The sequence below is a fragment of the Lithobates pipiens genome, unplaced genomic scaffold (genome assembly GCF_037356315.1).
Source record: "Lithobates pipiens isolate NorthernLeopardFrog02 unplaced genomic scaffold, aLitPip1_a1.2 Scaffold_8, whole genome shotgun sequence".
In the NCBI taxonomy this organism is placed as follows: Eukaryota; Metazoa; Chordata; class Amphibia; order Anura; family Ranidae; genus Lithobates; species Lithobates pipiens.
The window spans coordinates 654,419,371-654,491,459 of record NW_027507903.1 but is presented as its reverse complement, the minus strand read 5'-3'; the positions used below and the strand labels follow the sequence as shown (position 1 = coordinate 654,491,459).

The 72,089-nt window shown below is 46.9% G+C and overlaps 1 protein-coding gene across 1 annotated transcript; it reads left to right on the top strand.

Moving 5' to 3' along the window:
* The first annotated feature begins 12,544 nt into the window (after positions 1 to 12,544).
* Positions 12,545 to 69,499, top strand: LOC143961730 (C-type lectin domain family 4 member K-like). The gene is made up of 10 exons (XM_077471068.1): positions 12,545 to 12,702; positions 44,276 to 44,356; positions 50,877 to 50,987; positions 59,086 to 59,127; positions 61,545 to 61,586; positions 61,818 to 61,868; positions 62,110 to 62,160; positions 64,687 to 64,847; positions 67,282 to 67,391; positions 69,298 to 69,499. The coding sequence occupies exons 1-10, from the start codon at positions 12,669 to 12,671 to the stop codon at positions 69,434 to 69,436; spliced, it is 822 nt and encodes a 273-aa protein (XP_077327194.1). The 5' UTR covers positions 12,545 to 12,668; the 3' UTR covers positions 69,437 to 69,499.
* The last annotated feature ends 2,590 nt before the right edge of the window (positions 69,500 to 72,089 follow it).

The window sequence follows — 72,089 nt, the reverse complement described above, 5'->3', positions numbered from 1 at the left end:
TTGGTGCCTGGTACCACACCATCACCACATGAACTATGGAATAGTCAACAGGTATTTGGTTGGGGTTTTTTTTATCCCATCCTTATATATATATATATATATATATGTGCCTATATCATATTATTTAAGCTTAACTTTTTTTTACCAACAGATACACCTTGTGCTTGCTCCTGATGAGTGGCCTCCCAGCCACGAAACGCGTAGAGCTGCCGTATATTATACTTTCAATCCATATTAATTGAATACCAAGCTCACCTTCAATATTTTATCACCATGGGACCAAGCAGCTCATAGTTCTTGCAAGTATTACTAGATACTACTGCTCAAACCCAATATACGTTTTGGTGAACTTTGGAAGGTTTCTTGCTTGCCGTAGCATGTGCTACTACTTATTTATGACCTGATGTACTTTATTACTGTATTTCTATGATATTATTGTTATATGTATCCATCTGTTATGCTCAGTTATATTTTTGGGCAATCAATAAAAATTCCAATATGTTCACCTTATTATTTTTGCAACCACATGCTTCATATAAAGTCCCACCTCCTTCCTCCCCCCCCCCTCTTTTTATATGACAAGGGATGGAAATGGGTGACCTTACCAGGCCACAGTTTCATTTAAAGTCCCAGGGATGGAACGATTGGCCTTATTGAGCCATACGTTCATATAAAGTCCCTAGAATGATTGGAGGTCATTCCAAATTTGTTTCCTTTATACCAGTCCTTAAAAGGACCTTTGTGGACCTAGTAGCTAGTGATTTGCAGACTGTCCCTGCTCCAAACACCAAACTGTCCCTCAGTCCCTACACTGATAAAAGACAGCTGCAGAATCGGGCAGCAATCAGCTCAGCAGCACAGCAGTCAGCAGTGCACCATAATATCCTTTGTATATTTGAAAGAAAGTATATTATAGGTGTATTACAACCCTATATACTGTACACCAGTATACCAGTCCTTAAAAGTACCTTTGTGGACGTAATAGTAATAGCTAGTGATTAAACTGACTGTCCCTGCTCCACACAGCATCCTCTCCCTACACTGACAAAAGACAGAATGTAAAATGGCCGCCAGATCAGGTCTATTTATAAAGGTAGGGGGAATGTCCAATTGTCCATGTGCTGAAATGTCTCAATTGGCTGTCCTGTACCCCATGATAGATGTGTCATCATGGGTCAAAGTTCTTTACAGTGTAAACGCATATATCCGTCGCGCGAACAGCGCCAGAAGTGCGCCGGTTTGGCGAATCGTGCACGAGCAAAATTTGCCGCAAACCGACCGCTGGGCGAACCGCAAGGCCATCCCTATTAACAATACAATGATTCAGACACACCATGACAGCCTATGGAAAGATTACCTGTTCTGTGCAACACCCTTCCCTGACTGGCTCTAAGGCGGGGATAGGAGAGGCTCCATACCTGACAGGTGGACACCAATCCATTCCCATTCCTGTAGCTCCCAGCCACTTCTACAGTGGGCCAGAAGTTACACCAATATCATCTCTCTGCTCCCTGCCGACTGAAAGCCGCATCTGTTACCGGCCTCAAATTGTGAATTAAGAGATTGTAGACACGATGAGATAAGGTGATCAGCTTGGCGTGGACTGCAAAGAATCACACAAACAGCATGAGATATGACCAATGACTTTATGGCTGGAAGTAGTTTCAATTTTACATAACAATACATCTTTTATATTTTTTATAGTCACACGTGTATAACCATTAACAATATATAATACAGATTTTAACTAAAGTATTTTAAAACGTAGTTGCAACAACGAACATTACCATATTTCAATAACATATATATTCCTGTTATTCAGTGTTATAGATAATTATCTTTATTTTACATTGCTTTAATACAGACATTATTTCGGTAGTACTCTTTTTTAACCACCAGATGGTGCACATTGCCTGTCTGTTTGAAGCAATGCATAAGCTTTACATACAATAGTTTTTTTTTTTTTACCCATTTTAATGTCAGTTTTCAACATGTGCTTTCTAAATCTATGCAATTTTCCATAAATCAGGTTTAAATATACCTATTTAGAACGGTTTAGTGCTTATAATAGACATTTGTTCGTATGCCCTTTTCACTTGTTTCTCAGACATGCTGTTCTAAACTTCTAATTACAGCAAAACTATAGCATAAAATCTGCTGAGACAAGTGCGCATGCGTGCGGCGCCGCGATCGGACATGCTCTGATCGGGCTCCGCTTACCTCCAGCCACTATAAGCTAAAACCAGCGACGGGGAACGTCCGGGACACCACCGGACCTGCAGTCAGAGGCCCGCGAGCGGAGGATGCAGCGGAGAGCGGCGGGGAGTGGTTCGCACAAACGGAAGCATCCCCAGCAGCCTCGTAAGTCCCGCTCCTCACAGGCCTCACAGCAGGCCAAGATGGCACCCGGGAGGAGAGACACGCAGAGCGGCAGCTCACAGTCCCCTCAACAGCGTCTGACTCAGACTGAGCAGCAGCGGGGAGAGGAGACCACAGACTGCAGCAGACTTAACATCCAGCGGCCCCAGGTAACACTGGACCCTATAGAGGCAGACAGCGATCCGACCTATGTCTATTCCCCACAAGCCATGCAGGGGATGGAGAGGGGCGGCACAGCACAAGGAGGGGGACAAGTCCTGCAGACAACACTACCCCGCTCTAGCCTCATCACCCAGGCTGAAATCCACAGGGATCCCTTCTCTTCCCAGTCCCAGGAAGAGCTCTTTTCTTCAGAGGAGATACCCACAATTGTCTCCCTTGTCTGACTCCCCTGACCAAGCTATACTGTTTACAGACTCCCCAGCCTCCTCCACGGACAGACAGATGGCTGAAATGGCTGAAGCTGTGTTGAGCCAAAACGGTAACGGGCCTGCCCAGCACCCCGTCCCTGTAGTCGCATTCTCAGAGGACACAGTCCTCTTGGCCAGATTCTCTGCCCTGTTGCAACAAGAACTGTCCAAAGCATGCAATATAATTACTACAGGCATGAAGAACGACTTTCAAAACATTGGAGAGAGGCTAGACACCATTGAGTCAAAAATGCATGGCACAGTGAAGCGTGTGAACCAGAACTCTAGAATGATTACATCTCTCCAGGACCAACTTGACCAAGCGAACGCAAAGATTGAAGACCTAGAGAACAGGTCTCGAAGATACAACTTTCGGGTACAAGGCCTCCCAGAGACAGAGGTGAACTTAGAGGAATCGATACACGCTCTGATGACTCAATTGATACCAGATATCTCCCCCCATCAGCTGGAGCTGGGCAGGGTTCACAGGGCCCTGACAGCTCCAAGATCGGATGGACTGCCACGAGATGTGATAGTCAAACCCCACTTTTACCGGATCAAAGAAAGGCTAATGCTGGAAGCAAGACAGAGGGGAGACATTTCTATGGCAGGACACCCGATCCAGATTTTCGCAGACCTAGCCCTGATGACGATCCAAGAGGAGAGCACTGAAACTGCTTCTGAATCAACTAATTGATCACCGCATCAAGTATCGATGGTCATTTCCTTTCAGATTGAAATTCGTCCACAAGGGTAAAACCCACTAATTCACCAATTTCCAGTCTGGCGAGATGTTGCTCCAGAATCTGGTTCTGCTTCCCATGGAGCCTCGTGCTCCCAACACCCTTATGGACGAGGGTCGACTGGTGTCCCCCTTGTGGTCACGACGGGGCAGGTCCAGGGCCAGGAAATCTCCATCGGTCACCTAACTGGACATGGTACCCCCATACCACAAATTGGCCCTGATGGGCCCCTTCCAAGATTGGATTTGATCTGCTTCAGGGACTCGGACGCTGTCCTGTGACTTTTCAGGTTATATTTTTCCCTTTTTTTTTTTCCCCTCTGGACTGTGCGAAGTTACTGTTCCATTATACAGTGATGATGGCTTTTGGGGGGGGAGTGGGTGGCCCGGTCCTAGAATCCGGATGATCCGGCCGTGCTTGGCTGCTGCTTCCCCCCCCCTTTTCCCCTTTTTTTTGTTTTTGTTTTGCTCCTTTTGTTTTACTGTTTTCCGTGGGGCTGCTTTGCCCGAGTTTACTCGTTTCCTCTTCCAAATAGTTCAATGGTAACGAAATCTTACTTTATACTCCCTACTTTTTTAATTGTGCCTTAAATCTGGGGATGTCCTGGCCCGACCCCTTCAATGGACGTGTATCCAGGGCCGGAGGAGGGTGCACGCCACTTGTGGTGAACTTGTTGCTACACTGTTAGTGGGGACAACTTCACGACAAACAAGGGGGACTTGGTGCCCCAGTAGGTGCACTGCCAGGCAGTGTACAAGTTACTTTTAGCTGCAACTTTAGTTAGCTTTGTCACCCTCGAGGTGGTAATGAATACACAGTTCTACTTTTGTAATTACATTTCTAACCTAACATGTCTTCTCTTTCCTTTACTTTCTCAAACCTCTTTTTCTTTGAATGCACTCCGGTTCTGGGACTGAGTCCGAATGGGAATCCCTGACAGCCTTTGTGAGGACCTCTTCCAGCAGCAACACAGTGAGTACAACCTGCCGAACCATCATGACCAATAATCCACAACCGATCTACTCCATAGTAACACACAATGTACAGGGCCTGAATTATCCGACCAAGAGAGCAAAGGCTTTTCATCACTACTATAAAATGGGGGTGGACGTTTTACTATTGCAAGAGACACACTTTTCATGGACCTAAATATTTGAATGCCATATACCCTACAGTTTACTTGTCTGGTGGACCCGATAAGAGAAGAGGAGTGGCTATGTGTATCGCAAAACGCGTCCCTTTTACTCCAACTAATGTTATAAAGGACAGGGAAGGTCGATATATTCTGGTGGTCGGGAAGATAGATGACAGTGTTGTCACCTTTCTCTCCTACTATGCCCCTAATGCGGGTCAATTATCTTTCTTCTGGGAAATGTTAAAGGTGGTAATGCCCCATATAGCTGGTCACGTGGTGTTCGGAGGCGATAGCAACACTTCCCTGGATCAGACCTTGGATAGATCTAACCTAGGGAAGCCTATTCTGAAACATGCCCCAAAGCAAAGCTGCGAAATAGCACGCTTACTACATAGTTATGACCTCATCGACATTTGGCGCAATGCACACCCCTCTGTTAGAGATTATATGTTTTACTCTCCGGTGCACAAAACTTACTCCCGTATAGATCATTTGGTTACTCTGTCCCCTTTGTTTCCACATGTCTCGGAGTCTAAAATTATCCCTGTAGCATGGTCCGACCACTCTCTGGTCCAGGTAATCCTAACAGGCTTATGGGCCAAACCGCCTTCGACTGCGTGGAGATTAAACGAGTCCTTACTGAATGACCCATTTTTTGCTGATGAAATAGAAAAAAACTTTACGTCAATATTTCCAGGACAACCCCTCTGCAGATACCTCTCCTTCCATAGTGTGGGCGGCCCATAAGGCCACTGTTCAGGGCAAACGAATACAACTATCTGCTAGAATCAAACGGGAACGGGACCAGGTGATCCAACAGCAAGAGAAGGAGCTATTAGACATAACCCAGGCACAAAAAAACAACCCACAAATAGACCTTAGGAGCCAGATTGACTCAGCGCAATTGGCTCTGAATCTGAGCCTCACGACAAAAGAGACAAATACGTTAGATGGAATAGACACCGGTACTATTCTCTCGGTGACAAGCCTAATACCCTACTGGCTAGGAAACTTAACTCTAGACCTTTTAATCCAGCACCCCCAAACTGAGACTACAGAATGGCCACGCCTCCCAAAACCTTCAGCTTATCACGAAAGAATTCCACGCATTCTATTCTAAGCTGTATGATTCTCCCAATGATTTTAATGTGCAGGAGGCAGGAGCATTCTTACGGGATCTACCGCTTCCCACATTGTCTAAAGATCATACAGAGATGATGGAGTCAGAGTTTTCAGAGAGTGAAATAGCGGTGGCCATCAAATCCTTGAACCCGTCAAAATCTCCAGGCCCTGATGGTCTCTCGGGACACTATTACCGCAAATTTAGCGAGATTCTGACTCCTCATCTCTGCTCTTTTTACAATGAACTGCGCAGGGGTTCCCCCTTACCTCCACACGAGAATAGGGCTTACATACATGTGATACCTAAGCCGAACAAGGACCATGGTGACTGCACGAATTACCGACCCATTTCTCTAATCAATGTGGACCTCAAATTAATGACTAAGATAATGGCTACACGATTGAATGGGTTCTTAGCACATTATATTCATCCAGACCAGTCGGGGTTTGTCCCTACTAGACAAGCCCCAGACCAGACCAGACGCATCATTGATCTTATCTCTGCATTGAATTCAGGTTGGGATGGAGGGGGACAGAGGGGAGCACTACTGGTCTCCCTTGACCTACATAAAGCGTTTGATTCTCTGTCCTGGGATTACTTATTCTTTATTTTAGGAAAATATGGATTCGGACCAAGTTTCTTGACCACGCTTAAATTGATCTATGACACCCCCACGGCGAATCTAGTGATCAAAGGTTGCCAGTCACCAAACATTCACATACGCAGGGGGACCTGTTTATATTAGCTTTGGAGCCACTGGCCATTAAGATCCATGAACACCCAGACATACTAGGTATTAAAAGCGGCGGATGCGAACATAAATGTGCATTGTTCGCAGACGATATCTTACTGCTTCTCTCCTCCCCAGTCACCTCTTTCCCTAATTTGCATGGGGTACTGCAACATTTCACGACATTTACAGGATTAAAGGTAAACCACTCCAAATCTCAGGCACTTAATGTGTCCCTACAACCACATATAGTCCAAGCATTACGGAGCTCCTTTCCCTTTCAATGGCAGGACAAGACCTTACCATACTTGGGTATTACACTGACCCCTACTCGTACCTCATTGTATAAACACAATTTTCCTCCACTATTTAAAAAAATATCTGTAGACCTTAAACGATGGTCGAATAGCCCCCCGTCATGGTTTGGCAGGTTGTGTTCAATTAAGATGACAGTTTTACCAAAAGTGCTTTACCTATTCAGGACCCTACCGATCTCTATTGATAGGCAAGAGCTCCAGAGGTTCCAGACAAAACTGTTGGATTATATATGGGAGCACGGAAGACCCAGGGTGAACAGACAGACGATGTATACACCTAAGGCAAGGGGTGGCCTGGGCATGCCGCATTTGTTCAAATACCACCAGGCGGCACAAATTTCACAATTAATTCGGTTCCACACACGTCAAGCCAGACCGCTCTGGATGCTGTTGGAATCTTCTCAATTTCCAGGAAAGGAGATTAGCCACTTAATGTGGATGAAAGCAAAATACAGACCTAAAGCGATGTGCCCGACTTTGTCCTTCTCTCTAAATTTGTGGGATAGGCTAGCTACTACCCACACCTTCAGATCTGGGCATGTTCCACTAGCCCCTTTGCTTAATAATCCCATGTTCGCCCTGGAAGACTTATCATGGTGGACCAACAAAGGTTTGCTACGTATAGCTGACCTCTGTGACCATAGAGGGGCTCTGTCGTGAATGTCCCTACAAGAAAGGTACCAGCTCCCGAGGTCAGAACTCTACCGCTACACTCAAATAGCTCACTTTTTGGCGTCATTGAGTCGCGCATCTGAACTCACCACATGCACCCCAATGGAAACTGCCTGTAGGACAACCTCACGGGTCATATATATAGGGTATACGGCATCTTATTCTCAACCTCTCAGAAGTTGCCTTATATGGAGAAATGGGAAGGGAATATGCACACTACCTTGAAAATGGAAGAGTGGAACAAAATAATACAAGGTGCATCTAAATCTTTTATTAACACTTTTTTGATTGAAGCAAACTATAAGGTGCTGATGAGGTGGTATATGGTTCCAGCTCGACTGGCCACCTTCGCCCCCGAGGCGTCCCCGCGGTGCTTTAGGGGCTGTAATGCGGACGGCACCATGTATCACACATGGTGGTCTTGCCCGAAGGTGCGACGGTTTTGGATACGCACGTATAATTTTATATATTCTCTGACCCGAGTGAACCTCCGCAAATCGCCTCTGCATGCGCTGCTGGGACGCCCCGTAGAGGGGGCATCAAAGCCAATGAGAAAACTTATAGCTTTTATATTTGTGGCAGCGAGGATCTCCATAGCCAAATCGTGGAGGTCACCAATAATACCATTTTACTTAATTAAAACAAAATTGTCCTGGATAATGGTGAATGAACGCTTATCGGCAATACTTACCGATAGAATGGCTTGGTTCAACAGAGTGTGGGAACCTTGGATTTAGAGACCTCGTAACTGGGTAACGGGCTTATTTGGTGCGAGGCTGGAGAGTGTTCCCCCGGAGCTGGAGTGCATCCTCTTTTTCTCTTCCCTTGCCTTCTATTCCTTTACCTCATTCTATTATAGTTACTTTACTTCTTTCCCTTCTTTATTTGAGTGCTCTTGAAAATGTGCCAGCATCTCTTCCATTATCATTACTTTAGTGCTTATTATAGCACTGAAGCCAAAATGGAGGGTTGGATATCAGGGGCCCAGTTGTTTGCCTCTCTGACTAGGGATGAGCTTCGTGTTCGAGTCGAACATACGTTCGACTCGAACATCGGCTGTTCGCCCGTTCGACGAATTCCGAACGTTATGGGCCGTTCGCACCAAATTCGTGTGGCGCTCACTGCCCACAATGCACTGCGATGGTGCAGTGCATTGCTGGCTCATGATTGGCCAAGCATGCACTGTGACCCCGCATGCTTGGCCAATCACAGCGCCGGCAGCGAGGAGAGCCATGATTGGCCACAGGCAGGATGCCTGTGGCCAATCATAGCTCAGGCTGTGTAGTACAAGCCCCACACTATATAAGGCCGCCAGAGTGGCGGCCTTGTGTAGTGTGTTGGCATCTGTAGCAGTTAATGGGTGTTCTGTGTACCTTTAACACAGTATACACCGACCGTTATCGGACGATTTTTCGTTCTTGCTCTTCTGTAGTGGTTGTTGTCTGCGTGCCCTGACCGCAGTATACACCGCTATATTCACCTATATATCTAGCGATATATCTATCTTTTATAATAGAGCTCTCAGTCAGTGTTAGGAGCTTGTGCGTGCTGTCTGCGTGCTCTGAAAAAGACTGACGGCAAAACAAATTATACAGGGGTGATAACCCTTCCCTATGTTTTCCAAAAAGTTTAAAAATAGTTTTTTTGACTGGAGCTACACTTTAAAAATGTACCAGTTGAAAATTACAAACAGATTCAACTTAACACAACAAACCTACGCAGTCCCTGTCTTGTTTGCACCGCCTGTATACTGCTGTTCTGAGTATATAGGGCCTGGGGGCCACACGTATTTCCTTTTTTTAATATGGGTACGGGGTTCCCCTTAATATGCGTACAAGACCCAAATAGGCTGGTAATGGGCAGGGAGGGCTACCCATGCCATTTTTCTCAATGATTTTCAACCATATTGCAGGAACCAGATATAACATTAAAACCGCAAGCAGTTTTAAATGGTGTTATTTCCGTTTAATGTCATTTTGTGCAGGGACTGTTCTAAACACGGGAAACACGTGGCACTTCACAGGCATACTACAGACACCCCCCAGGCACCATATTTAATAGAATATTTCACTTCATTTTTTTTTTTTTCATTTTAATCGTCATTAAAATCAGTGCTCCCGCCAAAACGGACGTTTTTAAAACTTTTTTTTGCATTGACCCATGTCCCCTGGGGCAGGAGCCAGGTCCCCAAACCCTTTTTAGGACAGTATCTTGCATATTAGCCGTTAAAATTAACACTTTTAATTTTGAATGTTCGAGTCCCATAGACTTCAATGGGGTTCTAACGTTCGTACGAATTTGGGGTCCGTTCGAAAGTTCTGGTGCGAACCGAACCGGGGGGGTGTTCGCCTCATCCCTATCTCTGACCCCTATATGGAGCGACACACAGGATAACTGTCTGGATGGGGCGATCCAATAACTCTTTAAAGTACCCTCACAGCAACACACATGTACTGCCAGTTTTTTTCTATCTTCTTCTCTTTATTTGAATTGTTCTTTATTGTTTTCTTGTTCTTCTATGTATCTATGATGTCAGATACTGAAATTTTAATTTCTCTTGTGGAAAATTTGAATAAAAATATTGAAAACAAAATCTGCTGAGACTTTTACTGCATCTGCTCAAGATGTTTAGGAATCTTTCTATCACCGGTCAATACAGATTAGGAACAATTTAGAGTACATACCCGCAAAGAATCACACAAACAGCATGAGATATGACCACTGACTTTATGGCTGGAAGTAGTTTCACTTCTGGTCACATGGTGTGTGGCCTTATATAGACTCTGTTTGTGTACCTTCTCTGCCATCTACTGGTTATTGATAGAATAGCAGGACGGTATTTCTCTAAAATAAAATAAATGAATGAATATGTACTTTGCTTTGGGGGTGTCTGTTTTGTGACCATATAAACCCCAGTCCGTCACACATCCAGCCACAGGAAACAGACAAGGAGCCATCTTGGAATGGGGCAGCCCTGACAACATTCACCTATCAGACAATAATCCCCAGACGACAGCTGAATGAACCAGACGGGGAGGAGCCACTGGTTGCTAGGAACGTCGGCAGCTGCTGGCTTCCTATCAACCATCCTAGGTGGGAAGTTGTCACATTTAGTGGTAGTAATTATTATCATTGCCAAATGTATTACTTTACGCCGCGGACAGAGATTCAGCTCGGCTGAACACCCATTTAGTTTGTCCAAAGAACCACCAACCAGCCTTAACCACTTCAATACCAGTGTCATGTCAAACACCGTCCACCCGTCGGATAGTGTCCGTTGTGTACTGCGCGTGCGCACTACACATGACAAGCAGATTTCTGAAAAACATCCAAAGATGAACGGCGCCTGCGCCGTCAGTCCAGGTTCAAGCCCCACCATCCAAGTGGACACAGAGTTAGAATAATAAAAAAAAGGCCGTGCCCCAAGCGCGACGAGCCAGCGAGGGGCCCTCAAACTGTGTGTAGCCCTATGTGGGGCTTGCACCTGGACTCACGGCACAGGCGCCGTTCATCTTTTCGGAGATTTTCCGAATCTCCTCGTGCTCCGTACTGCGCAAGCGCTGCGCCAGCGCAGTACTCAGCGGACACTATTCGATAGGTGGACTTTTTTTTTTGGACAGAACACGGGCACTTTCACCCACTTCCTGCCCAGTCCAATTTTCAGCGCCGTTGCATTTTGAATGACAACCATGCAACGTTGTACCCAAACTACATTTTTGTCTTTTTTATTTTCCCGCAGATATTATTACTATTATTATTGTTATTATTATACAGGATTTATATAGCTCCAACAGTATGCACGGCGCTTTACAACATGGGGGCAAATAGAACCTTTTTTGATGAAATTGGATCACCGCTGGGGTTTTTATTTTTTTGCTCTTAAAATAAAATAAAAAAGACCGAGCATTTTGAAAAAAAAAATAAAAAATTCTTAATTGTTTCTTTTACAAAACTTTCAAATAAGTTTGCTCTTTCACTGATGGGCACTGATAGGTGGCACTGATAAGAAGCCCTGATGGGCAATGATAGGTGGCACAGATGGGCACACATAAGCAGAACTGATGCACACTGATAGGTAGCAGTGATATGCGCTCATAGGTGGCACTCATAGGTGGCACTGATTGGTAGAATTGATCAGAATACACTGACAGGCATTCACTGATGGGCACAGAGTGCCATCCTAATGGGCACTGATGGGCATTGATAGGAGGCACTGATAAACAGCACTGATGGACACTGATAGGTGGCACTGATAAACAGCACTGATGGGCACTGATAGGTGGCACTCATAAGCAGCACTGATAGGTGTCACCGATGGGCACTCATAAGCAGCACTGATAGGTGGCACTGCTAGGTGGCACTGATAGGCAGCATTGATCAGAATGCACTGACAGGCATTCACTGATGGCCACAGAGTGCCATCCTAATGGGCACTGATGGGCATTGATAGGTGGCACTGATGGACACTGATAGGTGGCATTGATAAACAGCACTGATGGGCACTGATAGGTGGCAGTCATATGCAGCACTGATGGGCACTGCTATGCAGCCCTGATGGGCACTAATAGGTGGCACTGATATGCAGCAATTATGGGCACTGATAGGTGGCACCGATGGGCACTCAGCAGCGCTGATAGGTGGCACTGATGGGCACTCATAGATGGCACTGCTAGGTGGCACTGATAGGCAGCATTGATCAGAATGCACTGACAGGCAATCGCTGATGGGCACAGAGTGCCATCCTAATGGGCACTGATTGGCATCCCTGGTGGATTGGCATTCCTCTACTCACGTCTGTCAGCGCGAGTGGAGGAAAAGCCGATAAATGGCTTGCCCTGTTTACACTGTAATTGGACACTGCTGATCACATGGTAAAGAGCCTATGTTGGAAATGGTCCTATCATGGGTTCAGACCATGGGGAGTGATGTACACCGTGTAATATATATATATATCTGTGTACAAATATCTGGTTCAGTAATATTTCTACAGAAATTCATACACTTCCTCTTTGTGTGTCTGTCGCTTTTGTAAGTTCCTAAAACCAAAATGTTCTGAAATGGGCAACATCTTCTTTTACTAGAATTCTACAGATAAGAAGAACAGATATTGAAGACACGGACTCTGCAGGACACGGAATCGGGTTTGTCCTCAACGCGCAATGAGGAGACCTGAAGATCTGGAGATGAAGTCAGGTAGATATGTGATCATTGATGGGTAGTGAGGGAGGTGGGAATCCTGGCAAGAAAGTGTAGTGTCCTTAAAGGGAGTGTAATCAATGAGCTTTTCTTATTTGCTCCTTGTTGGCCTGGTGATGGGGCACTATTCCTCCCACTGACACCAATGATGGGGCACTATTCCTCCCACTGACACCAATGATGGGGCACTATTCCTCCCACTGACACCAATGATGGGGCACTATTCCTCCCACTGACACCAATGATGGGGCACTATTCCTCCCACTGACACCAATGATGGGGCACTATTCCTCCCACTGACACCAATGATGGGGCACTATTCCCCCCACTGATACCAATGATGTGGCACTATTCCTCCCACTGACACCAATGATGGGTCACTATTCCTCCCACTGATACCAATGATGGGGCACTATTCCTCCCACTGACACCAATGATGGGGCACTATTCCTCCCACTGATACCAATGATGTGGCACTATTCCCCCCACTGACACCAATGATGGGGCACTATTCCCCCCACTGACACCAATGATGTGGCACTATTCCTCCCACTGACACCAATGATGTGGCACTATTCCTCCCACTGACACCAATGATGGGACACTATTCCTCCCACTGATACCAATGATAGGGCACTATCCCTCCCACTGATACCAATGATGGGGCACTATTCCCCCAACTGACACCAATGATGGGGCACTATTCTTCCCACTGACACCAATGATGGGGCATTATTCCTCCCACTGATACCAATGATGGGGCACTATTCCCCCCACTGATACCAATGATGGGGCACTATTCCTCCCACTGACACCAATGATGGGGCATTATTCCTCCCTCTGATACCAATGATACCCAGAAAACTGTAGAGGCATTTAAAGCATCACCTATGGAGATTCTTAGGCACCGCGGTTTGTCGCCATTACACAAGCGTGCACAATTTTCTTGTTCAAAATATTTATTGAAAACATTACAATATGTACACAGTAACAAAAGCGCTGAAAGCACATACGGTCACGAAAACATGCAACCACCACCGGAAAGGAAAGATGGAGGGTCTGAGCCCACCACTACTAATATATATATATATATATACACACATACAATCATATTGATGGAAGTATAGTGGCGAGTGTGCGCAATTTTAGAGCTTAACATTTTAGGAATCTATTTACTTGGCATAACACCATCTTTCTGTCTCATTATAAATATATATATATATATATATATATATATATATATATATATATATATATATATATATATATATATATATATATATATATATATATATATATATATATATATATATATATATATATATATATATATATTGTAATATTTGGGGGTTATTTTAGCTTAAAGGTAGAGCTTACCAGTGAGCTGAATCCACACCAGATGTCGTTTAAGGGCTCGTAGGCCCACTTTTATTAACCACTTGGGATCCGCGCTATTGCAAAATGACGGCAATAGCGCGGACCCACATTTTCGGGACTACGTCTATTGACGTAGTCCCGGTTACGAGCGGCCTGCGCGCCCCCTGAGGGGCGCGCGCGGCGCGCTCTGTGATCGGCGAGTCCGTGAGACTCGCCTGATCACCGATCCGTGTAAGGGGTCGATCCCGACCCCTTATCACGTGATCAGCTGTCAGCCAATGACAGCTGATCATGTGATAAAACGGAGCCGGTAATCGGCTAGTATTCCTCCTCGCGCTGACAGCGCGAGGAGAAAAAAAAAAAGCCGATCGCCGGCGGCCATGTTCGGGACATCAGTCCCGATCACGGCCAGCAATTTAAACGGACACCTGCCCCCTGCCAGTGCCCACCTGCCACCCGCAGTGCCATCCTGAAATAAAGTAAGTGCCCCCCTGTCAGTGCCACCCAGCAGTGCCCATAGTGCCCACAGTGCCACCCAGCAGTGCCCACAGTGCCACCCACAGTGCCACCCAGCAGTGCCACCCACAGTGCCACCCACAATCTGCCTCAGGTGCTGCACCCCAGTGCCGCCCATCAGTGCCGCCCATCAGTGCCCAGCAGTGCCGCCCATCAGTGCCCAGCAGTGCCACCTATCAGAGCCACCTATCAGTGCCACCTATCAGTGCCCATCAGTCCCATCTATCTGTGGTACCTATCAGTGCCCATCCGTGCCACCCATCCGTGCCACTTATCCGTGCCACCCATCCGTGCCATCTTATCTGTGCCCATCTTTGCCCATCAGTGCCGCCTTATCTGTGCCCATCGGTGCCGCCTTATCTGTGCCTATTAGTGCCGCCTTAACTATGCCTATCAGTGCCCACCAGTGCAGCCTATCAGTGCCCACCAATGCAGCCCATCAGTGCCCACCAATGCAGCCCATCAGTGCCCACCAATGCAGCCCATCAGTGCCCACCAATGCAGCCCATCAGTGCCCACCAATGCAGCCCATCAGTGCCGCCTAATCAGCGCACTTCAATGAAGGAGAAAAATGACCCGTTTGCAAAATTTTATAACAAACTATTAAAACATGCTTTTTTATTTTTTATTTTTTGCATCTTTTTTTGTTTGTTTAGCAAAAAATAAAACTCCGAGCTGTAACTAAATACCACCAAAAGAAAGCTCTATTTGTGGGAAAAAAATGATAAAAAATTCATTTGGGTACAGTGTTGTATGACCGCGTAATTGTCACTCAAAGGGCATCAGCGCTGAAAGCTGAAAATTGGTCTGGGACTGAGGGGGGTTTAAGTGCCCAGTAAGCAAGTGGTTAAAGAAAGAAAAGTCAGATAACAAAATAGTTGCCCACACAGGGGTTTCAGCTTTCCACAGCAATAATGTACGTAGAACCAAAAATACCAAGCCACCTGGCTCTCTTTAGCAGCACTGCTGCTCAGACTTCTGCTGCAGCCCTCTTGGCTCTTTAACAGAGTTCCTGTACACCCAGTACCTCAGCACTCTTTAACAGCTTCTCTTTCAGTCCACAAGCTTGGACCCTCTGTCTGCTCTGACAGACCGACCTGTGCAGACATGCACACTTCTTCTCCCTTGCACGCCTGGACTCCTCGGGAGGGTGGAGCCCAGAACCATGGTGTTGGCTTTGTTTTAAGCCCAAGACCCACCTGTGCAATCATCCAGCCAGACAGCTGGCTGTTCCCAAAACCCGGTCCCAGGATTGGAGATTCCATACTACCACAATATATATATATATATATATATATATATATATATATATATATATATATATATATATATATATATATATAAAATATTGGAGTAAATATTGTACTTTTTTTTTTAAAATAATTCATTAACCACTTGCTTACTGGGCACTTGACCCCCCCCCCCCCCCCCCCCGTCCAGACCAATTTTCAGCTTTCAGCGCTGACGCCCTTTGAATAACAATTGCGCGGTCGTGTAACACTGTACCCAAATTACATTTTTATCATTTTTTCCCCCACAAATAGAGCTTTCTTTTGGTGGTAGTTGATCACCTCTGCGGTTTTTATTTTTTTGTCCAAAAAATTGAAAAATCCAGAATTTTAAAAAATTATTATTTTTTTTTTATATTTTGTCATAAAATTTGGCAAACAGATAATTTTTCTCCTTCATTGATGTACGCTGATGAACACCGATAGGTGGTGGTGATGATCATTTTTCTCCTTCATTGATGTACGCTGATGAACACCGATAGGTGGCGGTGACAGGCATGTACTGGCCATTGGGACTACCGGGAGTTTCCCGGTGGGCCGATGGCTCAGTGGGCCACTCTGATGTAAGAGGGTGCTGATGGGACACTCTGATGTAAGGGGGCTGCTGATGGGACACTCTGATGTAAGGGGGTGCTGATGGGACACTCTGATGTAAGAGGGTGCTGATGGGACACTCTGATGTAAGAGGGTGCTGATGGGACACTCTGATGTAAGGGGGTGCTGATGGGACACTCTGATGTAAGAGGGTGCTGATGGGACACTCTGTTGTAAGGGGGTGCTGATGGGACACTCTGATGTAAGGGGGTGCTGATGGGACACTCTGATGTAAGAGGGTGCTGATGGGACACTCTGTTGTAAGGGGGCTGGTGATGGGACACTCTGATGTAAGTGGGTTCTGATGGGACACTCTGATGTAAGGGAGTGTTGATGGGACACTCAAAATGTAAGTGGGCCGGTCTGGATGAATTCCAGGGCCAAATTTCTGTCCCAGTCCAACCCTGGACGGTGATGATCATTTTTCTCCTTCATTTATGTACGCTGATGACCACCGATAGGTGGCGGTGATGAGCACTGATGGGTGACAATAATGAGCACTGATAGCTTACACCGCTAGGTGCCACTGATTGGCACCACTGGTGAGCATTGATAGTTGACACTTGTGGGCCTTGATAGATGGCACTGTGGGCACTGGCAGGTGGCAATAACAGGTGGCACTGGCAGGGGATACTGATAGGCACAGATGAGGTGCCTGTGTTCATTCCTCTTCAGGACTAATGTCCCTTTAACATAAGCCGGTGATGGGCTTTTTTTTTTCCTCCTCTGGCAGCGCGAAGAGAAAAAAAAAAACGATTACCGAGCTTTTGTTTACATCATCTGATCAGCTGTCATTGGCTGACAGCTGATCACATGGTAAGGGTCCGAGAACGGCCCCTTACTCAGATCAGTGATCACCCGAGTCTCAGTGACTCAGTGATCACAGCGTGCTCCCCGCCACGCCGTGCAGGGAAACGTGAAACAGGGGAGGACGTCCTATGACGGCCTCCCGGAAATTGAGGTCCGCGCTGTGCCCGTCATTCGGTTGTTGCCCGGACCTCAAGTGGTTAAAGTGTATTTTTTTTCCCCCAAAAATTGTGTTTGTAAAACCACTGTGCGAATACCACGTGACATAAAAAATTGCAACAATTGCCATTTTTATTCACTAGGGTCTCTGCTTAAAAAAAATGGTTTAATGTTTGGGGGTTATAAGTCATTTTCTCGCAAAAAAATTACGGATTTAAACAAAAAGTGTCAGGAAAAGCCTGGTGTGGTGATTGCATTTACCCGTACAATGGTAATCTCATATATTGCACTCACGTCATCTCACCCACTTCCTCTTTTCTTGGTTTCATTCCTCTCCTCCGTCTTCTTTAACCACTTTCAGACCGGACCATTTTGCTGGTAAATGACCAGAGGTCTTTTTACACTTTGGCACTGCGCTGCTTTAACTGGTAATTGCGCGGTCATGCAATGTTGTACCCAAACAAAATTTGCGTCCTTTTCTTCCCACAAATAGAGCTTTCTTTTGATGGTATTTGATTGCCTCTGCGATTTTTATTTTTTGCGATATAAACGTAAAAAGACCGCAAATTTTGAAAAAAAATGATATTTTCTACTTTTTGTTATTAGAAAAATCCAATAAACTCAATTTTAGTCATACATTTAGGCCAAAATGTATTCAGCCACATGTCTTTGGTAAAAAAAAAGTCAATAATTGTATATTTATTGGTTTGCGCAAAAGTTGTCACATCTACAAACTAAGGTACGTTTTCTGGAATTTACGCAGCTTTTAGTTTACGACTGCCTATCTCCTTTCTTGAGGTGCTAAAATGGCAGGGCAGTACAAAACCCCCCCAAATGACCCCATTTTGGAAAGTAGACCCCCTAAGGAAATTGATAAGAGGCATGTTGAGCCCATTGAATATTTTATTTTTTTGCCTCAAGCGATTGAATAATGACAAAAAAAAATTTTTTATTTTTTTTTTACACAAAGTTGTCACTAAATGATATATTGCTCACACATGCTATGGGCGTATGTGAAATGACACCCCAAAATAAATTCTGCTGCTTCTCCTGAGTACGGGGATACCACATATGTGGGACTTTTTGGGAGCCTAGCCGCGTACGGGGCCCCGAAAACCAAGCACCGCCTTCAGGCTTTCTAAGGGCGTAAATTTTTGATTTCACGCCTCACTACCTATTACAGTTTTGAAGGCCATAAAATGCCAAGATGGCACAAAACCCCCACAAATGACCCCATTTTAGAAAGTAGACACCCCAAGCTATTTGCTGAGAGGCATGTTGAGTCCATGGAATATTTTATATTTTGCCACAAGTTGCGGGAAAATTACAAACTTTTTTTTTTTTTTTCACAAAGTTGTCACTAAATGATATATTGCTCATGCATGCCATGGGCATATGTGAAATGACACCCCAAAATAAATTCTGCTGCTTCTCCTGAGTACGGGGATACCACATATGTGGGACTTTTTGGGAGCCTAGCCGCGTACGGGGCCCCGAAAACCAAGCACCGCCTTCAGGCTTTCTAAGGGCGTAAATTTTTGAGTTCACTTCTCACTACCTATTACAGTTTTGAAGGCCATAAAATGCCAAGATGGCACAAAACCCCCACAAATGACCCCATTTTAGAAAGTAGACACCCCAAGCTATTTGCTGAGAGTCATGTTGAGTCCATGGAATATTTTATATTTTGCCACAAGTTGCGGGAAAATTACAAACTTTTTTTTTTTTTTTTTTTTTTCACAAAGTTGTCACTAAATGATATATTGCTCACGCATGCCATGGACATATGTGAAATGACACCCCAAAATAAATTCTGCTGCTTCTCCTGAGTACGGGGATACCACATATGTGGGACTTTTTGGGAGCCTAGCCGCGTACGGGGCCCCGAAATCCAAGCACCGCCTTCAGGCTTTCTAAGGGCGTTACAGTTTTGAAGGCCATAAAATGCCAAGATGGCACAAACCCCCCCCCCCAAATGACCCCATTTTAGAAAGTAGACACCCCTAAATTTAGGGGTACACTAGTGAGACTAGGTAATAAATGGCGGGTGCCCTGAAACTATAAAAAAAATAACTAACCAACCAGCGTCACCTGTAACAGTTATATGGTGATCACTGGTGAAAGGGTTAACTAGGGGGCAATCAGGGGGCTTTATGCGGTAGTATATGGGGGTCCCTGGCGCTATAAAAAGCTGCGGCGAACCTAAATACCTACCTGCCTAACTAGCGTCACCTGTGACACTAATACAGCTATCAGAAAAACGATCGCTTATTAGGCTGGGTTCACACTGGAGCGATGCGGGAACGCCACGAATGCGCGGCGGGTTCCCGCATCGCATGCCTCCCGGCGGCAGTTCACACTGCCCTATGCGAACTGCTGGGAGTGTCAGTGAAATGTTAATGACACCCCCAGATCAGTTCGCATATCGCAGTGCGATCTGCAAACTTGGATCGCATGGTGTGAACACCCATGCGATCCGATTCTGCTGCGGACCAAAAAAAGGGTCCCGTGCGAGTTTGCGGCGGGTGCGGCGGGTGCGACACGAATTCAGCCATACTATCTGTATAGCTGAACTCGAATCGCACAGAGATCGGATGTGATTTGCACTGCAGTGCGGTGCGAATCACATCCGTTCTCATAAACCGCTGCAATGTGAACCCAGCCTTAGTGACACTGGCGACGGGGGGTGATCATGGGGTTAAACCTTTATTGGGGGGGTTAGGGGGGTACCTTAGAACTAAAGGGGGCTAACCCTAACTGCCCTAACAGTTATTACAGTCACAAATGACACCCGCCGGGTGATCAGGGGGTTAAACCTTTATTAGGTAATAAATGGCGGGTGCCCTGAAACTATAAAAAAATAACTAACCAACCAGCGTCACCTGTAACAGTTATATGGTGATCACTGGTGAAAGGGTTAACTAGGGGGCAATCAGGGGGCTTTATGCGGTAGTATATGGGGGTCCCTGGCGCTATAAAAAGCTGCGGCGAACCTAAATACCTACCTGCCTAACTAGCGTCACCTGTGACACTAATACGGCGATCAGAAAAACGATCGCTTATTAGGCTGGGTTCACACTGGAGCGATGCGGAAACGCCGTGAATCCGCGGCGGGTTCCCGCATTGCATGCCTCCCGGCGGCAGTTCACACTGCCCTATGCGAACTGCTGGGAGTGTCAGTGAAATGTTACTGACACCCCCAGATCAGTTCGCATATCGCAGTGCGATCTGCAAACTCGGATCGCATGGTGTGAACACCCATGCGATCCGATTCTGCTCTGGGCCAAAAAAAGGGTCCCGTGCGAATTTGCGGCGGGTGCGGAGGGTGCGGCGGGTGCGGCGAATGGCTGAACTCGAATCGCACAGAGATCGGATGTGATTTGCACTGCAGTGCGGTGCGAATCACATTCGTTCTCATAAACCGCTGCAATGTGAACCCAGCCTTAGTGACACTGGCGACGGGGGGTGATCACGGGGTTAAACCTTTATTGGGGGGGTTAGGGGGGTACATTAGAACTAAAGGGGGCTAACTCTAACTGCCCTAACAGTTATTACAGTCACAAATGACACCAATGCAAAAAAAAAAAATGACATTGGTGTCACTGTGACTGGGGGGCAGGGGTAATTGGGGGGGTGATCGGGGGGTAAAGGGGGGGTGTGAGTGTGCCTGGCATGTTCTACTGTATGTGGGGTGTGTTGGTGCAACTCACCGATCCGCTCTCCTCCGTGTCGGAACGAAAAATACCGACACGGAGGAGAGAATACATCACTTCCTCTCCTGTGTTTACATTACAGGAGAGGAAGTGATGTCACCGGGGATTTCCATTCGTCGGGAGCGATCGCGAGGGGGTGGCCATGAATGAATGGCCGTCCCCTCGTCCGGGATCGCTCCCGAACGAAAACCGACCGCCGCAGGCACCGGGCGGGGGCCCGATCGGGCCCCCGACCCGCGGGAGGCAAGGGACGTACATGTAAGCCCTTATGCCTGCCCGTGCCATTCTGCCGACGTACATCGGCGTGCGGCAGTCGGCAAGTGGTTAAAGGGGAACTTCAGTCACTTTTTCATGTTTCCATCTATTAAATCACTCAAACCACTCCTTTGTTATCTTGGCTGTGTGCTTAGGGTCGTTGTCCCGTTGATGAACCTTCACCCCAGTCTGAGGTCCAGAGCGCTCTGGAGCAAGTTATCATCAAGGATGTTCCTGAACATCGTTACATTCATCTTTCCCTCAATCCTGACTAGTCTCCCAGTTCCTTCTGCTGAAAAAAATCCCCGCAGCATGATGCTGCCACCGCCATGCTTCACTGTAGGGATGGTATTGGCCAGGTGATGAGTGGCGCCTGGTTTCCTCCAGACAGGACGATTGTCATTCAGGCCAAAGAGTTCAAATGTTGTTTCATCAGACCAGAGAATTTTGTCTCTCATGGTCTGAGAGTCCTTCGGGTGTCTTTTGACAAACTCCAGACGGGTGGCCATGCGCCTTTTACTAAGGAGTGGCTTCCGTCTGGCCACTCTACCATACAGGAGTGATTGGTGGAGTGCTGCAGAGACGTTTGTTCTTCTGGAAGGTTTTCCTCTCAGCACCAAGTAATGCCGGAGCTCTGTCAGAGTGACTATCGGTTTCTTGGCCACCTCCCTGACTAAGACCCTTCACCCTTGATTGCACAGTTTGGCCGGGAGGCCCGCTCTTGCTAGAGTCCTGGTGGTTTTAAACTTCTTCCATTTACAGATGATGGAGGCCACTGTGCTCATTGGGTCCTTCAATGCTCCAGAAATGTTTCTGTACCCTTCCCCATACGTGTGCCCCCATACAATCCTGTCTCGGAAGTCTACAGACAATTCCTTGGACTTCATGGCTTGGTTTGTGCTCTGACATGCACTGTTAGCTGTGGGACCTTCTATAGACAGGTGTGTGCCTTTCCAAATCATGTCCAATCAACCAAATTTACTATAGGTGGCCTCCAATCAAGTTGTAGAAACATCTCAAGGATGATCAGTGGAATCAGGATGCATCCGAGCTCAATTTTGATTGTCATGGCAAAGGCTATACTTGAGAATTTTTTTTGTTTTTTATCTTTATTAAATTGTCAAAGATTTCAAACAAATTTCTTTCATGTTGTCATTATGGGGGATTGCTTTTGAGGAAAATTTAATCCATTTTGGAATAAGGCTGTAACATAACAAAATGTGGAAAAAGTGAAGCGTTGTGAATACTTTCCAGATGCTCTGTATCACTTTGCTTTAACCACTTGCTTACTGGGCACTTAAACCCCCCTCCTGCCCAGACCAATTTTCAGCTTTCAGCGCTGATGCACTTTGAATGACAATTGCGCGGTCATACAACACTGTACCCAAATGACATTTTTATCATTTTTTTCCCACAAATAGAGCTTTCTTTTGGTGGTATTCAATTACAGTTGGGAGTTTTTTTTTTTGTTTTTTTTTAAATATATTTTTATTGAGCAAAAAGACAAACTTAAACAATTAAACGACAGTCGAGGTAGACAGTATCTTTCAGAAGCATTAAAAACAAGAAATATTAAATCAGTACAAAAGAGAGGGAGTATATGTCAGTACTAGAATCCCTTTAGGACCCAGCACAACTCACCTGACACAGCCTGTGTCTGGGAAACAACAGTGATTGGCCAGCTCACGTTTAAATCACCTGTATCAGCATTCAGTCAGCGCTCGTGTTAGAGTTCACTCGTGTTTGATCCAGCTGATATTTGCTCTGTGACTTTCTTGTTTGACCCGGCTTGTTTGATCCTCCTTGCTCGCTTCTGATTCTGTACCGTTTGGATTCTGATCTACCTGTGTATGACCCAGCTTGCCTAGACTACGCTTTGCCTGATTCTACTAGTACCCACATCTGCAGCAGTGAACCACAAGGTCCAGCAATCATCTATCCTCATCTACAACAGTGAACTACAAGGTCCAGCACTCATCTACCCTCATCTACAGCAGTGAACTACAAGGTCCAGCAATCACCTACCTTCGTCTGCAGCGGTGTACTACAAGTCCCAGGTGACCTGCTCTGCTTAGACCTGCTCATGGTATGTGCTTTGAACTCTTTGTATAATCAGCACACCTGAACTGTTACTTGTTATCTGCACCTAGCCTGACATTAACACGAGCCAATACATAAAGGGAAACCTATCATGAATCCTGAACAGGCTCAGTTGTTTACACAAGAACTTTGCCGTTTATCGCATCAAGTTCAGGAAATGGCCACAGAGCTCACCAAGGTGCAATCTCCTTCTACTACCACCATTACTAAAACTCCATCTGAACCAAAAATTCCTTTGCCCGACCGGTTTTCTGGTGACCGTAAAGCGTTTTGCAACTTTAAAAACAGCTGCAAATTATATTTCAAGTTGAGGCCATCCTCGTCTGGCCCTGAAACTCAGAGGGTTCAAATCATTATCTCTCTACTACAGGGTGACCCCCAGGCTTGGGCCTTTAACCTGGAACCTAACCATCCAGCCTTACTAACAGTAGATGCCTTCTTTGAAGCCCTTGGGTTGCTATATGATGATCCAGATCGTGCTGCTACTGCAGAATCGACCCTGCGTAACTTAAAACAAGGAACTACCACAGCTGAAATGTATTGCTCAGAGTTTCGCAGGTGGGCCCCGGAATCTGGCTGGAATGATGCAGCTCTCCGCAGCCAGTTTAGAATTGGCCTTTCAGATGCGATTAAAGACGCTCTGGTCAACTTCTCCTATCCAGCCTCACTGGAGGAGGCTATGTGTCTAGCTATTAGAATTGACCGCCGCCAGCGAGAGAGGAGGCGAGAACAAACGATGGCTGTAGCAAACTGTATACCTTCCTTACCACCTGATTATTCCATCTCCAGTGCCAAATCTGAGGAAGAACCTATGCAGTTAGGCTCCACCCGGTTATCGGCCCAGGAACACAAACGCAGGCGTAATATGGGACTCTGCTTATACTGTGGCCTCAAGGGTCATATGCTCCGTTCGTGCCCTACACGTCCGGGAAACGCCAGGACCTAGGTGATTGCGGGGAGGTCACCTTAGGTCTACTCTCATCTCCCCAGGGGGACAATCGTATACTTTTACCCGCTGTCATTCACTTTGGGACAGGGGCTCATGAACTGCTGGCCTTGGTGGATTCTGGAGCAGCTGAGAATTTTATTGATAAAACTCTGATCACCTCTTTGTCCCTGGAAACTCATGCTCTAGATTGTCCAGTCCGCCTGATCTCTGTGGATAATCGGCCTCTCTCACAAGACCTAGTGCTCCAATCCACCAACCCTTTCCAGTTACAATTAGGGGCTTTGCATTGGGAGAAGATTTCTTGTCTTGTCATTGACTCTCCATCCACTCCTTTGATCCTAGGCCTTCCTTGGCTTCAGAAGCACAATCCTGTAATTGACTGGCCAACAAGAGATATTCTGGCTTGGTCCAATCAGTGTAAAAAGAGCTGCATCCAGCACCCTGTTCGACTTGATACCTGTCAAGTGGGAATAGAACAGATTCCACTTTGTTATAAGGACTTTCGGGATGTGTTTTCTAAAGGAATTGCTGACACTTTACCTCCTCATCGCAGTTATGATTGTCCCATTGACCTCTTGCCTGACACTACACCTCCTCGAGGGAGAGTCTTTCCACTGTCTGAACCAGAGAATCTTGCTTTGCAAGAATACATCCAGGAAAACCTAGCTAAGGGTTTCATCCGTCCCTCCACTTCTCCCGCAGGAGCAGGATGCTTCTTTGTCCCGAAGAAGGATGGAGGACTGCGACTTTGTGTTGATTACAGAGGCCTAAATAAAATAACCATTCCCAATCGGTATCCTCTCCCTCTCATCACAGAGTTGTTCTCTCAAATCCAGGGAGCCAAAATCTTCTCCAAACTGGATTTAAGGGGAGCCTATAATCTGGTGCGAATCCGTGCAGGCGATGAATGGAAGACGGCCTTTAACACCAAGGATGGTCATTACGAATGTCTTGTCATGCCTTTCGGCCTCAGGAATGCACCAGCCGTCTTTCAGAACTTCATGAATGACATTTTCCGTGACATGATGGGTCGCTTCATGCTTGTTTGTTTAGACGATATTTTGATTTACTCTCCCAATCTTGAAACACATCAGAAGCATGTCTGCTCGGTATTAGCCCGACTAAAGACTCACTCCCTTTTTGTAAAGCCTGAAAAATGTCTTTTCCATGTTAAACAAGTACCTTTCCTGGGTTATCTAATTTCTGACACAGGCCTCACCATGGACCCAGCCAAGGTTCAAGCCATTCTAGACTGGGCACCACCTTCAGACCTGAAGGCAGTTCAACGCTTCCTGGGCTTTGCAAATTTCTATCGAAAATTCATTAAGAACTTTGCCACCATTGCACATCCCATCACCTCTCTCACCAGGAAGACTCCTAGTACATTTAAATGGACTACTGAAGCCCAGGCAGCCTTCACTCAGTTAAAGAAAGCCTTTACCTCTGCACCAATTCTACGCCATCCTGTTCCTGAGCTACCTTTTATTGTAGAGGTAGATGCATCTGAAGTAGGAGTGGGGGCGCTTTTGTCACAAAAAGATCCTGTAAGTGCTGCCATCCACCCTTGTGCCTTCTTGTCCCGTAAATATTCCCCAGCAGAACGCAATTACGATATAGGCAACAGAGAACTTTTAGCCATAAAGCTAGCTTTAGAGGAATGGAGACATTGGCTGGAGGGAGCTCGCTATCCATTCATAGTTCTGACTGACCACAAAAACCTTGAATATATCCGTTCTGCTAAAAGACTGAACTCGCGTCAAGCCAGGTGGTCATTGTTCTTCTCCAGATTTGACTTTACAATTTCTTATTTACCAGGTCCAAAAAACATTAAGGCCGATGCCTTGTCTCGCAGTTTTTTATCAGTCTCCTCCTCCGCTTCCTCCTCAACCCATTATCTCTGAGGATAGGATTTTGGCTTTTACCCAGACTGACATCTCTGAGGCCTTGTTACCAGCACAGGCTGAAGCCCCTCCCTCCACTCCCCCTGGTATGCTCTTTGTGCCCCTGGCTCTTCGTTTGCAGGTATTGCAACAAGTACATGCATCAAAACCTGCAGCACATCCAGGGTTTAGACAAACTTTTGAGATTGTCTCTCGCAACCTCTGGTGGCCATCGCTTAGGCAGGATGTGTTAGCCTTCGTCCAGGCCTGTGAAGTTTGCGCCAGAAGCAAGAGCAGTACCTCTAAGCCCCCCGGTCTCCTTCGTCCTCTACCAATACCTACCTGTCCCTGGACCCATTTATCTATGGACTTTATCACAGACTTGCCTCTGTCCCAGGGATGTTCCACGATCTGGGTGGTGGTAGACAGGTTCAGTAAAATGGCCCACTTTGTTCCGCTTCCGAAGCTTCCATCTGCTAAAGAACTGGCATCTTTATTCATTAAGCACATTTTCAGGCTCCATGGGGCACCAGTTAACATTGTCTCTGACCGTGGCTCTCAGTTTATAGCTCAGTTTTGGAAGGCCCTTTGCTCTCAGCTGGGGATTAAATTATCATATTCTTCAGCATATCATCCTGAGACTAATGGCCAAACAGAAAGGACTAATCAGACTCTAGAGAAGATGGTACGTTGTCTGATGGCCAAAGATGAGGTGGAGTGGGTCAACATCCTTCCATGGGCAGAGTTTGCCTTTAATAATTGTGCCAGCACATCTACAGGGACCTCTCCTTTCTTTTGTGTTTACGGGTTGCATCCTCGTGTGTGCTCCTTTGATCTTCCGCCCTCTGATGTTCCAGATGCCAACACCACGATTGAACATTTCTCCAAAATCTGGTCCGATGTAAATCATGCTATTTCCCGCTCTGTGCAGGCTTTTAAGAAAACTGCTGACAAGAAGCGCTCAAAGGCACCAGAATATAAAGTTGGTGACAAAGTGTGGTTATCATCTCGGAATCTGTCCCTGCATGTTCCATCTAAAAAGCTTGGCCCAAAATTCATCGGGCCTTATGAAATCTCGGAGATTGTTAATCCTGTGTCCTACAGATTAAAACTGCCCCCATCCATGCGCATTCCAAATGTCTTTCATGTTTCATTGTTGAAACCTGTTCATTCCAGCCTCCTAGTAAATGAACCAGAACCTGTGGATGTGTTGGACAGTCAAGAATATGAAGTGGCATTTATTCTTGATTCCAGACGAGTGCGCAATTCCTTACAATATCTTGTTCATTGGAAAGGGTTTGGCCCAGAGGATCGATCTTGGGTACCAGCTCGTGATCTTCATGCTGATCGACTTAAGAAGAAGTTCCATCTCCGTTATCCAAGTAAGCCTGGGGGTGCAGGAGCAACCCCTCGAGAAAGGGGGGGTACTGTCAGTACTAGAATCCCTTTAGGACCCAGCACAACTCACCTGACACAGCCTGTGTCTGGGAAACAACAGTGATTGGCCAGCTCACGTTTAAATCACCTGTATCAGCATTCAGTCAGCGCTCGTGTTAGAGTTCACTTGTGTTTGATCCAGCTGATATTTGCTCTGTGACTTTCTTGTTTGACCCGGCTTGTTTGACCTTCCTTGCTTGCTTCTGATTCTGTACCGTTTGGATTCTGATCTACCTGTGTATGACCCAGCTTGCCTAGACTACGCTTTGCCTGATTCTACTAGTACCCACATCTGCAGCAGTGAACCACAAGGTCCAGCAATCATCTATCCTCATCTACAACAGTGAACTACAAGGTCCAGCACTCATCTACCCTCATCTACAGCAGTGAACTACAAGGTCCAGCAATCACCTACCTTCGTCTGCAGCGGTGTACTACAAGTCCCAGCTGACCTGCTCTGCTTAGACCTGCTCATGGTATGTGCTTTGAACTCTTTGTATAATCAGCACACCTGAACTGTTACTTGTTATCTGCACCTAGCCTGACAGTATAACACTCCATCGACCCCAAGGGCCAAAATAGTAGGCAGTTTGAAGCTGCAAGAGAGAAGAGAATGGAAAAGGAAGTTGAGAGAAGGAAGCGGAAAAGAAAGAGAGAGAAGTTAAAGGAGAGGGGGGAGGGAGGGCGGGTAGAGGGAGGGAGAAGGAGATAGGGGGATAGGGAATAGCACCCTGGGAGACAAGGATCACAACTTAATCTAGCTGCAGTATGGTATCACAATAGAGCTTAAAGATGAGAAACAATATCATCTAGACATACATAAATAGATAGAAATCCCCTACACTTGGGGTCACAAAAGGACAGTAACATTTGGCATAGACAGGAGCCCAAGTCCAATAAGAATTATAGAGATGTAGAAGGGTGGGCCGAGGGATGTAGTACCTCCATTGCAGAAGCGGTAGGGTCAGACCTGTCCAGCGGTAGTAGAGCCAGTAGGAGAGCGGACTCTTGTGAGGGAGACAAATTGTCCGGGGGTGATGTCAGCTTGAGTTTCCCCAATGCATTGCCTATGTCTCGTTGTAAGTACCAGCTTGTATAGCGAAAGGGGGAAATGATACTATTAATTTCCTCTGAGGTAAAGGATTGCTCGATATAAGCCCTCCATCTGGTAAAGAAGCGGGGAGTGGAAACAAAATGGGAGGATATAACATCAAGCCGTTCTATGTGGAACAGCGAAAGGAGGGTCTGTTGAACCCCAGTTAGACTTGGTGGGGTTGTGGAAATCCAGTAGTTCATAACAGTTCTGCGAGCCGCCAGGAGGCATAGGTGGGACCAATGCGAGAGGGTGATTGGACTTGGAGAGGCTAGCGACTCGGGTAGGGGGTCGCAGCTAAACAGGCAGATCAACGGGTCTTTGGGTACCTGTGTCCCGGTAACAAGGTGGATATAGTCCAAGACTGAGTCCCAAAATGTTGATATAAAGGTGCAGTCCCAGAAACGGTGTAGTAGGGTAGGGCGATCATGAGAGCACCAGGGGCATTTGGCTTCCGAGGGCTCCTTAGTTGTAGTACGGAACGGGTAGTAGGCTCTATGGGTGATCTTAAATTGAGTTTCCCTCCACTTTTCTGAGATAACCAGTTTGGAAATAAGTCTGTATCCCTTCAGGATCCTTTCCGGCAAGGTAGCATCATGAAATACAGAGGCCCATTGTTTGAAGGGGACAATGTGGTACTTTTCCGCCTGGTAGTTGATTAGGTGAGAGTAAAGGGTCGAGATGGAATAATCGCCCTGTCTAAGCACAGTGTCCAAATGTGACTTGCGGAGGCAGTCTTGACGTAGACCTCCAATGGACTTCAGGTAGCTCAGCATTTGATGATGATAAAACGAGTGATGAGAGGGTAGTGAGAATTCCTGAGATAAAGTTCGAAAAGATTTAAGTGTTCCTCGTCCCTGCTCGTAAAGGGATGCCACTGTGAGTAGACCCCGCTGTTCCCATTGAGCAAAAGCTGAATGAATGGTAGAAGGCGGAAACATGGGATTGCCTTGAATAGGTAGATGCGCTGAAATATTCGTGGGTAAGCCCAAGAGCTTCCTGACCTCCCTCCAAGCCACCACAGTGTCCCGAATAAGGATGTTGCATTTAAGATGAGGAGGCAAAGCGTGAACGTTGGAGTGAAGGATCGCTGAGAGCGTGTAAGGATGTACCAGCGCCTTCTCGAGATGATGATTGGAATATCTTGATTTGCCCGCTATCCAGTCAAGGCCCTGTCTCAGGAGGCATGAAAGATTATAGAAACGGAGATTGGGCAGTCCCGCACCTCCGTCAGGCTTCGGAAGACACAACTTTTGAAGGGCAATGCGTGGCTTTTTATTGGCCCAGAGAAAAGCGGATAAAGCTTTATGTAATTTCTGCACATCAGAGTGTTTAAGGAGGAGTGGGATGGTTTGCATTGGATAGAGCAGCCTCGCAAAGGAAACCATTTTGAAGAGATGACATCTTCCAAAGAGTGACAACGGCAGTCCTGCCCAAGCCTCCAATTCCCGTACAATCTTAGAAATCAAGGGTGGGTAATTGAGGGTATAAAGGGAAGAGGGTTCTCGACCTATGCGCACTCCCAGGTAGGTTATGTGGTGTTGTGCCATTGCAAAAGGCGAGGAAGATTGCCAGGAGCTGGCCGTTCGCAAATTTAAGGATAAGATTTCACTTTTGCCAAAATTGATTCTAAATCCCGAACAAAGGCGATATTCTGCGAATAGGTCACGGAGTTTAACAAAGTCGGCCGGGGGATTCGACGAAAAAAGTAAAATGTCATCCGCGAAAAGCGCAGATTGAAGGTTTTGATCTCCAACCATAATACCGCTGATACCGTCCGGGGAGTTTAATAGCCTAGATAAAGGTTCAATCGCTAGGTTGAACAACAGGGGGGACAAGGGACATCCTTGTCTTGTCCCTTTGGTGAGAGAGATGGCGGGCGAGACAAAGTCCGGAGTAACTAATCTGGCAGTCGGGGCATTGTACATCTGGTAGAGGAAGTGAGTGACTGGACCCGAAAAGCCAAAGGCTTGCAGTACCTTAAATAGCCAGGCAAAATTAATATTATCAAATGCCTTTTCGGCGTCAATAGAAATGATGGCTAAATCCTGTCCTGGGTACAATTTCGCTTTTTCCAGTGCCAGAAGTACCTTGCGGATATTCAATGTTGCGGACCTGCCAGTAGTGAACCCTGATTGGGCCGGGTGCAGAAGGGTAGGAAGGATGGTAGCCAAGCGAGAAGCTATAATTTTGGACATTATTTTAACATCTACATTTATAAGAGAAATGGGCCTATACGAACCTGGGCATAAGGGGTCTTTGCCCGGTTTGGGGATCAACTTGATGTAAGCCTGAGAACCCGTTGGGGGGTAGGAACCACCGTCCCATAGGGCTGTAAAAACTTTTGATAGAGTGGCCGGTATAAAATCTCGGGTAAGTTTATAAAATTCGGCCGAATAGCCATCGGGTCCAGGTGCTTTAGAAGGGGACATCAATTTTATTGTAGACCGAATGTCGTCCAGGGTAACAGGGGCGTTTATGGCTTCTAATTGAGGTCCAGTCAATTGTGGCAAACTCACCCTCGAGAGCACCTGGTCAGCGATGGAATGGTCAATGGGGTCCTCTGCATATAGGGAAGAGTAGTAGTCAGTTAGTAGTTGGCTAATCAATTTAGAGGAGGTAGCGATGGATCCATCAGGGTGCTTCAAGGCATGGATATGAGCCGGCCTTTTAAAGCCTGCACATAGCCGAGCTAAAAGCTTACCCGCCTTGTTGCCATGTTTGTGGAGGCGCATGGACAGAAAGGAGGAGGCAATCTGCTCCTGCCTTTCCGCCCAGAGATCAAAATCTTGCTTGGCTAGCTGCCATGCCCTGACAGTAGCCTGGGTGCGATTATGTTGGAGCTCAAGGTGCATGGAGCGAAGCTTTTCACTAGCTTGAATATAGTGTTGCTTTGAGTGCTTCTTGTATTGTGTCACATAAGCCATAATCTTGCCTCGGAGGAAGGCTTTACCCGCCTCCCAGAAGAGATTTGGAGTGGCGATATGTTCGCCGTTCGTTTCTGTATATTCGGTCCAACTAGTGAGTAACATGTGCTTAAAATCCTCATTATTTGCCAGATAGGAGGGGAAACGCCATATAGGCGAGGAAGAGGAAGGCTTAACATTTAACAAGCTAACCGTTACAGGGCTGTGATCGGAAATGGCCATGTCCTTGATGTCAGAATCACTCACCAGCGGCAAGAGTGCAGGGGACACAAAGACATAGTCAAGTCGCGAAAACGTCTTGTGGGGGGGTGAATAGAACGTGAATTCACGCTCCGTTGGATGGGACAGTCTCCATACATCGGTGAAATTTTGTGATGAGAACGTCCGGGCAAGGGGGGTGGTGTCATTACTAGTCTGAGTTAAAGGTGTAGGGCCACGGGGGTTATTGTAAGTCCTATCCTCAGAGGGACACATAACCGAGTTAAAGTCCCCCCCTATCAGGTGGTGTGGCTCAGACACCTGGGAGATCCAGGCTCCCAGCTCACTGAAGAACGACAAGTCGGGGGAGTTGGGCGCATATACATTAGTTATAGCAATGTCTTTAGAAGCTAGGGTCAGGTGCAAGGTGATCATACGACCCCCCGAGTCCACACGGACATTACGGGTGGTATACTGCAGCTGTTTATGAAGCAGAATAATCACCCCCGCCTTGCGACCCACGGCCGGGGAACCCAAAACTTCGCCAACCCACAATTTACGAAGGCGTGAAAGATCTCCGTCAGTCAGGTGGGTCTCTTGTAAGAGCGCCACATCTGTCTTCAACCGCTTCAGATGACGGAGGACTTTCATGCGTTTGGAGGGTGAACGCAGGCCTTTAACATTCCACGATATTACATTCAGTCGGTCGTTAGAGGCATCAGCCATAGGGGCCATCGGGTGAGGTAATATCAGGTCGAGGAGAATGTAATCCAACAGTGAGACAGACAAAAATGATCCCAGGAGTGCGCATATGTAGGGAGACCCCCAAGGGTGTCCGTGAATAAGCAGAAGGGAGAGAGAAAAGAAAAGCCGTAACAGGAAAGAGAAAAGAAAAGAAAAAGAAAAAGAAAAAAGTTGGACAGATCCATACAGTACGGAATGTAACCAAACATAGTAGGTGTATCCACCATAGAATAGCCATAGCCCACTTCACCTTTTTCCACACGGGTTGCATCTAAGGTAGACGGCTCCCAGTGGGCGCAATAGCCCCCTGGGATAGGCCGAAAATGATCCCCGGGGGGGGATGAGGGTAGGGGGAAGGATAAGGGAAGGGCGAGAATAACCAGCAGTATCTCGGGCTGGGAAGTGGGGGAGGATTTGGGGGTAGGGAAGGGGGGGTTAACCCCAAAGTTGTAGATGAACAGCCTGAATGCTGTATGAGAAGTATAGGATAATCAACCGTGTAGGTGAAATAGGCAGGCTAACACCCCTAATTAATACTAGATATCATAGACAAGTGCTAAAAACATGGGTAATAGACCCAGTTGTAAACAAACAAATGGGGAACATAGTATATCAAACAGATTAAACATAGGCAAGCACCATACCATTGGTAACCAACTCACGGAGGACCCCACAGCAAGTGTATTGGCTGCGAGTACCAATAAGTGAAAACACTTCAAACAGTACCCTTATCCAGGCGTATAGTCAGGATGAGTCCAAAGACAGATTCAGCGGATCTCAGAGCGCGGGCGCTGAGTAGTGGAGCGACTTCTCTTGTATGGTGGCTTGGAGGGGCTCAGCTGATGATCAGTAATGGCCTGGGGGGCAGCAGCAGGATCGGCAGAGGGACTCCCCATCGAGGGGTCTCGGGTGGTATCCATGTCTGCAGGGTAATTAGTGAAACGTTCCGCCTCAGAGGGTGTGTTGAAGGTGCGGCGAGTGCCATTAGGAAGAGTAACATGTAGTATTGCCGGATAGGCCAAAGTAAACTTAATATGGTTCTTGACGAGAGAGGCACAGATTGGTGAAAATTCTTTACGCAGTCGCATGACTTCAGCAGAATAATCGGCAAATAGAAGTAAATTAACGCCGTCAATCGTGAGGGTGCGTTGAGAGCGGAACTTTTGCAGGATAGCATGCTTGTCTGCATAGTTCAAGTATCTAGCTATGACCGCTCTAGGTTTGCTGCGCTGTTCAGAGAGCTGTCCCAGGCGATGTGCACGTTCCACCACACAGGGGGTAGTGAGGCCCAGTCTAGCAGGGATAGTAATCATACAGAGGTCCATGAGCTGTCCCGCAGTTACTGATTCAGGCAAACCCACTATTCTCAGGTTGTTCCTTCTTGCCCTGTTCTCAAAATCATCTAATTTGATCCACAGGTCTCTGGTGGTACGTGTGAGGCGAGCTAGAGCAGCAGCTTGAGCAGTGGTGTCATCTTCCATGAGGGAGATCCGTTCCTCTGCCTGTGTTAAGCGCTGTGCCTGGGCCTGCAGTTCGTTCCTGTATTGTTCCATAGCCTTTTGAATAGCAGAGTCTATGGAGGCAGTTAGTGTAGGGGTTAACAAGGCTACCACAGCCTGGGCTATGTCTGCCGAGGGAGGCGCCTCCGCGCCAGGGAGCAGAGCTGCTGTGAGCGATGGCTCAGCAAGGCCTTGCATCGGCGCCATATTGCCTGAGGATTCGGCCGCGTCCGCCGACGCGGGCATCGCTGCGGCCAGCGATCGGTTCCCGGACCGCTCCACAAAGTGATCCATCCAAGGCTCTTCACCTTCCCCTAGCAGCAGGAGGGATCCCCGAGGCGATTAGCTGCCTTGTAGCGGGTTAACAGGGGGTATGCGGCGGGAGCAGAGTCCGCTTACCTCCTCCTCATGTGGCGCCGGAACCGGAAGTTTTCTGGGAGTTTTATTTTTTGCTAAACAAACAAAAAAAAATGCAAAAAAATAAAAAATAAAAATCATGTTTAATAGTTATAAAATTTTGCAAACAAGTAATTTTTCTCCTTCATTGAAATGCGCTGATGAGGCGGCACTGGTGGGCACTGATAGGCACAGTTAAGGTGACACTAATAGGCACAGATAAGGTGGCACTGATAGGCACAGATAAGGCAGTACTGATGGGCACAGATAAGGTGGCACTGATGGGCAAAGATGGGCACTGATAGGTGGCACGGATGGGTGGCACTAAGGGGCACTGATCGGTACCACTAATAGATGGGACTGATAGGTGGCACTGATAGGTGGCTCTGATAGGTGGCACTGCTGGGCACTGATGGGCACTGGTAGATGACACTGATGGGCACGGATATGTGGCACTGAGCTGTTGTTGAGGCAGATTGTGGGCACTGATAGGTGGCACTGTGGGCACTGATAGGTGGCACTGTGGGCACTGATAGGTGGCACTGTGGGCACTGATGTATGGCACTGCTGGGTGGCACTATGGGCACTGATGGGTGGCACTGCTGGGTGGCATTTTTTAATTATCTGGAGGTTACTGGCAGGGGGCAGGTGGGCACTGATACGCTGGCCGTGATCGGGACTGATGTCCCGATCACAGCCGCCGGTGATCGGCTTTTTTTTTTCTCTGTTTCTCGCTCTGTTTTGTCACATGATCAGCTGTCATTGGCTGACAGCTGATCACGTGGTAAGGGGTTGGGATCGACCCCTTGCTCGGATCCGTGATCAGGCGAGTCTCATAGACTCGCTGATCACAGAGCGCGCCGTGTGCGCCCCTCTATTGATGTCGTCCCGGCAAAACAGGTCCGCGCTGTAGCCGTCATTTGGCTATAGCGCGGATCTCTAGTGGTTAAAGAGAAGGGTTTTCAGGGATCGTCGAAAGATGGATAGATTAGGGGACAGTCGGACAGATTGGGGTAGGGAGTTCCAAAGGATGGGAGAAGCTCTGGAGAAATCTTGGAGGTGAGCATGGGAGGAGGTGACAAGGGAGCTAGAGAGCAGGAGGTCTTGGGAGGACCAAAGAGGGCGGTTTGGTTGGTATTTTGGGACTAGGTTAATGATGTATCTGGGGGGCAGAGTTATGGATGGCTTTGTAAAATATTGTTAGTACTTTGAATTTTATGCGTTGGGTGAGTGGAAGCCAGTGGAGGGATTGGCAGAGAGGGGTGGAGGACACTGAATGGTTGGTAAGGTGGATGAGTCTTGCAGAGGCATTCATGACCAGTGTAGCCCCAGATATGCCACACTTTTCTGTTACAGACCCTTTATACTCCCTTCCCCCTTTTACCTTGAATGAAAGACCACACCGTTCTTATGGAGTATAATGGCCATAACAGCCTTTATTAAACAGTCTGAAGTAAAACTCCAAATTAACCTTAAATATAAACAACATATATAAACCACAGAGAAACAACATGTTTTAACCCCAATTTATTGGTCAGTGACGGAGCTACCTCCTTTTATCACCAGTATACTGCGGGACCTTTTACCAAACATCATAGGCATCCAGCTGTACCGCTCGGAGACAACCCCTTTTCGCGCAGTGCAACCAAACCAGTATTCATCAACCTTTTGATGTAATACACTGGAGGGGCCATATTACCGATGAGCAGGGCCGCTGATAGAAATCATGGGGCCCCGTACAGCCTACCTGATGGGGCGCCCTTCAGCTCCACCCTGGCCCCACCCCTGGTCCCTCCTTCAGCCCCACCCCTGGCCCCACCCATTGCCCCTCCCCAGACCCCGCCTTGAAACAATTGATGGGGTATGTATTGCAGAGTATTGGCGGGGTATGTATTGCAGAGTATTGGCGTGGTATGTATTGCAGAGTATTGGCGGTGGAGGAGAAACTTTTTTTTATACATACAATTTTGCAGTTCAGGTTGCCCGGGGCCCTCTGCTGTCAGGCCTGGTACAGCAGGACCAGTTGTACTGGCCTATCAGCGGCCCTGCCGATGAGCCCCCCACCCATTTTACCACATCTGTTACTGCTACCGTCACTGACCAACAAACAAACACTGCCACAGCCTGAAAGGATGAAACCTCAACCTTGAGGGCCCCTCCACACCCGCAGGGCCACCTGAATCCCTTCCTGAAGTCCCATGGACCAAAGGTCAATGCCCACATCCGTGAGGTGAACCCCATCCTTCCTTAAATAGAGACCAACGTTCGTCTCTAATTCTCTATGGCAAATAACCATGCCCCCTTCCCAGGCCAAAAACCTCCCCACCACCTTTTTAACCCTTATCCTCGCTTTGTTAAGCCTATCCATAGACCGGGCCATTCGCCATGCCATCCTCGCCACCATGTATGACCACAGCAGCAATGTATTTGGAAATGCCGAATGCAAGTAAACCAGATCCGACTTTACGTCCATGATCAGATCCCTGACCGTCCTAACTCCCAAATCATTACCACCCATATGGATGACTAACATGTCTGGTCTGGTGGCATACCTTTCCACCTCCGGGACCACCCTGACCCACATCATTCCCGGCCTCCCCAACCACCTTATGTACGCCTCTCTTCTGGAGATCCCTAACTGTCTCCCATCTGGTCTTGCATCCCCTCTTCTGGCACCCCAACACACGTATGAATGCCCAAGAATCCAGACGAGGCGTGGAGCCCTCCATCTGAAATGAAAAACAATAACGTGATTTCAGTCAGACCCAATCCCTGTATCAGTCAACACAAGAAACGCCCCCCCTCCCAACCTTCTCATAACACAAAGAATTATATATATATTTTTTTAAATTATTCTCAAATCAAATGAGGCCGAATATAGGTGCAGAATCGCTTAGATTCCCATCTCCCCGTCGCACGGCCGCCTCCTCCAACCCACATCTGGCGGCCTCCGTGGCCGCCCCAATGCGGAAGGAGTGTGCAAAACTATCCAAGCCTATCTCCCCAAACATTTCCGTAACACCGACACAAATTAGAATTTTGACAAGTGAGACCCAGCCGCATGTAACAGGAAAGGCCCTCCCCCACCTGGTCTCATCCTTGAGAACAACCTCACTGCCTGTACCGGGCATACCGCACAGCCAAGCAATGTATACAACCACACTTTCTCACTTTCTAAGCCTTAATGATACCCTATCATCGTACACTTGAACATCCAGTACCAATAACCCACCTACCACATACTTCGAAGGGCTAACCAGTTACCCAATGCGGAACACCCCGAAAAAAGCCAGTGAAAAAGCAGATGAAAACGGCAAACCTTCGTAGCATGAGGAGCACACCGACTCCAACTGTGCACATATGGCCAACAGATTTGCAAATGTTACCGGCCGCTGCGTATCTTTACTCCTATGCTCCTTCCGGTAGCCCTTAATTGCCTGATTAACCCAAAAATCCTTTGTCCAATCCACCTCCCCCTGCAGCTTAAACCAAAATGCTAAACCCGCCATCTTCTTTTCTATGGACGAAATTGAGCTCCCTGCTTCCATGTTCCTGGAAACAAAGTACAGGACTAACAACTTCACCATGGACTTGTCTTTCTGGACCCATGCCTCCTGAACTAAAGCCGACCATTCCTTCCATACCTATAAATATGCCAACCACGTGGACACACTTGCTGGATCCATCCCTCGGCGATTCCAACGCCAGCTCCCATATCCAGCCCGGGCAAGGCACTCCTTCCTTCTTCGTCGCCGGTGCCAGAGCCCTGAACTTGTCCCACTGTAAGCGAGACAGAGAATCAGCTAAGGTGTTGTCCACCCCCAGTATATGCACAGCATAGAGAAAAACGTTCAATTGCAAGCAACGCATCACCAACTGTCGCATCAGCCTTATGGCAGGTTGTGAAGACACTGACATGCTATTGATAACCTGAACTACTCCCATATTATCGCAGTTCAGACACAATTTCAAATTCCGGCAGTCCCGCCCCTTACAATTCCAATGCCAGCACCACTGGGAAAACTTCCAGTAGCACCAAATTCCGAAGGAAACCTGCCTCCACCCACGACTGTGGCCAAGGTTCCGCACTCCAATTCCCTTGGAAAAATGCTCCGTATCCCGTGGATCCCGCAGCCTCTGTAACCAATTCCATGTCGAAATTGCTCACTTCGCCCGACATCCACACGACTTGCCATTGTACACCGAGTGGAATTGATACCATACCTTCAGATCCTCCCTGTGATCCCTGTTCAGCCGAATGAAATGCGTGGGAGACTTCACACCCTCCGTAGTGCCCGACATCCGTCGACAAAAAATCCTGCCCATGGGAATGATCCGGCAGGCAAAGTTTAATTTTCCCAACAATGATTGCAACGTATGCAACTGAACCTTTTTTAAACCATGGATCTCCCTAATCTCCTTCTGCAAGTCCCTTAGCTTCTCCTCCGGTAACCTACACTCCATAACCATGGAGTCGATCACAATACTGAGAAAGCACAGCTCTGTTCGTGTACCTTCCGTCTTATCAGCTGCCAAGGGCACTCCGAACCTCTTCGCAATGTGCTGCAATGTTGAAAGCAGAATCGCACACACATTCGAAGAAGGGGGGGCCACACAAAGATAGTCATCCAAATAATGGATGACGGAGTCTACTCCTGCAACGTCCCTAACAACCCACTCTAAAAAGCACAGGCTATGGAACAACCCATGGGCAAACACTTGTCCACATAAAATTGTTCTTGCCAGCAACAACCCAGTAAGTGAAAACTCTCAGTGTGAACGGGAAGGAGCCTAAACGCTGACTCTATATCTGATTTTGCCATTAAGGCCCCTTGGCCGTATCACCTGACCCACCTGACAGCTGCGTCAAACGATGTATACGACACCGTACAGGCCTCGGGGTCAATTAAATCATTCCCCAAGCCCCCTTTTGGAAAAGACAAGTGGTGTATTAACCAAAACGTATTCAGCTTCTTTTTAGGAGCCACCCCCAACGGGGACACCACTAAATCCGATAACGGATTGATCGCAAATGGCCCTGCCATGCGTCCCAAAGCCACCTCTTTAGACAACTTGTCCATCACCCCTTCGGGGTGTTGCAATGCAGATTTCAAATTTTTTGCCAGCGGGGGTACAACCTGCAAAGCACACGGAATCTGGAACCCCTGTTTAAATCTTGAAATGATCAAACCTGCAGCAGCCCTATCCTCGTACCTACTTAGGAAAGGCTGCATCCTTTCCCACATCACTGGAGTTGTCCCTCTTGTAAGTAGGTTCTCTGGCACGCTTTCCTTTTTTAAAACACCTGGCGAGTGTATGGGCTTCCCCACACCCTGAGCACTCATGTTTAAATTTGCACGTTCCCCCGAACTTGCATGAGCCCTCATTAAATTGCCAGCACACTCCCCATTTCTTTCCAGCCAGCAGTCCTGAGGAGTGGTTCCCCCAGCCCCCCCTGAAATAACTGAGGTGGGGCCCTAGCTGTTGCCATAAGCCTCATCCAGATGCTAATGTCTTTATGGTCCCAACAAAGAGCGGGCGAACCGCCCTGCGTTGGCGGAACTGCTCGTCGTAATGCAGCCAAGCAGAACCTCCACACACCCTATGCGCCCCCCCCCCCCCCCCCCCCGATGGCATCCATATAGCAAAACAACGTTGAACAATGCTCGGGGTTCTTTTCGCCTATGACGCTTACCATAATGATGAACGATTGCAGACAATTAGCAAACGTCTGCGGGATTAACCGGTATCTCCTCTTTTCCTCGTCCTCTTTCCAAGAGTCATCTGGCTTGACCCGATCCAGGTTAAACTTCTCAAGAGGTAACAGAGAGAAAATTTCCATGTATTCCCCTTTGCAAATTTTATCCCTTACCTCCTGTTTCAAGTGTGCTCCCAATGGGCCCTTAAAGCATTTAGAAGCATCTGCAATCCTCACAATGCCAGACCTTGCAGCCGGCTCCGTGGACCCTTTATCGCTAGGACTCTCCTTGTCCACCTCCACCACCGCTGTAGTGGCAGTTGACGCCCCCGGGGCCACCGTGACCACCTCCCCCTGGGGGGCACCCCCCATCAACTCAGCTGCCCCATCACTGGTAACCCCTTGCGCCCTTACCAGTTATTGCGCTTGCCCTTTCCCAAAGCGGCCTACCAAAACCCTCAGACCTTCCAGCAACTCCTGCATCTGCCCCCCAGACCCCACTCCTGCAGGCCCAATCCCAGTCCGCAGTTGGTCAGAAGTCCCCAGGGACTGCCCCCTCCCCCCCAGCAGACACTACCCCCAGTAAACATTGCAAAGCATTGGTAAAAGCAACATTATCACTTGACTTATCAGGCTGACCGGGTGCCTTCCCCACAGCCGCTATGCTGACCTCCCTTGATGGCTTTGGATGTCCGGACTCCTCCTCCTTCTCCGACACTTCCCCCTCGGATCTGCTTTCCTCCTCTTGCTCAGATACCAATGGAAGCCCCCAATGGAAGCAACTCTTCCTCCTGCTGCTATTCTACTTCCAGTCTGAGCCCCTTGCCGCCCTGATTCCTGTGTAAATGGGCTGGCCTGGGCACCGCTCCTGCCTTGCGACCCTTTTCGGCAACCGCCGGGTGGCGTCCGCCTACCCACTGCATATCCTGCTGATCTGCCCGCTCGTCCAGCCGCGGCCTGTGTCTTAGTCCCCTTTCTGTCCACTATAACTGCCGAATGCCTGGTTGCTGTGGTCCCTCTTCCCACCATTCCAAGTGCTGCCCGCAGGCCTGCTGCCCGCCTGTCCTCCCCCCTCGGCTCGTGCAGAGCTGCTGGGGGGACCACCACTGCTGCAGATCCTGACGAGCTGGCCACCCCCCTGTCCATGTCTGCCCCTGATGGGTGCCTGGTCCCCTGTCCCGTCGCCCCCTTGGCTCGTGCAGAGCTGCTGGGGGAACCAAAGCTGCAAATTGTCCTCCTAAAATGGCCAGGGAAGTGGCACCATGTCAGCACGTGGCCCCACCCACTGTGCTTTGCACGCGGCGTACAGGACGCCTAGGCCCAGCCGTGGGCGAATACAGGCTCCGTTTTGCCGGGGGTTGAGCACTCCCCCCTCGGGCTCCTCATGACCCTAGATGGACCTGCGACTGACCCCGGAGCGTACCTGGATGGCGGCGTGGAAATCCTGCAGCGCGCCACCTCACGACTCCGCTGTCTGCCACCAACACGGCTGCGACCTGGCTCTACAGGCAGTCAGGCCCTCTGGGTGCCGCTGCCTCCCGCAACCATTCCAGCAAGTCCCCGATGTCTGCCATCTTCCCGGTCGTCAGAAACAAGGCGCAGTAAAAAAACTGTCTCCTCGTATGCCCACTTCCTCCGAACTGCCCGGGGTCAGCTCCGCCCCCTTTTTATATGGCTGCTCCTCTTGCTCCGGACCCGCCCCTTGTTCCGCCTATCCTACGCCCCTTATTCAAAGTGTGTCACTAGACACACTGTCATGTCTGGACCTCCCCTACGTTCCCCTGCCGTCCACTCTCACTCCGGTCCTCTCTTGGACTGAAGGAGGAATAGTCTATGTAAAGATAAGCCAATTAAAAGGGATTTGCAGTAGTCGAGATGAGAGATAACCAGGGAGTGAATTAGAAGCTTGGTGGTGTCATTGATTTAAAAAGGGCATATTCTAGAGATGTTGCGGAGGTTGAGGCGGCATTATCTGCACAGGGATTGGATGTGGGCCTGAAAGGACAGTTCAGAGTTTACGGTTACCCCTAGAAACCTGGCATGTGGGGACAGACTGATAGTTGTGCCATTGATCTTGAAAGAGAAGTCAGGGGAAGGGGGAGAGGAAATATTATGAGCTTGGTTTTAGATAGATTCAATTTGAGGAAGTGGTTTGACATCCAGGCCGATGTATCTGTTAGTAAATCGGTGATGCTTGAGGAGACTGATGGGGTGATGTGGGGGGCAGAGAGATAGATATGGGTGTCATCGGCATATAAATGGTAGTGGAAACCATGGGAGGCTATCAGCTGACCCAGGGAGGACGTGTAGATCGAGAATAGTAGAAGTCCAAGGACAGAACCTTGGGGGACCCCAATGGTAAGAGGAGTTGGAGGGGAGGAAGTGGAGTTGTAAGTGACACTGAAGGTGTGGTGAGATAGGTAAGATTCAAACCAAAGGAGAGTGCAGCCATGGAGACCAAGTCATTTTATTTTTATTTTTCGAGGGGGTGGTCAACTGTATCAAAGGCAGCGGACAAAGGTCCAAGAGTAAGAGTACGGCATAATAGCCTCTGGTTTTGGCTGTTAGTAAGTCGTTTGAGAGTTTTAGGAGGGCAGTTTCTGTGGAGTGCTGTGGGTGAAATCCAGACTGAAGGGGATCAAAAAGGGTATTCTCAATGAGATGGTTTCTCAGTCGGTTGTAGACTAAACGTTCAAGGAGTTTGGAAGCAAAAGGGAGTAAAGAGATGGGTCTTAGGTTGTTAAGATTGGTGGCATCCAGTGAGGCCTTTTTTGGTATGGGAGTGACTAGCGCATGTTTTATGCCACGTACACGTGATCGGAATTCCGGCCAGAAGAAAGACCCATGAGAGCTTTTCATCGGAAAATGCGGCTGTGTGTATGCTCCATCGGAATTTGGAAGCAAAAGGGAGTAAAGAGATGGGTCTTAGGTTGTTAAGATTGGTGGCATCCAGTGAGGCCTTTTTTGGTATGGGAGTGACTAGCGCATGTTTTATGCCGCGTACACGCGATCGGAATTCCGGCCAGAAGAAAGACCCATGAGAGCTTTTCATCGGAAAATGCGGCTGTGTGTATGCTCCATCGGAATTTAGCTGTCCGAATTTCCGCCAGCCAAAAAATTGAGAGCAGGTTCTCAATTTTCCAGACGGAAAAACTTTCTATCAGAAATTCCGATCGTGTATATGCAATTCCGACACGCCAAAAATCACGCATGCTCAGATTCAACTACGAGACAGAAGCTATTGGCTACCGGCTATTGAACTTCCTTTTTCTAGTCCCGTCGTACGTGTTGTAGGTCACCGCGTTCTAAACGATCAGAATTTGGTGTGACCGTGTGTAGGCAAGACAGCTTGAGCGGAATTCCATCGGAAATTCCGTCGGAAAAACCATCAGAGCTTTTTCCAATGAGAATTCCGATCGTGTGTATGTGGCATTAGAGGGTTGGGGAAGATGCCAGTAGAGAGTGAGAGGTTGAAGATATGAGTTAAAGAGTGTAGGATAGAGCTGGAGGGTGACCGTAGTATTTGAGAAGGAACAGGGTCCAGGGGGCAGGAGGTTAGGTGGCCTTAGGATTTACAGGATTGTGGTCCTCTCTGAGTCGGCATCTCAGTCCAGAAGAGACAAAGATGGTTCCGTCCCTCTGGAGAGAAAGTCAGATGCAGACATTAGCGGGGAGAGGGAGCCCTGTGATCTCTGTGAGATAAGTGATATCCTGACACATGACTTGGCATGTTGCTCTTGTCATGAAGACATATCAAAGCTAAGTCCACTATAACCGTCATACTATGAGATTATTATTAGAGCATAGCTGATATGTGTGGATCTCTGATGAGAGGAATACTGAGTGGAGAGTATACATTGCTCTCATAGAGCACCATTATATCTGTATATCCTCCTTGAAATCTAAAATATTCATATGAAGGTCTATGTTCCTCTGCAGGGCAATCTTTTGATGACAATGTATATGCCAACGTGGGTGATTACGATATACAGAGGATGAAGAATACACCAAAAGCCAAAGGTAAGTTATTATAATATAGTGTTTTGTGCACTGGTGCAAATCATTTGGTGGAGGGGGGGGGGGGGGACTATGGTGTGGGTTTGTATTTCAGAAGTTGGGCTTGCCCCTTAGTTCCAGTGAAAGGAACTCTTATGGCGTCAGTATACCAAGACATTTTGGGCATTTTCAGGCTCCCAACTTTGTGGGAACAGTTTGGTGAATGTGCACCAGCGCACAAAGCAAGGTCGTTAAAGACATGGATGAGCTAGTTTGGGGTGAGGAGAACCCAGAGGGTAAGGTGAGCTCAGAGAGTCAGGAGAGCCTAGAGGGTAAGGAGAACCCAGAGAGTCAGGTGAGCCCAAAGGGTAAGGAGAACCCAGAGGGTCAGGTGAGCCCAGAGGGTAAGGAGAACCCAGAGGGTCAGGTGAGCCCAGAGGGTAAGGAGAGCCCAGAGGGTAAGGAAATCACAGAGGGTATAGAGAGCCAAAAGGGAAAGGAGAGCCCAGAGAGTAAGGAGAACCCAGAGGGTAAGGAGAACCTAGAGGGTCAGGTGAGCCCAGAGGGCAAGTAGAGCCCAGAGGGTAAGGAGGATAAGGAAATCACAGAAGGTATAGAGAGCCCAAAGAGTCAGGTGAGCCCAGAGGGTAAGGTGAGCCCAGAGGGTCAGGAGAGTCCAGAGGGTCAGGTGAGCCCAGAGGATGAGGAGAAACCAGAAATTCAGGTGAGCCCAGGTGGTAATGAGAGCACAGAGGGTAAGGAGGTCCCAGAGGATAAGGAGAGCCCAAAAAGCCAGGAGATCCCAGAGGGTAAGGAGAGCCCAAATGGTCAGGCGAGCCCAGAAGTTAAGGAGAGCCCAGAGGGTAGGGAGAGCCCAAAGGGTCAGGAGATCCCATAAGGTAAAGAGAGCCCAGAGGGTCATGTGAGCCCAAAGAGTAAGGAGATCCCAGAGGGTCAGGAGAGCCCAGAGGGTAAGAAGAACCCAGAGGCCCAGGTGAACCCAGAGGGTAAGTTGAGCCTAGAGGATCAAGAGAGCCCAGAGGGTCAGGTGAGCCCAGAGGGTCAGGTGAGCCCAGAGGGTCAGGTGAGCCCAGAGGGTCAGGTGAACCCAGAGGGTCAGGAGAGCCCAGGGGTAAGGAGAGCCCAAATGGTATATTGCGCCCAGAGGGTCAGGAGAGCCCAGAGGGTCAGGATATCCCAGAGGGTCAGATGAGTCCAGGGGGACAGGTGAGCCCAGAGGGTAAGGAGAGCCAAGAGGGTCATGTGAGCCCAAAGGATAAGGAGAGTTCAGAGGGTCAGGAGAGCCCAAAGGGTAAGGAGATCCCAGAGGTTAAGAAAAACGCAGAGGGTAAGGAGAGCCCAGAGGGTAAGGAGAGCTCAGAAGATCATTAAAGCACAGAGGGCCAGGAGAGCCCAGAGAGTAAGGAGAGTCCAGAGGGTCAGGAGAACCCAGAGAATCAAGTGAACCCAGAGGGTAAGGAGATCCCGAAGTGTAAGGAGAGCCCAGAGGGTCAGGTGAGCCCACAAGTTAAGGATAGCCCATAGGGCCAGGTGAGCCCAATATTCTATTCTAATATGTTCTATTCTATTCTATCCCATTCTGTTTTGTTCTGTTCTTTTTTAAATTCAAATTTCAGCTGACGGCTATATTTCTATTCTATTTCTATTCTATTTTATTCTATTATTTTCTATTCCATTATTTTCTAGTCTATTATTTTTTTTACTCTATTCTTTTCTATTGTATTCTGTTCTGTTTAATTCTATTTTATTCTTTTTGAAATTTGATATATAAATAACAATTTTCGATAATGCATCGAGCCGCACATGTCTAGTATTCTCATTATCTGTTGTATTGATGAAAATCACCTCCATGGGTAACCACTTAGTGAGCTTTTAGTTTTTATCCACTTCAGGTCTGTCCTATAGCAGTTTTACTGCTATGGGTCGGCACCTCTGCATCGTATCATGCGTATATATATGTGATCCGACTTCCAGATTGATGGTCACATGTGCACCTCTAGCAGCTCACTCCCGCTGTGATTACAGCGGGTACCACAGACTCAATGTCCTCCAGCACCTGGTGATCATAAGAAGACACAGAACCGCGGTCTGCCTATTAGACATGTGCACTACCGAAAAATTAATTTAGTTTCATTTTCGTTTCATTTTTTTTTTTTTTTTTTAATTGTGACTTTGGATGCATTCGTATTTTCTGCGTTCCATTCGTTTAGATGCGACATTCGTTACTTCTGATAATTCGCCGGTCCGACTTTGAGAAAAGGTTCCTGCACTACTTTGGTCCGACTTTGGTCCTACTTCAGCCATTCAATATCATTGAAGTCGGATCAAAGTTGGATCATCATCTTAACTTATCAGACTTTGACATGCGACTTGTGCTCTGAGGATCTTGAAGGGGAACCCTACGCCAGAATTAAATAAAAAAGTGTTGTAAGGTTCCCCCCAAAATCCATACAAGACCCTTATCTGAGCACACAGCCTGGCAGCTTAGGAAAGGGGGGGGACAAGCAAGGGCCCCCCTCTTGGACCATACAAGGCCATATGTCCTCAACATTGGGGCGGTAGCTCTGCCCCCCCACCCCAAACACCTTGTCTCCATGTTGATGGGGGACAAGGGCCTCTTCTCGGCAACCCTGGGCGGAGGTAGTTGGCTGGGGGCTTATCAGAATTTGAAGGCCTCCAGATCCAGGCCCCCACCCTATGTGAATGAGTATATGGTACATTGTACCCCTACTCATTCACCCAAAAAAAGTGTCAACACTAAATAAAACCAGTACACAAAGTCCTTTATTAAAGTAGCTCCAGCGTGTCTTCTCCTTTGGATTTCTTCTCCTTCTGATTTCTTCTCCCTCCAGTGGTGTATTTTTCTTCTTCCTCTGCCGGTTCTTCCTCTGGTTCTTCCCTCTGTGTTGATGTCTTCTTTCTCTGCAGGTTCTTCCTCTGGTTCTTCCCTCTGCTTTGATGTCTTCTTTCTCTGCAGGTTCTTCCTCTGGTTCTTCCCTCTGCTTTGATGTCTTCTTCCTCTGCCGGTTCTTCCTCTGGTTCTTCCCTCTGCATTGATGTCTTCTTCATCTGCCAGTTCTTCCTCTGGTTCTTCCCTCTGCGTTGATGTCTTCTTCCTCTGCCGGTTCTTCCTCTGGTTCTTCCCTCTGCGTTGATGTTTTCTTCCTCTGCCGGTTCTTCCTCCAGTTGTTCTCCGGACGCTAGCTCCCGCTGTTGTGTTAGCACCCGGCATGTGCCATTACTTAGCCATGGGACATGGTCATCTGGTGATGTCATCTGGAGACCCTGCCCTTTGTTATGTCACGGCCTCATCATTTACCAGGATAAAGGACCTTTGTCAAAAATTTGTGTACTGGGTGTTGTGTAACTTTTTTGGGTGAGTTAGTAGGGCTAAAATGTACCCTATACTCATTCACATAGGGTGGGGGGCCTTGATCTGGGGGCCCCCTTCTTTAAAGGGGGCCTCCAGATTCCGATAAGCCATCCCCACAGACCCTGACAACCACCTCCAAGGGTTTTTGGGAAGAGGCCCTCGCCAGGCTGCGTGCTCAGATAAGGGGCTGGCATGGATTTTGGAGGGAGGACCCTACAGCTTTTTTTATTTTTTTTACTTTGGCGTGGGGGTTCCCCTTAAAATCCATACAAGACTAAAGGGTCTGATATGGTCTTGGGGGGGACCCCACGCAGTTTTTATTATTTTTTTTTTTTGGGCATGGCGTCCCCTTCTCAAGATTCACACCAGACGCAAAGGGCCTGGTATTGTTGGATCAAAGTCAGATCCTGTTCATTGAAGTCGCATGGAAGTTGGACGTGAAGTCATAGGGCAAAGTCGGCGCAGAAGTCATCTGACTTCCATGTCCTACCAATGTGAACCTGGCCTTGGTGTCATTGGTCCCCTCAAAGTGTCAGTTAGTGTCAGACTGTCCACCGCAATATCGCAGTCCTGCTATAAATCACTGATTGCCCCCATCACTAGTAAAAAAAAAACGATATATACATATATATCCCATAGTTTGTAGACGCTATAACTTTGCGTAAACCAATCGATATACGCTTATTGGTATTTATTTTATTTTTTTACCAAAAATACGTAGGAGTATACATATTGACCTAAATTGATGAAGACGTGCTTTTTTTATTGGATTTTATTTTTTTAATTGTCAGCCTTTTTTTGTTTATAGCGCAAAAAAATAAATAAAAACGCAGAGGTGATCAAATACCACCAAAAGAAACCTCTATTTGTGGGAAAAAAAGAATATCAATATTATTTGGGTAGAGCGTCACACGACCGCGCAATTGTCAGTTAAAGTAACGCAGTGCCGTATCACAAAAAATCTCCTGGTCAAGAAGGGGGGGGCACATCTTATTTAACCATAAATGGTTAAATAAAAGTGGCCCACCAAGCGCACACATGATCCGAGGTGAATATAAAATGTCTTTATGTGAGACAAGAATTCTGGAGGATTGTTAATTTAAAGATACACACTCCACAAACCCTTTCCCTAGTGTATCATCACAGCGCTGTGAATAACTCAATATTTTATATCTTAGCTGCCACTTACCATACAATGTCACATATAAATAGGTGCAAACAAAAATAATAGTAAATTTCCAAAAAACTAATTAGTTGCACGTGGCGCTATAACCTGTGTACCTTTCAGTGCACAAATCCTCACCTCCTCAGTGATCTTATCTCAAATCATAAATTGTCTAATCAATAACAAAATATATAACTATTAATCACTCAGTGAATACCCAAATATACATTTAGATTACACATATAGTGAAAACTACATATAAATGAATGTGAATATAGTCCATCCACCACACAATATTCAAGAAAGCATCCAGATTACAGAAAGTCTTTCTATAAATGCATAAGAAGAATATCCGGTGTTCAGATTCCTTTCTACAAGTGACTCCTTCACCACACCATCCGTGATTTCTACTCCCCCCTTCGTGAAAACACTCACCGACTGCTAAGCCTTACACTCTCGTGTGAGGCTCAAGGGCTTTCAAATGATCTCTCAAGATGGAATTCAGACCCCAGCACATCCGATTGAAACTTCTCCACTTATACACTTCATTGTATAAATATATACCTCAAAGAGAAATCACAGAGGGAGACCCCAATAGTGTAATACTGCAAACACTCTTTAATGTATAAAAAATCTCACTCCTTATGCACTCACATGAACTTAAAAACGCAAAATCACTTCAAGAGAGTAAAAAGACTCGCTTCACAACTTCACTCCACAATACTATTCTGAATACGTCGGGGCATTGGTGGTCACGGCGGACTCATAAGATACGATACTGTATCGTTTGATCTCACCCCTCCTCGTGCGTCCCGCCTGGTCCCACACAGCAGGTTTATTCGAAAAAGGGCGCCTTCAAGTCAGATGAAACAGTCCTCTCAGTCCTGTGCCTCCTTCCCAGCTCCGTGTATGTCAGCTCAAAAGTCTCCAGATAGCCACGCCCCCGACATGTTTCGTCACATCAGACTTAATCATGGGATTTTCCCATGATTAAGTCTGATGTGACGAAACATGTCGGGGGCGTGGCTATCTGGAGACTTTTGAGCTGACATACACGGAGCTGGGAAGGAGGCACAGGACTGAGAGGACTGTTTCATCTGACTTGAAGGCGCCCTTTTTCGAATAAACCTGCTGTGTGGGACCAGGCGGGACGCACGAGGAGGGGTGAGATCAAACGATACAGTATTGTATCTTATGAGTCCGCCGTGACCACCAATGCCCCGACGTATTCAGAATAGTATTGTGGAGTGAAGTTGTGAAGCGAGTCTTTTTACTCTCTTGAAGTGATTTTGCGTTTTTAAGTTCATGTGAGTGCATAAGGAGTGAGATTTTTTATACATTAAAGAGTGTTTGCAGTATTACACTATTGGGGTCTCCCTCTGTGATTTCTCTTTGAGGTATATATTTATACAATGAAGTGTATAAGTGGAGAAGTTTCAATCGGATGTGCTGGGGTCTGAATTCCATCTTGAGAGATCATTTGAAAGCCCTTGAGCCTCACACGAGAGTGTAAGGCTTAGCAGTCGGTGAGTGTTTTCACGAAGGGGGGAGTAGAAATCACGGATGGTGTGGTGAAGGAGTCACTTGTAGAAAGGAATCTGAACACCGGATATTCTTCTTATGCATTTATAGAAAGACTTTCTGTAATCTGGATGCTTTCTTGAATATTGTGTGGTGGATGGACTATATTCACATTCATTTATATGTAGTTTTCACTATATGTGTAATCTAAATGTATATTTGGGTATTCACTGAGTGATTAATAGTTATATATTTTGTTATTGATTAGACAATTTATGATTTGAGATAAGATCACTGAGGAGGTGAGGATTTGTGCACTGAAAGGTACACAGGTTATAGCGCCACGTGCAACTAATTAGTTTTTTGGAAATTTACTATTATTTTTGTTTGCACCTATTTAATTCTGGAGGATTATTATACCGGCTGATACACACAGGATTATTTACTATCCTCTCTGTCTGTAGAGATTCCGCCTGCCCAGAGTACAAAGTACGGGGTGATACTGATCCTGGGGATCCTCCTAATATTGGCCTTCATCGCTGCGGTCATCATCATGAGTCTCCTCTTCATTTCCTGTGAGTATCTCTATTATAATTATCAACTTTGATCATGTTGTTATTATATCTGTATTCACCATTATGGTGCTTGGTGGGGGTCACCACTTGGGATGGCAAGGCTGGAGAGGCCAGCACTAAGGATAAGGGCATGTAGTAGATGTAAAAGAAAAGGATATTCAGGGGGCCAGCCAATAGGGATGAACTTTGGGTTCACCACAAATTCTACCCATCTCAGCCTGTTTGCAGTTTGGCAATTGATTGAACAATATGGCCAGCCCTCCCACCTGAACCCTTGGCTGGTGCAGCCGGAAAGTCATTGATTTATTGGTGAGGGTAGGTGAAAGGAGCACCCTATATCACAAGCTGAATCTGGGGAGCAGAAGAGAGCCGGAGGAGATGCTCTCTCTTCCCTCCAGCTCTTCCTCGTGGGTCCTGCTGCTGATGATGGCTTCTGCATCAGGACTGTCAGATCAGGACTATGCAGGGTTTATAAACCTGTAAAGTCCTGATCTGACAGCCAGGTGTCTCCAGCCACAATCCCATGTGGTAGCCGGCATCTCTCCCTGCCGGCTGCTTGGTGGGAGTGTTAAGTCTGCTTGCTCTAGGCACCTCCTGAACTCGAAGGTGCCCAGGAGGGAGCCTGGGGGGGGGAAGGGATACACACAGCCACTGCTGCACTGCATCTGAGCTCTGTGTGCTTGATGGAGGGTGGGAATTGCAATGGAGACATGGGGGGGGGGGGTGCAAAGTAAGAAATTGGGGATGAGAGTTTGCTGGGGGAGGAGAAGAGGATTAGTGAAAGGTTTTGGGGGCTATGCAGGGTTTATAATCCTGTAAAGTCCTGATTTGACAGCCAGGTGTCTCCAGCCACAATCCCATGTAGTAGCCGGCATCTCTCCCCGCCGGCTGCTTGGCGGGAGTGTTAAGTCTGCTTGCTCTAGGCACCTCCTGAACTCAAAGGTGCCCAGGGGGGAGCCGGGGGGGGGGGGGATACACACAGCCACTGCTGCACTGCATCTGAGCTCTGTGTGCTTGATGGAGGGTGGCAATTGCAATGGAGACATGGGGGGGGGGGGGGCAAAGTAAGAAATTGGGGATGAGAGTTTGCTGGGGGAGGAGAAGAGGATTAGTGAAAGGTTTTGGGGGGTATATGCTAGGAGGGGGAATTCTGTTAGGAGGGAAGTATTTGTGCTCACGAGGATTTGTGCTAGGAGTTGGGATTTGGGGGTATTTGTGCTGGGGGGCTTTGTGCTAAGAAAATATATTTTTTGGTGGGAGAGGGGTTTAGGAGTTTAGGGGTTTAGAAGGGGGTCTTGGGTGGATTTGTGCTGGGGGGGGGGATTTGTGTTCACGGGGCAATTGAGAAGGGGTGGATTTGGAGGAGGGGCTTTGTGCTAGGAGGAGAGATTTGGGGAGAGAGAGGATTGGAGCTGGGAGGGGGCATGTTTTTCATGCTAGTCACATGTCTGGAAGCTCTCTTGGAGAACTCCAGCTTGGTTTTGCCCACATCGAAGCAATTGCATTGGCAAGTTAATAGATACACGACTCCCATTGTTTTACAGTTCGCAAAGTGGTGTGGTTTGTAGATGCAGCCAGGGCTGCTGTTATAAATCACAGGGCACCATACAGCCTACCTGACAGGTGTTAATTGGGACCATGAAACCATACCAAAGCATTACTTCAAGATAAAATCAACACAAAGCTAGGCAGCCTAGACACTCTTGCAGAGATTCCAGATCCCAAAACCTTTTAATCAGCGACATCAGCATCAGGGGCTTGATAGCAACTTGATAGCCGGTCCACGGGGTCTGTGGACAGACAAGCTATTTTATCTGTCACAAAACCTCCAACAGCACTGAACGCCTGTTCTGAAAGCACGCTGGATGCAGGGAAACACAGCAGCTTAATTGTATACCAGGCAAGTTCTTTCCAGTGGTCTATTCTCATGACCCAGTAAGCCAGTGGATCGTCAACTGGAAAGCTCTCCATGTCTGTTTTTGCTCCTAGATAATCTTCCACCATATGATGCAGATGCTGCTTAAGGGATGTGGAAGATGACAGCCCTGGACTAAAAAACATTTTAAATACATCACTGAGGAGGCCCCCTTCTTTACCGCTCTTCCTTTGTACAACATAAGCCTCAAAACTACATTTTCCATGAAACAGTAAACTACCAGAGTCTGAAAAGGTGTTACATAAACTTTAAGGTGTCCTCAAGATATTTCATCCTGTGCTCCCTCTATGAGGGCAGGATGAGTTCTGAGACTTTGCCCTTGTAACAGTGGTTAGGGAGGGTTAGGGAGGGTTGAAAAACCTAATAAAGGTCCCAACCAATAAAGATCCTTCCCCTTAATGCCAAAAATTCTTGGGTCCTTTCACAGGCTTTGAAGGATAAAGGAGCCCATGCACCGCAAGTTTGCAGCGGACATGAGAAGCAAAGTCCTCAGGGACACTGAGGATTACAGTATCTGGAACTGCCTCCCAGTCACATACTACTCCCATGGTTTCTGGGGACTTAAAACCATCCCTTAAGCTTCAACATATGTCTTCCTCTGCATCAAAGCCGAAAAAAAAACTGTCAGAGTACTCCTCCTCCTTCTCCTCTTGTGTATTCTGTGGCATCGCAAGAATGGTGTCTGCATAAACCAGGCCTTGAGAGGAAAGGAAGGCCTTCTCTTCCTCCTGCTGCTCTGCCTCATGTGCCCTGTCCATAATGCCACACAGAGTCTGCTCCAGCAGGAGCACAAGAGGGATAGTGCATGTGCAGCCACTGCAGCATTGTCATAGTATAGTCTCACCTGGTGGGCATGTCACAAATCAGGTGGTTTATGGGCAGGTGGAATTCCCCCTGAATTTCAGCCAACCAAGCACTGGCTGTGTATGATCACCTGAAATGGCTACAGACTCTTCCGGCCTGCCTTAGTCCTGGGTACCTGTTTAAGAAATGCTGCACTACCAAAATGAGGACAGGTGCCAAGCATGGCACATGTGTCAATGTTCCCTGTTGAAGGGCTGACAGAAGGTTAGTGCCATTAATGCACACCACCATTCCTGGCTCAAGCTTCCATGGCGTGATCCACACCTGGGCCTGTCCCTGCAGAGCTGAAAGAATCTCTGCTCCAGTGTGGCTCCTGTCCCCAAGATAGACCAGATGAAGCACTGAATGATATAATTTGGAAAAGCTGGAATTTAGACACTGGGCATGTGGGTGGCAGGGAGTGTATTTATTTATTTTTTGTTGCAGCAGATGGGGCAGAGAAATTTGCCTACTATTGTCACATACCTTTGGGTAGAGCCTGACGAGCAGAGGAAGGCCTCTCTTACAACCCCGGTTCAAGGACCACCAAGGTTGCAATAGGTGCCTGCGATCATCTCCATTTGTAGGTAGGTAGGAGAAGCAGGTGGCAGCAGTAGTAGAGAATGCTGATTTTCTGCAGATGCAGGTACATTGTGGATGCAGGTGTTGGAAGGTGTGGAGATTGGTGCAGAGTCAGACAAGCCAGGTAATACACGGGAGATCAGACACATCCACGACAGCAAGCAAAGAATGGTCAAAGTTCAGGCAGAGGTCTGGCAACAGATAATCATTTAGATGCAGATAAATCAAGGTGAAAGGCAAGCCGGGGTCCGGATTGGAGAGAATAAGAATGGTCAGGAAGCCGGGTTAAAATAAGATCATGGACACTCACAGGAACAGGATACAGGGGAAAGCTGCAGATCAGACAGCGGTGCCCTAGTGCAGCTGTCATCCTTTTATGTGCCAAATGGCGCCAAGAAGAATCAACGTGTGTGCCTCTGGCAGGTATTCCTGTGCACATATGTACGTCTATGCCCATTCTGATGGGTAAACCCAGGATTGCCTCTGCGCCAGCGCGTGTATGCACACAAATGTCTGGTTGCTGGGCTCCAGATAACGTGCTCCAACCCCAATGCCAAGAGATCAATCCTGATAGGTTTGAGATGAACCCCATCCCCTCCCAAGTATCTCCAGATGGCTACCTCCAACTCCCAGTGCCGGACCACCACTCCACCATTACGGGCAATAAACCTACCCACTTCTTTATTGACCTTGATCCGTGTCTTGTTCAACTTTTCCCATGAACAGGCCCTCCTCCAGGACATGCAGAACACTATATCTGACCACACCACAATCATGTCCGGAAAGGATGTCCTGAGCCTGAGAAAGTCCCATTGAATGTCCTTTATGACCTGTCTCATGGGTCGAATTCCCAAGTCATTGACACCCACGTGAAGGACCAGGATGTCTGGAGCCCAGTCCAACCTAGAAAAACGATGTACCTTGGGTACCACCTTGTGCCACATCATGCCCGGTACCCCAGTTCATCTGATCCTGCCTTCCTCTCTTGTAAGCCTCAGCTGTCTACCATCTGGCCTGACATCCGCCCTTCTTTCCCCCCAAAAAAATGTACGAATGTCCCAGTATCCAGATGAGACATCGTGGGGAATCTGAAAAAACATAACAAAAACATACCCAGCAACAGACCTAACCAACAAGCTGGAAAAAATATACTTAAAGGCGAAAGGATAATCACATCAAATGTGGACAAACATACAATTGATATCTCGTTGACTCCCATCTGCCAATCTTCTTTATCACTTCTGTAGGAAGTCCCCACCGGGCTGCCTCCATGGCCACCCCAATGCGAAAAGAGTGAGCTGCATAATCCCCCAGGGGCAACCCACCCGCCTTTAAACTCTTCCTTAAGACTGCTGTAAACTGAAATCTGGACAGGCACGATCCATCCCAGTGGATGAACAACGCACCCTCCCCTTGTGGGCAAATAGCCAGAAACTGCCTCAAGGCTGTTACTGAACAAAACTGGGTGTCCAGCCCCCTAAGAAACTACTATCTACTCTGACCCCTTTTCCTTGTTGGTCTGTTTTTGAGCATCTGATCCAAATTTGGACTGACGTTTGTGAGCACTGTACATCTCCTAACCGCAAACCGCCCACCATCCATTTGGACGGCGAAACCAGCTCACCGATTCGGAATGCCCCAAAAAAGGCTAGCACAGGAGCAGGGAAAATATTTCCACAAACTCATATTTCCAAATTTTTTCTCACACATCTTTCTTCAAATGCGCCCCTAGTGGCCCCTTGAAGCACACATACACCTCGCACCGTGCAGCGCCCGCTAAGCGCACTTTTTCAGCCTCCTTGTCCTTCGGCGTTATCCCTGTTGTCGTTCCCACGCCGCCTTTTTCTATCTGTGTCTCTGCGACCACTGACGCTGAAGATTTTTGGGGGGATCCACCATGACCGGGGGCTCTCTAACACTCGTGGGGGGTGAGACCAGGGACTAACTGGGGCCGAGCACTCTCCAAGCGGCGCAGTAGCCCCCTCAGTGACTCCCACAGGCCCCCCCGGCGTACCCTGCATATTACCCCCTCCCTCAACCACAGGTACCAGAGACAATACCGTTGTAACATTAGGAGAAGTAGATGTTTGCTTACCAGGCTGCCTCGGGCAAGAAGACCCTCCAGCCATTTGTCCCACCACCGCAGCCTCTTGGGGATCTTTACTCAGCTCTCCCTCCTCACTACTGCTGGGTGACCTCTCTGCTCTCACCTGCGACTGCAGCTGTCCTTCCTCTGGCCATCCTCTGTGTCTGTGCACTGTGCCTGTGTTGCTCGGTGGGGGGCTGACCTCCCCCTGAGGGCTCCCTCCTCCATCACTGTTTTGCAGTGTGCTGATGTCATCCAGCTGCACCGCCAACACAGTCAGCGCGCAGGCACCGCTCTGGCCAACCCTCCCAGGCCCTAACCTGGACCTCTGTATATGTAGCTGGGCCTCCTCCATGAGTCAAGATGGTGCCAACACGTGGCAAGCCGCTAGCCGCATCCAGGACAAGGCCAGCGCCCGACCTCCCCTTCCGGTTTGCCACCCCAACCAGAGCCTCACCTGAGGTGGCAGCCGAATTGATCTGTGCCTAGACAGTCCTGGAGGGGGCCTGCCTGGAAGCCTGGTGAGTAACCCCCCCCCCCCCCCCCGGGACTTTGCTGTGGACGGGGATTCCTCCCAGGCCCCCTGCCCACCAACAGACGGGTCTGCTTAGCAGGGGGCCTGAAGGGGCCCAACTGGGACTCCCGAGTCAGCGTTGAGTCCAGGGGGTGTTATCTGGGCTTAGGCGCACCGGAGGCCTGGACCTCCGAGCCTGTGTAGAAGCCGGCCTCGCTGTAGAGGGGCCCTGCCCTACCCCCTGTAAAGTGGCCACTGTCTGGATCTGCAGCCATTCTGTGCCATGCAACTCCACTGCATCCCTAAGCTGTTCCCACAGCTGCTCTAACCCACTTATCTTTTCCTTTCCAGTGCACACAGAATGTTCCTCATAGCTTGCTGTGCCCAGACTGCTGCCCCTGCTACACCCATCTCCTGCACTGTATAACCCACTCCTCCCCTCTCATCGGGTCATCCAATCCAGTAAGACCACTTTTCTATACCCCTGTTCTTCTCCGTAATCTCCTTGCACCCTGTTATATATGTCCTACACCTCCTTTTCAATGCAACTGCGTATATGTCTTGACTCTGACTGTGCTCTGTGCCCTGACTGGGCAAAGCCTTGAACCTGACTAGTGGTCTGGTGCATTGCTTCATCGAATTAGTGTCCTAGAATGAACTGTGCAGTGTGCAGTGCATTGTGGGGCGCTCAGCAGGCGAACATCCCACCGAGTGCCCTGCAAATTCGAATGTACGCCAAATGGGCGAAAAGACAGTGCTCGAGCCCAACTTGTGCTTGGAGCGAACTGTTCGCCCAACTCTAATGGTGATATGGAAGATGGACGTACATTTCAGTAGATGCTGATTCCAATTTTCTTGGGTTTGTTTTTATAGAAATTCCATTTATTTGAGCTGCACTTGGGACTTTTATTACTATTGCACTTTGCACGTTCTATGTTTTCTGTAACACTGCAATTTTGTATTCTACCATTGGAAACAAGTCAACGGAGGATCCCCCGAAATATGGTCATGACTATATTTGATCAATGACATCCATCATTTCTGACCGGTTGGTTTACATTCAGCAGCTGACCAGGAGCATGTCATTTGTGATGGGAGTAGTGATGGGGGGCAGCATCATTGTGGTTTTGGGCAGGGCTGGGATAAGGGCAGGAGGGGAGGCTGCCCAGGGCGCAGTATAGATTTTGGGGGGTTGTTTTAGAATGCGTGATTTGAAGGGTGATATTTGTACTAGGAATGCAGATTTCTGTTGCGGGGGGGGGGGGGGTATTTGTGCTAGTAAGGATGATTGAAGGGATTTGTTCTAGGAGGGGGAATTTGGGTAGGGAGGATTAGTGCTAGGAGATGGGCTTTGGGGGGCTTTGAGCTGGGAGGGGATTTATGCTCTGAAGGGTAGAGGAATTTTGCTGGGGAGGGGTTGGGGAAGTAGAGGATTTGAGCTGGGATTGAGGATCTGTACTGGAAGAGGGGGAATTATTTTGGTGGGGAGAACATTGCAAATTTATACTTAAGGGATAAGTGTGAAGAAAGGTGCTCTAATGTTTTGGGGATTTGGGAGAGGATTTTTGCTGACACATAATGCTCATACTGGTTTTTGGTTATGATCTCATCAGTCATCAGTCAAAATATTCTATTCTATGATATTCTATTATTTTATTTCATAGTCTAATGTATTAATTTTTATTATTTGTTCTAATTTATTCTTCTTTGCCCTGTGCGCCTCATTATTATTATTATTATTATTTGTATTATTATTATTATTATTATTATTATTTCACTTTTATTGTATTTATTGCAACATGTTTCCATTTGAAATTCTGATTAATTTTCAGAAACAAATTTGGATAATTTGCTTTGTTATAATTTATTTTGGATTCTTTGAAATGCGTTACTACTGTGATTCAGAAGTTTCTATACATCCAAATCTCCAAATAACGAAAATATTGGCTGAATTTTTCAATTGGTAATGAAATGCACATCGTCTAGGATTTACAAAACCCATAGTAAGGATCAAAAACACCCAGACGACTTCCATCCGATCGGCTGAATATGCCTTAAAGTTTTTAAACAACATTTGCACATGTGAGCACTAAATATCGAGAAAACTCACTCATACGGTTTTCTGTTTCCTTTTCAGACAAAAGTATAAATGAAGAAATTAGACATATGAAGAATGAAGGTGAGTATAAAATTCTCAGTTGCTTCCGTAAAAGTTTTTTTATGAATAAACAGCAGTGAAGTTTAGTAAGGCCTCATGCACACTGGACATTTTCTCTGCTGCTCCCAGGGGGCGTTTGCCATTTTCTTTTCCTACCTGTGGAGGAGGAGGTAGTGGAAGGAGATCCTCCATACATAATTCTGTGGAGGAGGAGGTAGTGGAAGGAGATCCTCCATACATAATTCTGTGGAGGAGGAGGTAGTGGAAGGAGATCCTCCATACATAATTCTGTGGAGGAGGAGGTAGTGGGAGGAGATCCTGCATACATAATTCTGTGGATTTGGAGGTAGTGGAAGGAGATCCCCCATACATAATTCTGTAGAGGAGGAGGTAGTGGAAGGAGGTCCTGCATACATAATTCCGTGTAGGAGGAGGTAGCGGAAGGAGATCCTCCATACATAATTCTGTGGAGGAGGAGGTAGTGGAAGGAGATCCTGCATACATAATTCTGTGGATTTGGAGGTAGTCGAAGGAGATCCCCCATACATAATTCTGTGGAGGAGGAGGTAGTGGAAGGAGATCCTGCATACATAATTCTGTGGAGGAGGAGGTAGTGGAAAGAGATCCTGCATACATAATTCTGTGGAGGAGGAGGTAGTGGAAGGAGATCCTGCATACATAATTCTGTGGAGGAGGAGGTAGTGGAAGGAGATCCTGCATACATAATTCTGTGGAGGAGGAGGTAGTGGAAGGAGATCCCCCATACATAATTCTGTGGAGGAGGAGGTAGTGGAAGGAGATCCCCCATACATAATTCTGTGGAGGAGTAGGTAGAGGAAGGAGATCCTCCATACATAATTCTGTGGAGGAGAAGGTAGTGGAAGGAGATCCTCCATACATAATTCTGTGGAGGAGGAGGTAGTGGAAGGAGATCCTGCATACATAATTCTGTGGAGGAGGAGGTAGTGGAAGGAGATCCTGCATACATAATTCTGTGGAGGAGGAGGTAGAGGAAGGAGATCCTGCATACATAATTCTGTGGAGGAGGAGGTAGTGGAAGGAGATCCACCATACATAATTCTGTAGAGGAGGAGGTAGTGGAAGGAGATCCTGCATACATAATTCTGTGGAGGAGGAGGTAGTGGAAGGAGATCCTCCATACATAATTCTGTGGAGGAGGAGGTAGTGGAAGTCGATCCCCCATACATTATTCTTTGGAGGAGGAGGTAGTGGAAGGAGATCCCCCATACATAATTCTGTGGAGGAGGAGGTAGTGGAAGGAGATCCTCCATACTTAATTCTGTGGAGGAGTAGGTAGAGGAAGGAGATCCTCCATACATAATTCTGTGGAGGAGAGGGTAGTGGAAGGAGATCCTCCATACATAATTCTGTGGAGGAGGAGGTAGTGGAAGGAGATCCTGCATACATAATTCTGTGGAGGAGGAGGTAGTGGAAGGAGATCCCCCATACCTAATTCTGTGGAGGAGTAGGTAGAGGAAGGAGATCCTGCATACATAATTCTGTGAAGGAGGAGGTAGTGGAAGGAGATCCTGCATACATAATTCTGTGGAGGAGGAGGTAGTGGAAGGAGATCCTGCATACATAATTCTGTGGAGGAGGAGGTAGAGGAAGGAGATCCTCCATACATAATTCTGTGGAGGAGGAGGTAGTGGAAGGAGATCCCCCATACCTAATTCTGTGGAGGAGGAGGGTAGTGGAAGGAGATCCTCCATACATAATTCTGTGGAGGAGGACGTAGTGGAAGGAGACCCTGCATATGTTGAAGAAATGTCCAAGCCTGCAAAAAAGAGGGCCCTCTAACTCTTAACTCCCCAGGGAGTGCAAGGTCCCCAAATTCTGTTTAGGCCAAAGCCAGTCAACTGGGTACTTGGTGAGGGGCTCTCCTGTAGAGACACCCCTCACTGTTGGGAAGTGGTTAAAGGCTAATGAACCTCCTCCAACATCAGTGCAGGTCCCAATACCCTGCACCCTCCATCTCTATGAATAAAAAAAAGAATAAAAACAACACATGCAGTGCTAATACCTATGCTATATTAGTGCCAAGTACAGATACAGGCCTTGTAGCCAGTATTACGGGTATTTCTCTCTCTGCTCCTTTTTCATATTTTTCTAAGCACTCTTCATCTATTTTCTTGGAAACAAAATGTATTCTGTACAGAGCTCAATAGCTCAAGCTTGAATACACTGTACATACACAACTGAAATCATTATGGGAAGTGACTCACCCTTCTAATGTCCCTTTCTGAATACATTTTAAGCTTTAACGTGGGTCGTGTTCTGAACGACTGTTGTTCTGAGCAGTCACATGTTTTCTGCGTAGTCTGATCACCCTTCCTGTCTGTGGAGAGTCTTGTTGTCCAACGTTTCTGATTTATATATATATATATATATTTTTTTTACTATATATATTTTTTTAGATTCTGGATTGACACAGGATGTATCTGATCTTCAGAAATCAGGTAATTATAGGAAATCTATTAAAGTGTATGAAATGCTAAAAGCATTTTTTTTTTGGATAGAAAGCAGAAGGATTAGAATCTCTGTGAGTTTATTTATTTGTGGTCTGTGTCCCTAATTGAGGAGTTCCACCCTGTATATCTGTCCATGTGACCATTGTTACTTAGACAGGAAGTGATGAGAAATGTTGTTACAATGTTCAGTCTCTTCATCTTTGTGTTTTCTCTTTCCAGTCACCAACATAACGGATGATCTGAACAAGATACAAGTGATTTTAACTAAAGGTAAACATTTGGCTTTCCTTATTGGGCAGTAGAGTGGCTAAGTGGTTAGCACTCCCACCTAGTAGAACTAGGGTCAACAGGGTTAGAATCTCTGTGAGTTTATTTATTTGCGGTCTGTGTCCCTAATTGAGGAGTTCCACGCTGTATATCTGTCCTTGTGACCATTGTTACTTAGACAGGAAGTGATGAGAAATGTTGTTGCAATGTTCAGTCTCTTCAGCTTTGTGTTTTCTCTTTCCAGTCGCCAACATAATGGATGATCTGAACAAGATAAAACTGATTATAAATAAAGGTAAACATTTGGCGTTCCTTATTGGGCAGCAGAGTGGCTAAGTGGTTGGCACTCCCACCTAGTAGAACTAGGGTCAATGGTTTGAATCCCAACCACGGCACTACCTGCTTGGGTTTCCTCTGGGTACTTCTTACACACTCCAAAAGAATGCTGATAGCTTAATAGGGTTTTGTCTAAATTGGCCCTAGTATGTGTATGAATGTGAGTTAGGGACCATAGATTGTAAGTTCCTTGAGGACAGGGACTGATGTGAAGGTATAATATATGTATAAATGTAAAGCACAGTGTAAATTGACAGCTCTATAGTACCTGAAATAAATTATGAAACAGAAGCCCAGAGTAGTAGCTAGTTCCACCCTCCTTCTCACTCCCTGACCTAATGCAGAGATAATGCTATGTGTGCTGTAAAATCAGGTAGCAAAGGGTTCCCCAATGGGCCTTTATTTATGGAGTCCCACCATGAACCTTTATTTTTGAGGTCCAACCAAGGATTTTTATTTATGGGGTCCATCCATGGACTTTTATTTATGGGGTCCCACCATGAACCTTTATTTAGGAGGTCCAACCAAGGACTTTTATTTATGGTCTTCCTCCATGAATCTTTATTTATGTGGTCCCACCATGGACCTTTTTTATGGAGTCCCACCAAGAACCTTTATTTATGGGGTCCATCCATAGACCTTTATTTATGGTATCCCGACCTGGACCATTATTTAGGGTCCCACCATCAACCTTTATTTTAGATATCCCTCTATGGACCTTTATTTATGGGGGTTCCACCATTGACTGTTATTTAGGGTCCCACCAAGAACCTTTATTTATGGGGTCCATTCATAGACCTTTATTTATGGTATCCCGACCTGGACCATTATTTAGGGTCCCACCATCAACCTTTATTTTAGATATCCCTCTATGGACCTTTATTTATGGGGGTTCCACCATTGACTGTTATTTAGGGTCCCACCATCAATCTTTATTTATGGGGTCCAACTATAACCCTTTATTTACAGGGTCCCATTATGAACCTTTATTCATGGAGTCCCACCATGGACCTTTGTTCATCCTGAGTAAAGTCCAGAGCATTCAGTAAACAAATACTGAAGTTGTATTTTTTCCTCTCCATGCATTGCACTCCTCTATGTTGGTTTAGGTGGCACTGATGAAGCTTTAGGGATGGCAAAACTGATCTCAGTTGCCCAAACTGTGCTTCAAGGTGCCCATTACAATAGAACAGGTAAGTACCTTCACCTGATAATACTTATTGTTACCTGTTATTCAATGTTAAATTTAACTGAAACATTTAATGTCTTCACTGCTCTAATGGAAGGGAGGTCCTCAGACTGAGAAAATCAAGTTAATTAATTGTTCACAGTTATATCAAACACATAAGAGTTTCCCCTTATGTATGTAACATTCCTTTTTACATCAGAGTTCCCCTTTACATCAGGATCCGCAGAGTTCCCCCTTGCACTGTAGAGGGGAATCCCGTAGAGTTCGATGTAAAGGGGATGATGTGAAGGTGGGACTCTGATGACCACAGTGACCCCCCCATAGACTCTGTGTGGCCTGGTTGGTGCTGTCAAACTGACCTCACCTCTCAGATGCAGGGCAGGCTCAGTCAGATGGACCTTGGCTTTGCTCCATCACCCTTTCTCTTCTCCTCTTGACTTTCCCACCCCCCCCTCTTTATATCACCCGCCCCTTCAGTGTAGTTTATCATCTCTAGCGCCTTGTTTGGTGAGATGCTGAAAAACAAGTAACATTTATTCCATACTGTATTTGCGGCTTTGGGCACCATATTGTCGAAGACTAACTCAGATCTGTGTATATGGGCAGACTTCAACAAAATGGCGCCGGTAATAGAGAAATTGGCTTGGTGGGGGGTCGAGCTCCCGGTGACAGAGATCTGAGGGGGAGATGTCCTGTCTAGGCTGGTGTCTGGAGTGTGGCTCTGTGGACATTTTGGAAGATTTTTGTCTTGTCAGGTGTTGTGTGCAGAGTATGGCCGTGTGCTGGCCTATCACCCTCCTTCCTACAGGTGTCACTGCATGCCCATCTTGGCCCACAAACACTATTTGGTCCTGTGGCCCTTCATGGTGGTGGAATGCCAGGGCTTGGTCACAAGTGGACTTTTGTGCCCCCCGGTGGTTCTGCCACTGGAATCCGAAGATATTATTAAACTGTAAAATTCCTCCCTCTCCTAATGTACATCTTGGACCTTTTACTCCATGACATCATTTATAGAGGCCACCTTACACATTGACTATGCCCATTCAAAGTTTAATCAAGTCTCAATCAATGTAGTATGCAGTAACTCATGATTGCACATCCTCACACTGTAAGATAACAGATTGGAGTCTATGTATATAAAAATAATAGAATGTAGAATGTCTTAAGTATGATATTCAGAAAGTTACATTCTGATTGCGTTTGGTATAACCGTTACTCAGCTTCACTTTTTTTCCCAGCATTGTTTTGGGTTTGAGATCTCAGAACTGACTTCATTGTCTTCTCCTCTCTTCCTAGCGAACATCCAGGATTCCTGCACCAGCTGCCCCAGTGGATGGCGACTAATTAAATCCAACTGCTACTATTTCCAGCCCAATGGAGAAACCTGGGAGAAGAGTCGGGAGGAATGTGAAAAGCGTAATGGCATCATGCTGATCCTGAAGGACAAAGCTGAGCTGGTAAGTGTCACACCTACCTCAGTTACCCGCTGTCATTTTGCAGAAAAGTCAGGTCAGGGTTGGCTTTGCAATGTGGCATAGATGTATAAATCTCAGGAATGGATGGACAGAAATACAAATCCTTTAGGCAGGTAAAACAACTTCCATGTACAGTTTGTATTGTGTTTTTTTTTTTTATATATATATTTAACTGTCTGCCAGGATTTTGGCTGACTGGAAACTGTCTGTATAACGGAAGGCGGGGCCACCCGGTGACCCTGCCCCCTATGACGCACGAGGACTTCCCTATGGCTTTCCCCGTGTTGTCAGAGAGGGGCAGGGTAACCCATTTACGCAAATAGGGAAGTCCTCTGCTATATAAGAACTGTTACCTGAACAGAAGCATCACACAGCGGAAGACTCCCATTGAGGCGGATCGTGCACAAAGCAGAGAAGAAGAAGCCGGACGAGAAGACCAGAGGAAGATAGAGGAAGAAGCGGGGGAAGACAAGGTGGAGGAAGAAGAAGAACACTGAAGGAAAACCAGAAGAAAGAAGATGGAAGAAGCGGGGAAAGAAGAAGACAAATAAAGGAATTGTCAAAAACCGTCTATTGTCTTTTTTAACACTTTTTTTTAAATGCTAGGGGTACATTTGTTCACCATTACCAATTCACACGGGGGGGGGGGGGCGGGATCTGGGGCTCCCCTTGTTAAAGGAGGCTTCCATATTCTGATAAGCCCCTCACCCGCAGACCCCCACAACCACCGGCCATGGGTTGTGGGGATGAGGCCCTTCTCCCCATCAACATGGGGACAAGGTGTTTTGGGGGCTACCCCAAAGCACCCTCCCACTGTTGAGGGCATGTGGCCTTTTATGGTTTTTATTTTTATTTTTTTATTTTTTTTATTTTTATTTATATTCTTTAGTGAAGCAGGGGATTCGATTTAAAGCTCAATCATGAGTAAGCCCTGTTGGGTGACACATATTAATGGGTAGGTCCCATGGGTTTTCTTCTTGTATGGAAAGAGTCATTGCAGTTACGTACTGAAACATTTAAATAAATAAAAAATCTGAAATGTGATTGTTCTGCTTAACCACTTAAGGACCAAGCCTCTTTCTGAGATTTGTTGTTTACAAGTTGTTTTTTGCTAGAAAATTACTTAGAACCCCCAAACATTATACATTTTTTTGAACACCCTAGAGAATAAAATGGCGGTCGTTGCAATACTTTCTGTCACACCGTATTTGCACAGCGGTCTTACAAGCGCACTTTTTTTTGAAAAAATAAATTTTTTTGAATTAAAACATAATAAAACAGTAAAGTTAGCCCAATTTTTTTTATAATGTGAAAGATAATGTTACGCCGAGTAAATTGATACCCAACATGTCACGCTTCCAAATTGCGCCTGCTTGTGCAATGTTGACAAACTTTTACCCTTAAAAATCTCCATAGGTGCCGTTTAAAAAATTGTACAGGTTGCATCTTTTAAGTTACAGAGGAGGTCTAGGGCTAGAATTATTACTCTCGCTCTACCGATCGCGGAGATACCTCACATGTGTGGTTTAAACACTGTTTTCATATGCCGGCGCTACTCACATTGCTTCTGCACATGACCTCGTCAGGACGGGCCTGTTTAAAAACATTTTTATTTCCTTATTCATTTTACCTTTTATTTCTTATTTTTACACTGTTTTTGAAAAAAATAAAAATAAAATGGTGTCACTTTTATTCCTATTACAAGGGATGTAAACATGCATGACAGGACCTCTTAAATATGAGATCTGGGGTCAAAAAGACCTCACATCTCATATTTACAGTAAAATGCACTAAAAAATTTTTATCATTTAAAAAAATGAAAAAAGAAAATGTCCCTTTAAGAGCTATGGGCGAAAGTGATGTTTTGACTTAGCTTCCACCCTGCAATGATATGGAGATGGGTGAGGGCCATCTTCCCCTCATTCGTCTCCATTTCAGACCACAAGAAGCAACCCGATCGCCTCCGCCGCTGCCGACGGCCTCCGGCAAGCAGCGGAGGGCGGCAGAGGGCACCGCGGCGAGGCGCGGGGCCCTCTCCCGCTGCCGATAAAAGTAATCTCGTGGCGAAACCGCCGCAGAGACCACTTTTATCTTAAACCGGACCGCTCACTGAAGAAGAGGATACCAGGGGGTTCATAACAATGATAATCCTCTTCAAACAGCCGACGTATAACGACGGTGGGCAGTCCAGAAGTGGTTAAAATTACTCTTTAGTACTATTCGTTATAGTGATATATGATTCCTCTACTTCATTTTATTTTATTTTTATTATTTATTTTTTATTTTTATTTTTATTTTTTTTGTGGTTGAACTGGATGGACTTGTGTCTTTTTTCAACCTGACTAACTATGTAACTATTCTAGTGTTATATAGTGTGTGCTATATATTTCTGATGACCGTTTCTTTATTGATCCAGGATTCTCTGCTGCCAACCATAGGAAGTGGGAGATACTGGTTAGGACTGAAGAGGGACAGAGAAAATATCAATAATTGGCTGTGGGCAGATGGGAGCAGCCTTTCATTCAGGTGAGGTCTTCCAGGTGTGATAGAAACACTACATAGGACACCATTATCCAAATCCAAAGACATGCAGGTAGGTTAATTGGCTTCTGTCCAAAATTGGCCCTAGTATATGAATGGGGACCTTAGATTGTGGGCTCCTTGAGGGTAGGGACTGATGTGAGTGAGCAATGTACAGGGATAAGGACAATTGTAGACACTCACTCAGGTTGAACTGGATGGACTGGTGTCTTTATTCAACGTTACTAACTATGAAACATTAACATCGTAAATAACGCCTTCCGCTGGATTATAGACTTCTCCATGCTTTGTTCCAAGAGAGTCACCAGGCCCCTCCTGGAATCCAGCTCCTTCCCCCATCAGAGTCTCCATCCCCGCCTCTCATTCCTGAGCAGCTTCCATCTACTTCCAGAAAGGACAGCTTGAGATCCAGCCCCAGGCATCCATTAGTAAGCACATATTAGGCAATAAACATGTTGGGAAGTCACCTTCTAGGAGCACCTCGAGAGAGTTACCAGCCAAGACATTCACCAATGACCAGTGGGGGCTGATGCTGCCTGCGGGCCTTGGGGCATACTGTATTCCTGGGCCCCACACACTTACAGAAAGTAGCATCTCCTTCCCAGCCGATGCTGTGGCCTGTTCCTACTTGCCCCAACATATGACTATGAAGTCATTTTGATCAAGTTGTGCATCGCGCACACTTGTTCCACCACCTTGTACTTGCCTCCACTCACTGAACCAGGTTGTATTCTGCCCAAAGACACAGAGAACATCTCCCATACTTTACATTGCAAGACCTTGCACATTGTGACTTTCAGGCTTGATCCGTAGGGGTGCTCTGTAACACAGTAAGTTCCAACATGGAGACCCTACCACTAAGTGGGGAAGACGAAGTACTAAACTGTCCCCTCACTACCAGAGGCCCCATCACCAGTCAACGCTTCCTCTGTCGGCAGGCTGCTTCTCCTTCTTACGCACACTTCTTTCTTTGCAGGGATGAGAAACAGAGAGATTGTTCCCTCCGTACAGAGCTCTGTGTGGATTGTCAGCACAGAGCTCTGGACTGTGATTGGACACAGGCAATAAGCAGGTCCCGGTGTCCTATCATATACAGTCCCCCATCGGATAGTGTAGCGCAGTACACAGCACACACATATTCCGAAAATAGCCGAAGATGAACGGCGCCTGCGCTGTGAGTCCAGGTTCTAGCCCCACCATCCAAGTGGACATAGAGTTGGAATATAAAAGAGCCGAGCGCAGTGAAGCCTAACCCGAAGCGTGGCGAGCGAAGCAAGCCCGCGAGGGGCCCTCTCATTTTCCCAGTCCTATGTCCGCTTGGATGGTGGGGCTACCACCTCCACTCACGGCGCAGGCGCCGTTCATCTTCATAGATTTTCCGAAGCATCTTCTGCTCTGTACTGCGCATGCGCAGTACGGGGCGGACACTAAATGATGGCCGGACTGAATATGCCAAAACACCGGCTCGGACTTGCTGACAGACTTCCTTTGTGTACAATCGCAGTGGATGATGGGTGGAGGGTGTGCGCTCCCTAAACTCGGGATGTTGGCAGTGATGTACCAGGTCGTTGCTTTGGCTACAGTGGCCCCCCCTAGTCCGCAGTACAATGCGGGCGGGCATTAAGTGGTTAAAGTGGAAGTCTACCAAGACTTTTTTTGATTTTGAATAAAACATTGGTTCTGAATCATCCCAGAAGACTCTTGAGATCCCATAACAACCATAATGAGGCCATTACAAAGCTACTGAAGAGATTTTGGTTGATCTTGCTGTGTTCGCTTAGGTCTAAAATATTTTTTAAGTCAAGTCAATGAGTAATTTGGAGGCAGATTTGTTGATTTTAGTAGCAATTAAAAAATATATTCTTGAAGGGTATTGTTCCTGTTTTCACAGTCCCTGGAATACGGGAGAACCCAATAATGACAAAGGCAGAGAACATTGTGCAGAGATCCTGGGAGGATTACAATCAATGAATGACCGCAACTGTGAGGACAAGATTGGCTACATATGTGAAAAAGCATGGATCTGCTGAGATACACAGCCCACTATGCCATACCTGTGAAAAAGATCCAAATAAAAGCATATCTCACCTGTTCATTGTCTGTCCCTTCCTGTCTGTGGCTTGCCATAATAGTAATAGGTAGACATGTGCATTCATTTTCGTCCGAATTTCAGGTATTTTTGTTTTCGTTTTGACAAACGATAACGAAAGCACAGACTCCGAAAAACGAAAGATCCGACATAAATAAATGACCCTCCTGAACCGTACCAGGCCACATGCTGGAATCTTTTTTTTATTTTATTTTATTTTTAATAAAGCAATTTTTCAAAAGTGTGTTTGTCTTATTTAACTATTTTTTACACTTTCTTTGTGAAATGGTAGGGGTACTTTTGTACCCCCTTACCATTTCAAACAGGAGGGGCAGGATCTGGGGGTCCCCTTGTTAAAGGGGGCTTCCAGATTCTGATAAGCCCCCCGCCCGCAGACTCTCACAACCACCAGCCAGGGTTGTGGGGATGAGGCCCTTCTCCACATCAACATGGGGACAAGGTGCTTTGAGGGGTCACAGACCCCCAAAACATCCTCCCAATGTTGAGGGCATGTGGCCTGGTACGGTTCAGGAGGGAGGGGGGGGCGCTCTCTCGTCCCCCCCTCTTTTCCTGCGGCCTGCCAGGTTGTGTGCTCGGATAAAGGGTCTGGTATGGATATTTAGGGGGAACCCCACGTCAATGTTTTTTTTTTTAAATTGACGCAGGGTTCCCCTTAATATCCATACCAGACCTGAAGGGCCTGGTAATTGAATTTGGGGGACCCCCACGCTTTTTTATTGATTTTTTTTTATTATTATTTTTATTTATTTTTTATATTTTTACCAATGACTTTCAATAATTGTTCTCTGTATTACGGAGCCGACAATTCATAATAGCTGCGAGTGATTTTAAAGGACTTTTTTTCCTGCATAAAAGACACTTTGTGCAGGGACAGTTCTAAGCACCAGAAACATGAGCCCCTTCACAGGCATACTATAGACTCAGCAATGGAGTCTTGCGTGGTGAACATGCATACTGGCCAACGATGGTTGAGTGAATTACTTATTGTTTTCTTCAAAACGATTGTACCTGCTAATTCCAGGTCTTCCTGAAGCTCTCCACAAGCTCTTGGGCAACTCTTCTGATAATTCTGTTCACTCCTCTTGCGAGGAGCACCTGGTCGTGGCCGGTTTATGGTGAAAATGATGTTTTTCCACTTGCGAATTATGGACCCAACAGTGCTCACTGGAACATTCAGAAGTCCTTCTGTAACCAATGGCATCAGTATGTTTTGCAACAATAAATTTGCGAATGTCTTGATAGAATCTTTTATCCATCATGAGATGTTTCTTGTGTGACACCTTGGTAATGAGATACCTTTTTTTAGGTCATCAGTTGAGACTGAACCACCAGATATTAATTTACACTGACAAGGGGCAGGATTGCTTTCTAATTGCTGATAGATTTCAGCTGGTGTCTTGGCTTTCAATGCCTTTTTGCACCTCAATTTCTTCATGTGTTCAATACTTTTTCCATTTTATTACACATGATTTAATTTCTGAACTTATTTGTTTTTGGTGTCTTTGTATGTTTGGATTGCATGGCTTGTTACCGACGTGCAGTGATCATTTCATGTCAATGGCATCTTTACTAATATATGTAGCTACAAAAATGGTGACTTGTTCAATACTTATTTTACCCGCTCTATCTATCTATCTATCTATCTATCTATCTATCTATCTATCTATCTATCTATCTATCTATCTATCTATCTATCTCTCTCTCTCTCTCTCTCTCTCTCTCTCTCTCTCTCTCTCTCTCTCTCTCTCTCTCTCTCTCTCTCTCTCTCTCTCTCTCTCTCTCTCTCTCTCTCTCTCTATATATATATATATATACCGTATATACTCGAGTATAAGCCGAGATTTTCAGCCTCTTTTTTGAGGCTGAAAGTGCCCCCTCGGCTTATACTCGAGTCACCGCTGTCTGACTGCTCGATCAGCGTATCGAGCAGACAGACGGCGGACATTAAAATTCAAAAGCCGCGCCTCCTTCTCCGCCTCCGCCTGTGATAGGCGGAACACTGAATTTCCCAGCAGTCAGTGTTCCGCCTATCACGGACATCCTCTCATCCTCGTACTACGGACGAGGATGAGACGATGTCCGTGATAGGCGGAACACAGGCTGCTGGGAAATTGAGTGTTCCGCCTATCACAGGCGGAGGCGGAGGCGCGGCTTTTGAATTGTAGAATGGCCGCCGAGAAGAGCGGCGATCCTGGAGCGGCGATCCATCGGCACGACACGGGACGGAGGAGGCACGGGACGGAGGAGGCACGGGACGGAGGAGGCACGGGACGGAGGAGGCACGGGACGGAGGAGGCTCGGGACGGAGGAGGCTCGGGACACAGGTAGGCTGGACACACACACAAGGCTGCACGGACACACACACAGGGATGGATGGATGGACACACACACACACACACACACACACACACACACACACACACACAGGGATGGATGGATGGATACACACACACACACACACACAGGGATGGATGGATGGATGGATGGATACACACACACACACACACACACACACACACACAGGGATGGATGGATGGATGGATGGATACACACACAGGGATGGATGGACGGAC

Coding starts and splice junctions, on each gene's coding strand:
- LOC143961730 (XM_077471068.1), top strand. CDS start 12,669: ATGAGGAGACCTGAAGATCTGGAGATGAAGTCAG. Junction 12,703..44,275: donor AGATCTGGAGATGAAGTCAG/GTAGATATGTGA, acceptor GTTCCTCTGCAG/GGCAATCTTTTGATGACAAT. Junction 44,357..50,876: donor GAATACACCAAAAGCCAAAG/GTAAGTTATTAT, acceptor CTCTGTCTGTAG/AGATTCCGCCTGCCCAGAGT.